Source organism: Odocoileus virginianus, chromosome X, assembly GCF_023699985.2.
Source record: "Odocoileus virginianus isolate 20LAN1187 ecotype Illinois chromosome X, Ovbor_1.2, whole genome shotgun sequence".
NCBI lineage: Eukaryota > Metazoa > Chordata > Mammalia > Artiodactyla > Cervidae > Odocoileus > Odocoileus virginianus.
The window spans coordinates 31,307,584-31,379,672 of NC_069708.1; the positions used below are offsets into that span (position 1 = coordinate 31,307,584).

Below are 72,089 nucleotides of genomic sequence, written 5' to 3' on the forward strand. Positions count from 1 at the left end.
GGTGATGGTGACCTCATAGAGGAGTTTGGGAATATTCCTTCAAATTTTTAGGAGGAGTTTAAAACGGATAAATATTAACTCTTCTCTAAATGGTTGATAGAATTTGCTATGAAGCCATCCAGTCTTGGACTTTTGTTTGTTGGGAGCTTTTTAATCATAGTTTCAATTTCAGTACTTGTGATTGGCTTGTTCATCAAATTTTCTATATCTTCCTGATGCAGTCTTGGGAGATTGTACCTTTCTAAGAATTTGTCCATTTCTTCCAGGTTGTCCATTTTATTGGCATACAGTTGCTCATAGTCTGGAGAGGGAAATGGCAACCTACTCAGGAATTCTTGCCTGGAGAATTCCTTGGACATAGGAGCCTAGCAGGCTACACAGCCCATGGGGTCACAAAGAGTTGGACACAACTGAGCAACTAACACTCTCACTTTCACACTTTGCTCGTAGTAGTCTCTTATGATCCTGTATATTTCTGTGTTGTTATGTGTAACTTATCCTTTTTATTTCTAATTTTATAGATTTGAATTCTCTCCTTTTTTCTTGATAATTCTGGCTAAAAATTTATCAATTTTGTTTATATTTTAAGAACCAGCTTTTAGATAGCAGCCATCCTGACTGGCGTGTAATGGTACCTCATTGTGGTTTTGATTTGCATTTCTCTGATAATGAGTGATGTTGAGCATCTTTTCATGTGTTTGTTAGCCATCTGTATGTCTTCCTTGGAGAAATGTCTGTTGAGTTCTTACATATATATGGACTTTAGAAAGATGGTAACGATAACCCTATATGCAAAACAGAAAAAGAGACTCAGATGTATGGAACAGACTTGTGGACTCTGGGAGAAGGAGAGGGTGGGATGTTTCAGGACAACAGCATTGAAACATGTATATTATCTAGGGTGAAATGGATAACCAGCTCAGGTTGGGTACATGAGACAAGTGCTCGGGCCTGGTGCACTGGGAAGACCCAGAGGGATCGGGTGGAGAGGGAGGTGGGAGGGGGGACTGGGATGGGGAATACATGTAAATCCATGGCTAATTCATATCAATGTATAACAAAAACTACTGTAATGATGTAAAGTAATTAGCCTCCAACTAATAAAAATTTTAAAAAAAAAAAAAGAACCAGCTTTTAGTTTCATTGATCTTTACTATGCTTTTCTTTGTTTCTATTTCATTTATCTCTCCTCTGTTCTTTATTATTTATTTTCTTCTAGTAACCCTAGGATTTGTAATGAAACTTAAAGCTTTTGCACAACAAAGGAAACTATAAGCAAGGTGAAAAGACAGCCCTCAGATTGGGAGAAAATAATAGCAAATGAAGCAACAGACAAAGGATTAATCTCAAAAATATACAAGCAACTCCTGCAGCTCAATTCCAGAAAAATAAATGACCCAATCAAAAAATGGGCCAAAGAACTAAACAGACATTTCTTCTTTCTCTGATTGTTTTAGGTGTAAGGTTTGGTTGTTTATTTTGGATTTTTCTTGTCTCTTGAGATAAGATTGTATTGCTATAACCTCCCCTCTTAGAACTGCTTTTGCTGTATCCTATAGGTTTTGGACCATGTACTTTCATTTGCCTCTAGTTTTTTTTTAATGTCCTCTTTGATTTCTTCAGTTATCCATTGATTGTTTAGTAGTATATTGTTTAACTGCCATGTGTTTGTGGGGGTTTTGTTTTTGTTTTTGTTTTTGTTTTAGCTTTTGTCTAGTTGCTTATTTCTAAACTTATAGTCTTGTGTTCAGAAAAGATGTTCAATATTATTTCAATTTTGTTAAATTTACCAAGGCTGCCCTTGTGGCCCAGCATATGATCAGTCCTAAAGAATGTTCTGTGTGCACTTGGGAAGAATTTGGATGGAATGTTCTATAAATACCAGTTAAGTTCATCTGATCTAATTTGTCATTTAAGGTCTGTGTTTCCTTATTAATTTTCTGTCTGAATGACCCATCTGTTGATGATAGTGAGGAGTTATTATTGTATTACTTCAACTTCTCACTTTATGGTTGTTATTATTTGCCTTACAGTTTGAGGTGCTCCTACAATTGAATGTATGTATATTTTCAACTGTTATATCTTCTTCTTAGATTGAGGGTTTTCCCGGTGGCTCAGTGGTAAAGAATCCAGCTGTAATGCAGGAGACACAGCAGATGTGGGCTTGATTTTTATCCCTGAGTCAGGAAGATCCCTTGGAGGAGTGCATGGCAACTCACTCCAGCATTCTTGCCTGGAAATTCCATGGAGTCTGGTGGGCTATGGGGTCACAAAGAGTCAGAATGACTGAAGCAACTGAGCATGGACACACTTCTTAGATTGAGCCCTTGATCATTTGTAGTGACCTTCTTTCTCTCTTATAACATCTATTTTGTCTGATATGAGTATGCTACTCCAGCTTTCTTTTGATTTACATTTGTGTGGATTACCTTCATCTCTGCCCCTCATTTTCAGTCTGTATGGGTCCCTAGGTCTGAGATGGGTCTCCAGTAGACAGCATATATGAGTCTTATTGTTGTATCCATTCAGTCAGCCTGTCTTTTGGTTGGTGCACTTAATCTGTTTACATTTAAGTACATTACATTTAAGTACATTTAAGTACATTATCAGTACATATGTTCCTATTGGGCTTCCCAAGTTGTGCTAGTCATAAGTACCCTCCTGTCAATGCAGGAGATGTAAGAGATGTGGGTTCAATCCCTGGGTTTGAAGACCCCATGTAAAAGGGCATGACAACACAACCCACTCCAGTATTCTTGCCTGGAGAATCCCATGGACAGAGGAGCCTGGTGGACTACAGTCCATAGGGTTTCAAAGAGTCAGACACAACTGAAGCAACTAAGCACAGCACATGTTCCTATTGCCATTTTCTTAATAGTTTTGTGTTTGTTTATGTAGGTCTTTTCCTTCTCTTGTGTTCTGTCTAGAGAAGTTCCTTTAACATTTGTTGTACAGCTGGTTTGGTGGTGCTGAATTCTGTGCACTTTTGCTTGTCTATAAAGCTTTTAATTTCTACTTCAAATCTGAATGAGATCCTTTTGGGTAGAGTATTACTAATAGTCAGTTCTTCCCTTCCATCACTTTAAATATATCTTGCCATTCTCTTCTGGCTTGCAGAGTTTCTGCCAAGAAATCAGCTTATGGGAGTTCTTTAGTATGTTATTAGTCATTTTTCCTTTGTTGCTTTTAATATTTTATCTTTATCTTTAATTTTTGTCAACTTGATTACTATGTGTCTCAGTATATTCCTCCTTGAATTTATTCTCCCTGGTATTCTCTGCACTTCCTGGACTTGGCTGACTGTTTCCTTTTCCATGTTAAGGAAGTTTACAGCTATTATCTCTTCAAATATTTTCTTGGATTCCTTCTCTCTTTTCCTTCTGGGACCCCTGTACTGTGAGTGTTGGTGCATTTAATGCTTTCCCAGAGGTTTCAGGATGTATTCATTTCTTTTCATCCTTTTTTCCTATCCCGTTCCACAGCAGTGATTTCCACCGTTCTGTCTTCCAAGTCATTTATCCATTCTTCTGCCTCAGCTATTTTGCTATTGATTCCTTCTAGCCTATTTTTCATTTCATTCATTGTATTATTAGACTCTATTTTTGTTCTTTAGTCTAAAATGAATTCTGAATTCTTTTTCTTGTAGGTTGTATATCTCTACTTCATTTAGTTGGTTTTTTTTTTTCTGGAGTTTTATCTTTTTCCTTCATTTGGGACATAATCCTCTGCATTTTCATTTTGATTAACTTTCTATGATTATGGCTTTCATTCTAGAAGCTTCAGGAATACAGTTCTTGCTTCTGCTGTCTGCCCTCTGATGAATGAGGCTATTTAAGAGGCTTGTGTAGGCTTCCTGAAAGGAAGCTGAAGAAAGATGGAAAATGTAAAATTAAGATTCAAATATATTTTAACATGTCTCATGGAGTAGACATATATAAGAAGACTAAAGTGTAATCAAAACAAAAATAAATTTCTGGAAGTGAAAAATTAATCTGCGCACTCCCAAGTACTATAGTAGAACTAAGAAGTAAAAGTTACAGAGGCATGGGTTACTGTTCAGAATAAGATTGGCAGAGACAATCTCTGCCCAAAACCGGGCAGAGACAGGGGTTGCACTGAGTTTGCCATCATAGGAGGTCTTAAAGAACCTTCTGAATGACTCTACCAGGCATGGAGAGAGCAGATCTTGACATCAGATGTAAGAGTTAGGCCTGAATGCTTTATGATATTTTTGTCTTGAGATCACTTGGTTCTATGAAAAGGAAGGAATAGAGAAGACAATGGAAGAGGCTGCATTGCACTGACTGAAGTGCATAAAATGATAGTGCTGAAGGAATGAGCAAAGAGATGGAAGGAACAATGAGGGACAACAAGGTTGCTGGCTCTGAAAGCCTCTGGGGGATGTAAATAGTTACAATTGATGTCATAGGAGCTGCAGAGTCTCATTTATATTCTCAGAGACCTTCCATTTAATTCTCTCCCTTCCCTGAACCCTCCAAATCCCTGAGTATAGATGGCCTTGCCTCCCTCCTGGTCTCTTGCCATGGCTTCCAGATCTCCAGCTTGAGAGTCCATAATTTGGGTAGCCCAGAACATCAGTGGGTAGTGATTGCCAGCAGAAAGGGCATTTGCTGAAATAAGCAAAAGAGACTCAAGTGGTATTTCTCTCTCATCTCCGCCTTCATCTCTGGCAGGGTTTACCTCCATAGCTTGAGGGATAAGGAATGGAGGGGAAGATGGCTAGTTTTTGAAACCAGTGTTATTCATTCTAGGGATCAGGAAAGACCTTTCCTACTCTTATCAAGATAAGAGCAGAAACAATGGAGTAGAACCTGTCCTTTTGACATTTTATACTGGAAGCAAGAAGAATATCTTAATTTAGATCCTTGGTTCTGTTTTGTATGCTAGGCTACTGCACCAGCCTCTCAAAACTGGACTTCTTAGTGCCTGCCACAGAGAGAGTGATCTTACTAAAACATACTCTGATTACATAACTGCATGCTTGAAGACACTTCAATGGCTCTCCATTATTCACAGAATCAAGTTCGCACTCCCTAGCATGTCCTATAAGGATTCATCTCCTGCTTCTTGCCCTTCACACTCAGTATTTGAATAACACTAAATCTCTTTCAGTTCCTTGAAGATGCTATGGTCTCTCACACCATTGGGCACTCAAACATACAACTCCTTCTGCATATAAAGCCCTCCTTCAAGTCATTTGTCCTTGTTGCTCCATTATTGCTGCTGCTATATCAGTCCTTGCAACCACATCACTCATCAAGACTACCAAAATTGCCTCCTAAAGAGTGACCTTGTCTCCACTCAAGCCATTCAACACATTCAATCCAATCTTCACTAAATGGTCAGTATGATATTTCTAAAATGCAAATCTGATTATGTCACTCACCTATGTTAAACCTATCAATAGCTCCTTTTCACACATATGCCAAAGTCTCTGCTCCCACACAAGGTATATAAAGGCCCTTTGTAATCTATCTCTTGCAGGTATCTCCAGTCTCATCTCTCAACATTCCCCTCTGTATGCCCCTCATACTCTATTCTACATCACACTAATGTAGCTTCTGCTATCTAAATACATCACAAAGGGAAGCCAACAGGACGGTGGAGTAGAAGGACATGAGCTCACTCCTTCTAACAAAAACACCAAAATTACAACTAACTATTGTGGAACAACCATCCAAAAAAAGCTGTAGCCCACCAAAAAATATACCTTACATACAAAGACAAAGAAGAAATCACAGCAAGATTGTAGGAGTGCATTTGCAATAAAATCAAATCTCATACTTGCCATGTGAGCAACTCACAAACTGAAAAGTAATTATATCATAGAAGTTTTCCCACCAGAGTGGAAGTCTAGATCTGCATATCAGAATTCCCAACTTAGGGCTCCTGCAATGGGAGGAGGAGTCCCCAGAGAATCTGGCATTAAAGGCCAGTGGGATTTGGCTACAGGAATTCCCCTGAACTGGGAGAAAGAGAAACTCCAGTCTTGGAGGGTACATATAAGGTCTCATGCTCACCAGAACCCACAGGAACAAGTATAAGTGATTGGGCCATACCTACCTGCTAGTATTAGAGGGTCTCCTACAGAGGCAGGGGGGTATCTTTGGCTCACTATGAAGACAAAGACATTTCAAGTCAATAACATTAGAAAGGAGACATTACAACAGATACCACAAAAATACAAAGGATTATCAAGGACTACTATTAGCAACTAGATGCCAATAAAATGAACAACCTGGAAGAAACGGACAAATTCTTAGAAAGGAACAATCTCCCAAGACTAAACCAGAAATAGAAATATGAACAGATGAATCACAATTACTGACTTTGAAACTGTGATTAAAAATTTAAAGATTACAAAACCAAAAAAGTCCAGGACAGGACAGCTTCACAGGTGAATTCTATCAAACATTTGAAGAAGAGTTAACACTTATTCTTCCAAAACTACTCCAGAAAATTGCAGAGGAAGGAATACTCCCAAACTCATTCTATCATCCTGGGTTTCCATCACCCCGATAATAAAACCATCTAAAGATACTATGAAAAGGATTACAGGCCAATATTACTGATGAACATGGAAGCACAAATCCTCAACAATATATTGGCAAACCAAAACAAACAATACATTTAAAGGATCATATGCCATGATCAAGTGAGATTTATCCAAGAAATGCAAAGATTTTTCATTATCTGCAAATGAATCACTGTGATACATCACATCAAAAAGTGGAAGAATAAAAACCATATGATCATCTCCTATAAATGAAAGAGAAAAAAAAAGCTTTTGACAAAATTCAACACCATCTTATGTTAAAAAGAAAACTCCAGTAAGTGGCCATTGAAGGAACATACCTCATCATAATAAAAGCTATATACAAAAAGCCCATAGCTAACATTATACTCAAAGGTGAAAAGTTGAAAGAATTCCATCTAAGATGAGGAACAAGTAAACGATGTCCATTATCACTACTTTTATTTTCCAGTTTTGTAAGTCATAGTCACAAAGCCTTGTAAATCCTTACAAGTAGAGAAGATACTGTGTAAAGAATATCCTAAAGATGCTGCCAGAAAACCATTAGAGTTCATCAAAGAATTCAGTAAAGTTGCAGGATACAAAGTTAATATACAAAAATCTGTTGCACTTCTATACACTAACAATGAAAGATCAGAAGGAGAAATTAAAGAAACATTCCCATTTGCTATTACATCAAAAAGAATAAAACACCTGTGAATAACCTAATTAAGAAGACAAAAGACCTGTACTCCTAAAACTATAAGATGTTGATGAAAGAAACTGAAGATGACAAAAACAGATGGAGAGATGTACCATGTTCTTAGATGGGAATAATCAATGTTTTCAGAATGACTATACTTCCCAAGGCAATTACAAGTTCAGTGTAATCTGTATCAAATTGCCAATGGCATTTTTTCACAGAAGACAAAAAATCTTAAAATTTGCATAGAGACACAAAAGCAATCTTGGGAAAGTAAAATAGAGCTGAAGGAATAAGGCTCCTTGACTTCAGACTATACTATTAATACAAAGCTACAGTAATCAAACTAGTGTATTACTGGCATAAAAACAGACATATAGATCAATAAAACAGGATAGATATCCCAGAGATAAACCCCCACACCAATGGTCAATTAATAAATGAAAAAGGAAGCCAGACTACAAAATGCAGGAAAGACATTCTCTTTAAAAAATGGTGCTGGAAAAACTGTATAGCTACATGTAAAAGAATGAAATTAGAATATTCTTTCACACAAACCATACACAAAAATAAATTCAAAACAGATTAAAGACCTAAGTGTAAGGTCAAATACTATAAAACTCTTAGAGTAAAACAGAAAAAACACTACATACATTGCAACAAGATCTATTTGATCTACTTAAAGGAGTAATGAAAATTAAAAAACAATAATAAGCACATGGAACCAAATGTAAATCAAAAACTGTTGCACAGCAAAGGAAACCATAAAGAACACAAAAAGACAACTTACTTAATAGGAGAAAATATTTGCAAATAATGCGACCACACAGGATTAGTTTCCAAAATTGACAAATAGCTCATGTGGCTCAATATAAAAACACAAAAAACTCAATCAAAAATTTGGCAGAAGATCTAAATAAATATTTCTCCACCAGAGAATTACAGATGGCCATGAGATATACGAAAAGATGTTCAACATTGCTGATTATTAGAGAAATGAAAATCCAAATTACAATGAAATATCACTTCTCACTAGTCAGAATCAGTGCAATTCAGTCACTCAGTCATATCTGACTGTTTACGACCCCATGGACTGCAGCTCACCAGGCCTCCCTGTCCACCACTACTCCCAGAGTTTACTCAAACTCCTGTCTATCTAGTCAGTGATGCCATCCAACCATCTCATTCTTTGTTGTCCCCTTCTCCTCCTGCCTTCAATCTTTCCCAGCATCAGGATTTTTTCAAGTGAGTCAGTTCTTTGCATCAGGTGGCCACAGTATTGGCATTTCAGGTGCAGCATCAGTCCTTCCAATGAATATTCAGGACTGATTTCCTTTAGGATGGACTGTGTGGTTGGATCTCCTTGCAGCCAAGGGACTCTCAAGAGTCTTTTCCAACACCACAGTTCAAAAGCTTCACTTCTATGGTGCTCAGCTTTCTTTATAGTCCAATTCTCACATCCATACATGACTACTGGAAAAACCATGGCTTTGACTAGATGGACTTTTATTGGCACAGTAATGTCTCTGTTTTTTAATATGCTGTCTAGGTTGGTTATAGCTTTTCTTCCAAGGAGCAAATATCTTTTAATTTCATGGCTTCAGTCACCATCTGCAGTGATTTTGGAGCCGAAAAAAAAATAAAGTCTCTCACTGTTTGCCATGAAGTGATGGGACCAGATGCCATGATCTTAGTTTTCTGAATATTGAGCTTTAAGCCAACATTTTCACTCTCCTCTTTCACTTTCATCAAGAGGCTCTTTAGTTCTTCTTCACTTTCTGCCATAAGGGTGGCATCATCTGCATATCTGAGGTTATTGATATTTCTCCAGGCAATCTTGCTTTCGGCTTGTGATTCATCCAGCCTGGCATTTCTGCATATAAGTTAAATTATCAGGGTGACAATAAACACTCTTGACATACTCCTTTCCCGATTTGGAATCAGTCTGTTGTTTCACGTCCAGTTTTAACTGTTGCTTCTTGACCTACATACAGATTTCTCAGGAGGCAGGTAAAGTGAAAGTGAAGTCGCTCAGTCGTGTCCGACTCTTTGTGACCCATGGACTGTAGCCTACCAGGATCCTCAGTCAGTAGAATTTTCCAGGTAAGAATATTGGAGTGGGTTGCCATTTCCTTCTCCAGGGGATCTTCCCGACCCAGAGATAGGACCAGGTCTCCCACATTGTAGGCAGACGCTTTACTGTCTGAGCTACCAGGGAAGCCCGGAGGCAGGTAAGGTGATCTGCTATTCATTCTCTTTAAGAATTTTCCACAGTTTGTTGTGATCCACACAGTCAAAGGCTTGCTACTGCTGCTGCTGCTAAGTCGCTTCAGTCGTATCCGACTCTGTGCGACCCCATAGACGGCAGCCCACCAAGCTCAACATCCCTGGGATTCTCAAGGCAAGAACACCGGAGTGGGTTGCCATTTCCTTCTCCAATGCATGAAAATGAAAATTGAAAGTGAAGTCGCTCAGTCGTGTCAGACTCTTAGCGAGCCCATGGACTGCAGCCCACCAGGCTCCGCTGTCCATGGGATTTTCCAGGCAAGAGTACTGGAGCGGGGTGCCATTGCCTTCTCCGAGTCAAAGGCTTAGGTGTAGTCAATTAAGCAGAAGTAGATGATTCTCTGGAACTCACTTGCTTTTTTGGTGACCCAGCAGATGTTGGCAATTTGATCTCCAGTTCCTCTGCCTTTTCTAAATCCAGCTTGAAGATCTGGAAGTTCACGGCTCACATACTGTTGAAGCCTGGCTTGGAGAATTTTGAGAATTACTTCACAAGCACATGAGATGAGTGCAATTGTGTGGTAGTTTGAGCTTTCTTTGATATTGCCTTTCTTTGGGATTAGAATGAAAACTGACCTTTTCCAGTCCTGTGACCACTATTGAGTTTTCCAGACTTGCTGGCATATTGAGTGCAGCACTTTTACAGCATCGTCTTTAGGATTTGAAATAGCTCAACTGAAATTCCATCACCTTCACTAGCTTTGTTCACAGTGATGCTTCCTAAGGCCCACTTGACTTCTCATTCTAGGATGTCTAGCTCTAGACATCTAGGTGAATGGTCACACCATCATGCTTATCTGGGTCATGAAGATCTTTTTTGTATAGTTTTTCTGTGTAGTCTTGCCACCTCTTCTTACTATCTTCTGCTTCTGTTGGGTCCATACCATTTCTGTGCATTATTGTGACCAACTTTCCATGAAATGTTCCCTTGCTATCTCTAATTTTCTTGAAGAGGTCTCTAATCTTTCCCATTGTATCATTTTCCTCTTTCTTCACATTGACCACTGAGGAAGTCTTTCTTATCTCTCCTTGCTATTCTTTGGAATTATGCATTCAAATGGGTATATCTTTCCTTTTCTCTTTTGCCATTCACTTCTCTTCTTTTCTCAGCTATTTGTAAGGCTTCCTTAGACAACCATTTTGCCTTTTGGCATTTCTTTTTCTTGGGGATGGTCTTGACCCCTGCTTCATGTACAATGTCACAAACCTCCATCCATAGTTCTTCAGGCACTCTATCTATCAGATCTAGTCCCTTAAATCTATTTCTCACTTCCACTGTATAATCACAAGGGATTTGATTTAGGTCATACCTGAATGGTCTAATGGTGTTCCCCACTTTCTTCAACTTAAGTCTGAATTTGGCAATAAGGAGTTCATGATCTGAGCCACAGTCAGCTCCCGGTCTTGTTTTTGCTGACTGTATAGAGCTTCTCCATCTTTGGATGCAAAGAATATAATCAATCTGATTTCAGTGTCGACCATCTGGTGATGTCCATGTGTAGAGTCTTCTCTTGTGTTGTTGGAAGATGGTGTTTGCTATGACCAGTGCATTCTCTTGGCAGAACTCTATTAGCCTTTGCCCTGCTTCATTCTGTACTCCAAAGCCAAATTTGCCTGTTACTCCAGGTGTTTCTTGACTTCCTACTTTTGCATTCCAGTCCCCTATAATGAAAAGGACATCTTTTAGGGGTGTTAGTTCTAGAAGGTCTTGTAGGTCTTCATCAAACCGTTCAACTTCAGCTTCTTCAGCATTACTGGTTGGGGCATAGATTTGGATTACCGTGATATTGAATGGTTTGCCTTGGAAATGAACAGAGATCATTCTGTCATTTTTGAGATTGCATCCAATACTGAATTTCAGACTTTTTTTTTTTACTATGATGGCTACTCCATTTCTTCTAAAGGATTCCTGCCCACAGTAGTAGATATAATGGTCATCTGAGTTAAATTCACCCATTCCAGTCCATCTTAGTTCGCTGATTCCTACAATGTTGATGTTCACTCTTGCCACCTCCTGTTTGACCACTTCCAATTTGCCTTGATTCATGGACCTGACATTCCAGGTTCCTATGCAATATTGCTCTTTACAGCATCAAACCTTGCTTCTTTCACCAGCCCCATCCACAACTGGGTGTTGTTTTTGCTTTGGCTCCATCCATTCATTCTTTCTGGATTTATTTCTCCACAGATCTCCAATAGCATATTGGGCACCTACCGACCTGGGGAGTTCATCTTTCAGTGTCCTATCTTTTTGACTTTTCATACTGTTTATGGGTTTCTCAAGGCAAGAATACTGAAGTGGTTTGCATTCCCTTCTCCAGTGGAACACATTCTTTCAGACCTCTCCACCATGACCCATCCATCTTGGGTGACCCCAAATGGCATGGCTTAGTTTCATTGAGTTAGACAAGGCTGTATTCTGTGTAATCAGATTGGCCTGTTTGTGACTGTGGTTTCAGTCTCTCTGCCCTCTTATGCCCTCTCTCAGTGCCTACTGTCTTACTTGGGTTTCTCTTATCTTGAATGTAGGGTATCTCTTCATGGATGCTCCAGCAAAGCCTTCTCTTTTACTTATCAATATATCATGGGCAGCCTTCCAAGTCAATATTCCTTATTCTTTACAATGACTTCATAGTAATCCATAGTATAGTTAGACAATAATTTATTTAACTAGTTACCTATCAGTGGACATTGAGCTTGTTGCTAATACATATAATATTGCAGCAAACACCTTTGTACAGTACACTGTTATAGTTTAGTCACTAAATCATGTCTGACTCTTTTGCAACCCCATGGAATGTACCTGCCAGGCTCCTCTGTCCATGGGATTTCCCAGGCAAGAATACTAGAGTAGATTGCCATTTCCTTCTCCATATCTATACATACTGGCACTTTAATTTCCGAGAGTTAAATTATCATAAGTGAGATTTGAAGGCCAAGTGGCATGTGAATTTTTCAGTTTTAATAAATACATGTAGAGGACTTCCCATTAAATATGACAGACTAAATCCATGTTTATCATCTCTTTCAAAACTGCAACAAAATGAAAGAGAATGGGCTTTTTAAGGAGCATAAACACACAAAGACAAATAGGACAGGATTGAAGACAGCAAAAGACAAGATATGCCTATGCATTTTTGAAAGATGCAAAGCAGATTCATGTTAGCTCAACTGAAAGAGCTGAAGAGCAAGTGCCTCTAGGTGGCAGATGCAAAATGAGAAGCAAGACAATTCATGCAGCAGAATGTCTGCAAAGCCCAGAAACTGGAAACACCAATGACCAAAAAAGGCAGAATTGTGTCAAGAGGCTGAAAACAGAGGGTTTAGTTGCATGTGTGTGAGAAATGTGGTTTAGACCACTCTTAGATCCAGAGAGAGTCATTTCCTAGGTAGGTTGATAGGAGGTCTAGGGGTCCCCAAGTAGAGAGAGGTCTGGAATACTCAAGGAGGAAGAAAGGACAAACTTTTAATTTTTTTTTCTCTACATTCTTTCCTCTACATTCCTTAGGATTATATAACAATGATGTATCCTGCCTGAGGACAGTCTCTGGATGAAACCTTCTGGATAATTCTGTTATCTTAAAATGTAAATTATGGGAGTAGGTCTGGTTGAGGTCTTTAAAACCTCCAGACATTCTTCGGATTCAATGGAGAGTATATAACTCCATTGCTGACACTAGCAAGGGAGTACTCTTTCTGCCCCCTTCTGATGTCTATGTCAGAAGCTTTCTCTATTTCCTTTATACTTTAATTAAACTTTATTACACAAAAACTCTGAGCCATCAAGCCTTATCTCTGGCCCCAGATTGAATTCTTCTCCGGAGGCCAAGAACCCTGGTGTCTTTGCGTGATTCAGCAATAACCTTTCATCTTGAGGGCTCGTCCAGTATTCTTCAGGACAAGGTAAGGATGCTTGGAGTTCTAGTTCTTTGTTCTCCTAGCAAACACGTTTTCTGCTGTACTTTCCTAACTCTACGGTGTGCTTGCCTGAATGAACGAAACGCCCTGCTCTGCGGTTCTGCGGTGACCTCATATGGCTTATGGCAGAAACCTGTCGGGGGTTTATACCGACCTGCCAATGCCAAGAGGCACCCAACATCTCCTTCGGGGACCGACCAGAAATGAGCAAAGTGTGTGGACAGAACTCTCCTTTCTCGGTCAAATTTTCAGTCTCTTTGACCATTTCATAACTTCCTGGAAATTAGAAGTACTAACCTAATCTGTCACATCATAGACTTTCAAGGGACTTGTGATCTGTGCTGCTACTGTGTACTGTGACTTAGGTCCCAAATTTGGATTGTTAGTAAGGAGGTACCTAGCCTAGTTAGGAATTGAAAGTTCAGAAGTTAGATGGAGCTCTAGATACAAGAGCATCTCTGAGGTTAAAGATTACTCAGATAGGAAGTACAATGGATTTTTTTCCTTTGGTAACGCTGGCTCTTAGTGGAACAGAGGAAACTCTTATACTGGTGTGGTGATGCTTAGGAGGCTCTTATATTGATGTGGTGAGGCTTGGAAGAAACATCTCAGTTTCATGTTTGTATTGGTCTTATTGTGGTCAGGAATATACTCAGGGTTGTGCACAGGCACTCAGGTAATGAATGTTTCCCCCAGCGGTTTATCCTGGGAGGCATTCCGAAAGTTTACTCTGATTGCACCCCAGGTGGCATCAGAGGCAAGCAAAGTTTTAATGGTGAGGAGCTGGATGTCAGTCAGGGATGTCATCAGGCTTACCCCTGGTGCATCTCCACCCTGTCTCAGTGGTAGGACCAGGAGGGACGAGTAGGTCACCTGCGTCAGTAAGGGACAGACTAAGTCTGACTGGGTAAGGAAAGCTTTGGTGTAAAGTCTGTCTACACCACCATCTAGAGCAGGGAGGGACACCTCTGGTAGAAAGATGGCACTGGTCGCTTTTTCATTTTTCTCTCTTACAGGTAGGAGCTAACAATTCCAGCCTCACTCCTTTGAACTGTATCCTGAAAAACTGGGATAGATTTGATCCCCAGGGCTTAAAGAAGACACACCTGGTCTTCCTATGTGATACTGCATGGCCACGGTATCCATTGGAGGATGGCGAACGGTGGCTGGTTGGAGGGTCTCTTAAGTATAATACTGTTTTACAATTAGACTGGTTCTGTAGAAAACAAGGAAAATGGGTAGAAGTAGCATATGTGTTGCCCTTTTTCTCTCTGCAAAATATGCCAGACTTATGTAGTAAGGGTATAGATTTGGGTATGACTCCTTCAGCTCCCTCCTGTCCTCCTACTCTGCTAGATGAGATGGAGGACAGGAGACAAAGAGATAAAGAAAAGCAGGTTTCTCCAATCTATCCCTGGGATCATATGCACAGAGCAGCCAGAGAGACTGAGGAACAGCCACACAAGCTGTTGCCTCTTCATGAAGCACCCACCAGGAGAAATAATCAGTCTATGAGAGTTAATAAGCCTTTTTCTTATCAAGAAATACAAAAATCAAGGAGGATCTGGGAGACTATTTAGAGTACCCTGAAAAATATATGAGAGCTTTTAAAGGTGTTACTCTGCTTTATGACCTAACTTGGAAGGATGTGATGTATATCTTGGGACAAACGCTGATTCCTGACTCAAAAAGTCGAGTTTTTTGAAAAGTGGTTGCTTATGGAGATGAATGGCTTGGTAATAAATCAGTAGGGAAGAGGGAGGTCGAGATAACCGCCCTCCCCGCTGGGAATCAGGCGGTCCAATTACAGAACCAGACTGGGACTACAACACAGTGAAAGGAAGATGGGATCAGAGTCATTTTGTCAGATGTATTCTTGAAGGACTCAGGCAGGCGTGTTCTAAGCCTTTAAACTATGGCAAACTGGCAGACATAGAACAGGAGGAGAAGGAAGCTCCTGGTAAATTCCTAGGTAGACTGATAGAAGCCCTTCACAGATTCACTGCGGTTGATCCCTAAAGTGAAGAGGGAAAAGTGATCTTAAAGGATAGATTTCTCACTCAGTTGGCTCCAGATATCTGCTGTAAGCTATTAAAACGGGCATATGGACCAAATCAGTCTTTAGATAATCTATTACAACTGGCTCAGGCAGTCTATGATGGTAGAGAATATGAGGAAAAGAAAGAAAGGCAGCAAAAGACAAAGGAACAGGTGGAAGCCCTCGCAATGGCTATGAGAACCATTCTTAAACAACCTGAGAAAATGCCCTGAGGGACCCAGGTGAAAAGGGATGGGGTTGTTATTACTGTGGAAAGGAGGGGCATCTCAAGCGGAATTGCCCTCAGGCATCTAAGCTGCCCCTGGCTCCATGTCCAGTCTGCAAAGGACACACCGGAAGAGAGACTGCCCCCAGAGGCGTAGGTTTCAGGGGTTCGACTTTCAAGACAATCAGGACTGAAGGTGCCTGGGGGTCCCCACACAAGCTCCCTTCCTAATTACACCTGAGGAACCCCAGGTATTAATAACTGTGGGGGGCCAATTTGTCGACTTCCTTTTAGATACTGGGGCAACTTACTCCATGCTTACTGAAGTCCCCGGCCCACTTTCTTCCCGATCCACTTCGGTAATGGGACTGTGTGGATGAGCCAAAACGTATTACTCCAGTGTATCTGTCAGTTGTGACAGGGATTCAGTGCTATTTTCACACTGATTTCTGATTGTGCCAGAGTCTCCCTCACCCTTTTTGAGGAGGGATATACTGAACAAGGTCCATGCCTCTGTTTTCATGAATATGGAGCCCTCCCTTTCTCTCCCTTTAATTGAACAACATGTAAATCCTAGAGTGTGGGCTGATGGAAAATCTATGGGTCGAGCACAAAATGCTATTCCTGAAGTTGTCAAGCTCAAAGACCCACACTTATTCCCACATAAGAAGCAGTATCCACTGAAACCTGAGGTTAAGGAAGGGTTAAAACCCATCATTGAGAATTTAAAGGAGCAGGGACTATTAGTTCCCTGTAACAGTCCATGCAACACTCCTATTTGGGGTATAAAGAAATGAAATGGTAAATGGAGACTAGTTCAAGATTTACAAATAATAAATGAAGCTGTAGTTCCTTTACACCCCATGGTACCTAATCCTTATACTCTATTGTCTGAAATTCTTGAATGAGCCAAATATTTCTCAGTAATTGATTTGAAAGATGCCTTCTATTCAGTGCCTTTGGTGGAGGAAAGTCAATTTCTACTTGCCTTTGAAGACCCTACACATCCAGCTTCTCAATTAACCTGGACAGTTTTGCCCCAGGGATTTCATGACAGTCCTCACTTATTTGGACAAAGTTTGTCCCAGGATTTACAAAACTTTAATAGCTCTGAAGCGGTGGTGTTACAATATGTAGATGATATTTTGCTCTGTGCTGAGACAGGAAGCTTGTTCACGAGCCTCAGAAGACTTCTTAAACTTTCTGGCAGGCTGTGGTTACAGGGCATCAAGTGAAAAGGCTCAGCTTTGTCAACAATCTGTTCGATATCTGGGCCTAGTCACATCAGAAGGGACTAGGGCCATAGGCCCTGAGAGAATTAAACCTATACTAAATCATCCCCTACCTATGACTTTAAGACAATTGAGAGGATTTTTGGGAATCACGGGCTACTGTTGTATTTGGATTCCGGGTTATGGGGAACTTGCCCGGCCTTTATATAAACTTGTAGCTGAAACTCAGCAGGCCCAAACCAACAAACTGGTTTGGTCTTCAGATACTCAAAAGGCTTTTAAGGTTCTTCAGACTGCTCTCCTGCAAGCTCCCGCTCTGAGCTTGCCCGCAGGGTCAGAATTTAATTTGTTTGTCATTGAAAGAAAAGGTGTGGCCTTGGGAGTTTTGACACAACCCCGAGGACCTCACTAGCAAACTATTGCTTATCTAAGCAGAGAATTGGATATAGTTTCACGTGGGTGGCCCCACTGCCTAAGAGTAATTGGGACAGTGGCTTTATTAGCACCTGAAGCTTTAAAAATAATTAATGGATGAAACTTTACTGTACTGACTTCTCATGATGTGAGTGGAATCTTAAATTCTAAGGTTAATATTTGGATGACAGACAGTAGGCTTCTTAAATATCAGTCATTGATGTTAGAAGAAGGACCAGTAACTAAGCTCAAAGTTTGTGGAAATTTAAATCCTGCCACTTTCCTTCCTGAGAAGGAAAATGAAACAACTGATCATGATTGTTCCCAATCCCTAGCTTTAAACTATGCATTTCGGGAAGATCTAATGGATTCCCCATTAGACAATCCTGACATGGAAATATTTACTTCTGCTGACTCCAAAAGTCTTGAGTCTTCCGTTTGATCCTCAAGACAATGCCTTCCTGTCCTGGACTCACTCCTATGCAGCATTTCACAATCAGTCTAACTGCTGGGTCTGTGGAGCACTCCCCTCTTCATCAGTGGAAGGCTTCCCATGGTGGACATCTCCACTTCAGGGAAAAGACTTTCTTCAAATCTGCAAATACCTTCGACAGCAATCGCATGTGATGCCTGTTCTTAAACTGATGACATCTAACAACCTTAACATGAACTGATGTAACTATGGACATAATGTGACTTTTCATTTTTATTTTAACTTGGTTTAATGACTATTTTGCCTTACGTCTGTAACTGTATAATGGGGTTTTCTAACCATCTAAGAACTTTTAATTTAAAAATGGTTGTCTAAGCTCCTATGAGTGCCACAGCCTCCTCCAACTATTACTTTGGGCCCCTGGATCAGACTCTCAATATGAGGGTTAGGAGAATATGTTGCCTCAACAATTTAGGGACTATGCCCCTAAACAGCAGGAAGTAGTTATGGAATGAAAATGACGCCCCTTTCCCTTGGCAACATAATTCTCCTAAAAGAAAAGGGGGGAATGAGAGAGTCATTTTCTAGGTGGGTTGATAGAAAAGTCTAGGGGTCCCTAAGTAGAGAGAGGTCTGGAATACTCAAGGAGGAAGAAAGGACAAATTTTTTACTTTTTTTCCTCTACATTCCTTAGGATTATATAACAATGATATATCCTGCCTGAGGACAGTCTCTGGATGAAAACTTCTGGCTAATTCTGTTATCTTAAAATGTAAATTATGGGAGTAGGTCTGGTGAGGTCTTTACAACCTCCAGACATTCTTTGGATTCATTGGAGAGTATATAACTCCATTGCTGACACTATCAAGGGGGTACTCTTTCTGCCCCCTTCTGATGCCTATGTCAGAAGCTTTCTCTATCTCCTTTATACTTTAATACAACTTTATTACACAAAAGCTCTAAGCAATCAAGCCTCGTCTCTGGCCCCAAATTGAATTCTTTTCCTCTGGAGGCCAAGAACCCCGGTGTCTTTGTGTGATTCAGCAACAACCTTTCAATCCCTTCCCTCACCCTGCTCAGCCAGGAAAATACTTTTTACCTACTCTGGAAGAAGACTGAAAGTTTGTTCAATCCACAGAAGACCCAGAGCCAGACACCTCAGGTAGAGTGAAAGTTAGAATACGGTGTCATACTGAAAATAGAGGTACTAAATGAAAGTCTACAATAAGATTATTTTCCCTCTCTAAATACCTTGGTTTCAAAGCAGTCAAGTATATATCTTTCAGGCAGAAAACTGAAGAATTCATCTTGAAGAAATTAAAATTGTTATCAGAGAGAAGGCCTATAAATATTGTCATTTTGGGGTCATGAGTGTGCTAGCCATTCTCACTTAATAATCTTAGAGTGAAGATCGCTAGTTGATAAGTCCTATTCCTATGCAAAGACCTTCTATACAAAAGATAAAGAACAAAACAAATCAAATGAAACAGTAAAATGAAGAGATCAAAAGAAAAATTTTTATTATACTCAGACATAAAATATTATAACCATGAAATAAAAATAAGATACTGAAAAAACAGAAAACCAAAGAGAAGTCATACAAATATTCTAATTTTCTTATGATACCTTTATAGCTTACTTTTTACATATGTGTCTCAAATTCTATGAATTTTTTGTGCACAGTACAAGGAGAGGATCTGAATCTATTTCTTTATAAATTGATAGCTGTCCCAATATCATTTATTAAATAATTCATATATAGCTAGACCTTTGTTCACATTATTTCCTTTAGGATAAAAAACATAAGTGAAACTATTGGCTTTAAGGGGAAGAAAAAAATTGATATATACTGTTAAATTGCTCTCCAGAGAAATTGTACCAATTCTCTTTCCTTGAGCAGTATACGAGTGTTTCCAACATCCATGTCAACATTCAATATTCTTATATTCAATAATTTTATGAGCCAACAATGGTATTCTTTTATTTAATATTTTTCTCTTATTTTTTCTTCCAGTTTCATTAAGATATAAGTGATATAAGTTGCTGTATAAGTGCAAGGTGTGCAACATAATGATTTGATTTACATACATCATGAAATGATTATCAAAATAAGTTTAGTGAATATCTGTCATCTCATATATTTAAAAAATTTAAAAATAGAATATATATATATATGTTTGTGTGTGTGTGTGTGTGTGTGTGTGTGTGTGTGTGTGTGTATTTCCCTATTACGAGAACTCTTAGGGTTTACTCAACATTCACTTAAAACACTCAGCAGTGTTAATTGTGTTTATTGTGTTGTACATTATATTCCTGTACATTTATCTTACAACTGGAGATTTGTAACTTTTGACTACCTTCATCCAATCCCCCTCCTCCTACCTCCAACCTCTGGTAATCACAAATCTGATCTCTTTTTCTATGAGGCTCCTTGTTTCTTTTTCAGGTATAATTGCCTTACAACATTGTGTTAGTTTTTGTGACCCCATGGACTATAGCCCACCAGTCTGCTCTGTCCACGGATTTCTCCAGGCAAGAATACTGGAGTGGGTAGCCACTCACTTCTCCAGGGGATCTTCCCAACCCAGGGGTCAAACCTGGGTTTCCTGCATTTCAGGCAGATTCTTTATCATCTGAGACATGAGAGAAGCACTGTTACACAACATAGTGATTTGATATTTCTATAAGTTGTGAAAGTGACGCCATGTTAAGTCTAGTTACAATATGTCACCATACAGAGTATTACATAGTTATTGACTATATTCCCCACACCGTACATTTCACACCCATGATTCATGTATTTCACAACTGGTAGTTTGTACCTGTTAATCTACATCCCCCATTTCTTTCCTCTCCTCACCTTCCTCTCTGGCAACCACATATTTGTTCTCTATAACTGTTGCTGTTTTACTATGTTTATCTGTGTGTTTTTTTTTTAACATTTCACATATAACTGGAATCATACAGTATTTGCCTTTCTCTGTCTGCCTTATTTCACTGTCATAATACCCTCTAGGTCCATCCATGTTGCCACAAATGACAAAATTTCATTCATTTATTATGGCTGAGTAAAATTCATATATATATATATATATATATATATATATATATATATATACACCACAACTTCCTTATCCATTAGACTATATATGAGCATTTACATTGCTTTAATATCTTAGTTATTGCAAATATTGCTTCAGTAAACTTTGGAGTGCATATATATTTTCTTTTTTTAATTAATTTATTTTAATTGGAGGCTAATTACTTTACAATACTGTAGTGGTTTTAGCCATACATTGACATGAATCAGCCATGGGTGTACATGTGTCCCCCATCCTGAACCCCCCTCCCACCTTCCTCCCCATCCCATCCCTCAGGGTTGTCCCAGTGCACTGGTTTTGAGTGCCCTGTTTCATGCATCGAACTTGGACTGGTGATCTATTTCACATATGGTAATATACATGTTTCAGTGCTATTCTCTCAAATCATCCCACCCTCACCTTCTCCCAGAGTCCAAAAGTCTGTTCTTTATATCTGTGTCTCTTTTGCTGTCTCGCATATAGGGTCATCATTACCATCTTTCTAAATTCCATATATATGCATTAATATACTGTATTGGAATCAGTTCTAATGAGGTGGATAAAACTGGAGCCTATTATACAGAGTGAAGTAAGTCAGAAAGAAAAACCCATACATCTTTTCTAACTAGTGTTTTTGTCTTCTTAGGGTGAATAAACAGGAGTGAAATTGCTGGGTCATATGGTAGTTCTATTTCTAATTTTTTAAGGAACCTCCATACTATTTTCCATAGCAGCTGCACCAATCTATAATCCCACCAACAATAAGAGAGAATTCCCTTTTCTTCACAGCCTTGCCAAAAATGTTCTTTGTTGTCTTTTTGATAATAGCCTTTTTACAGGTGTGAGGCAATATCTCATTGTGGTTTTAATTTGCATTTACCAGAGAATTAGTGATTTTGAGCATCTTTTCATGTGCCTCTTGGCCATCTGTATATCTTCATTTTTAAAATGTCTATTCAGATCTTCCACCCATTTTTTAATTGGATTTTTTTTTATATTGAGTTGTATGAGTTTGGTGTATACTTTGGATGTTAACCCCTTGTTGAATATATTGTTTGCAAGTATCTTTTCCCATTCAATAGACAGCTTTGGGGGTGGAATGATAGTTCCCTTTGCTGTGCAAAAAAAATTTAGTTTGATGTAGTCCCATGTGTTTATTTGTTTTAGCTTTTGTTTCCTTTGCCTGAGGAGACATGCCAAAAAAAATGTATTGCTAAGGCCAATATAAAAGAGATTACTGCCTATGTTTTCTTCCAGGAATTTTTTGATTTCATGTCTCACATTTAAGTCTTTAATACACTTTGAATTTTTTGTGCATGGTGTGGGAGAGAAGTCCAATTTGATTCTTTTAAATGTAGCTGTCCAATTTTCCCAAAACCATTATTGAAGAAGCTTCCTTTTCCACATTGTATATTCTTGCCTTTTGTCAATTAGTCAATCTAATTGACTGTTTAAGTGTGGGTTCCTTTCTGGGCTCTCTATTCTGTTCCACTGATCTGTGTGTCTGTCTGTCTGTTTGTTTTTGCCAGTACCATACTGTTTTCATTACTGTAGCTTTGTGGTATTGCCTGAAATTAGGAAGTGTGATAACTCAAATTTGAGGAGGATCGATGTTAATTCTTCTCTAAATGTTTGATAGAATTCTCTGAAGCCATCTGGTTCTGAACTTTTGTTTGTTGGTAGTTTATTTAATTATTATTACTGATTCAATTTCACTACTTGTAAATAAGCCTGTTTATAATTTCTGTTTCTTTGTGGTTCAGTCTTGGGAGATTTACATTTCTAGGAATTTGTCCATTTTTTCTAGATTGTCCATTTTATTGGTGTATAATTGCTTGTACTAATCTTTTTCTGTGGGGTAAGTAGTAACTTTTCTTTTTTCATTTCTGATTTCCTTTATTTGGGCTCATTCTCTTTTTTTTCCTGATGAGTCTGACTAAGGTTTATCAATTTTGTTTAATTGAAGAACCAGCCCTTAGTTTCATGATCTTTTCTGTTTTTTAGTCTCAATTTCATTTATTTCTGCTCTGAGTTCTTTCCTTCTACTAACTTTGGGTTGTTTGTTCTCTTTTTTTTCTAGTTCCTTCATGGGTAAGTTTAGGTTGTTTATTTAAAATATTTCTTGTTTCCTGAAATAAGCTTGTATCACTATAAAATTTCCTCCTGGAACTGCTTTTGCTGCATCTCATAGATTTTAGATTGTTGTATTTTCCTCTTCATTCATCTCCAGGTATTTTAAAATTTCATCCTTCTAACTCATTGGCTGTTTAGTAGTATCTTGCTTAGCCTCCATGAATTTGTGGGGTTTCTTTGTACAGTTTTCATTTTTAATTTTTATTGGAATATAGTTGCTTTACGATGTTGTATTAGTTTCTGCTGTACAGAAAAGTGAATTAGCTATATATATACATAGATCACCTCTTTTTTGGATTTCCTTCCCATTTGGGTCATCACAGAACACTGAGTGCTGCAGTCCATGGGGTCACAAAGAATCAGACACAACTTAGCAACTGAACAAAAACAGAGCTATACAGTAGGTTCTCATTACTTATCTATTTTATGAATAGTATCAATAATATATATGTGTGTGTGTGTGTGTGTGTCAATCCCAATCTCCCAATCTCTTCATCCCACCCTTCCTTCTCCCCTTGGTAAACATGTTTGTTTTCTACATCTTTCAGTTTCCTTATAGTTGATTTTTTTAATCTTAAAGTGTTGTGGTCAGAAATGATGTTTGATATTATTATAATCTTCTTAAATTTACTTCACACTTGCTTTGTGGCTTAGCATGGACCTATCCTGGAGAATCACTCTTTCTGGAGTTCTCCATTCTTCTCCAGTAGCATATTGGGCACCTACTGACCTAGGGAGTTCATCTTTCAGTGTCCTATTTTTTTCCTTTTCATACTGTTCATGGGGTTCTCAAGGCAAGAATACTGAAGTAGTTTGCCATTCCCTTCTCCAGTGGACCACGTTTTATCAGAACTCTCCACCATGACCCATCTGTCTTGGGTGACCCTACACAGTATGGCTCATAGTTTCATTGAGTTAGTCAAGGCTGTGGTCCATGTGATCAGATTGGTTAGTTTTCTGTGATTATGGTTTTCAGTCTGTCTGTGCCTCTGATGGAGAAGATTAAGAGGCTTGTGGAAGCTTTCTGATGGGAGAGACTGACTGAGGGGGAAGCTGGAAAAGACCCTGAGGCTGGGAAAGATTGAATGTGGGAGGAGAAGGGGACGACAGAGGATGAGATGGTTGGATGGCATCACTGACTCGATGGACATGAGTTTGAGTAAGCTCCAGGAGTTAGTGATGGACAGGGAGGCCTGGTGTGCTCCAGTACATGGGGTCACAAAGAGTTGGACATGACTGAGCAACTGAACTGAACTGATCCTGAAGGAAGTTCCATGTGCACCTGAAAAAAACTGTGCATTATGCTGCTTTTGGTTGGAATCATATATACATATATATGCATGCATGAGCATGAAGTAACTTCAGTCGTGTCTGACTGAGGTCGTTTGCAACCCAATGGACTGCAGCCCACCAGGCTCCTCTGTCCATGGGATTCTCCAGGCAAGAATACTGGAGTGGGTTACCATGCCTTCCTCCAGGGGATCTTTCCAACCCAAGGACTGAACCCAGGTCTCCTGCATTGGAGGCAGATTCTTTACCGTTTCAGCCACCAGGAAAGCCCATGCTCCTTTCAAATTATTGCTTCAGTCCTGGGTCCCAGAGTATGAGAGATTTTGTGTGTGTCCTTTAAGAGTGTAATCTCTATTTCCCATAGCCCTCTGGGTCTCCCAAAAGTAAGCCCCCTGGCCTTCAAAGCTAAACAGTCTGGGGGCTCATCCTCCCAGTACAGGTCCCCCAGGCTGGGGAGCCCAATGCATAGGTAGACCCCTTACTCCTTGAGAAGACTCTCTACAATTGTAATTACCCTGTGACTTGTGGGTTGCCCATCTAGGGGGTGTGGATCTTGACTATATCCCTTCTCTGCCCTTCTTTCTCATCTTATTATGGTTCCATCTTTACATCTTTATCTATAGATCTTTTCTGCTAGTCTTCCAATTTTTCTCTCCAATGGTTGCTCTGTAAATAGTTGTAATTTTGGTGTGCCTATGGGAGGAAGTGAGTTCAGGGTCTCCCTACTCTGCCATCTGGTCACTCTTGCCTCATACTTATTTTTGACATGGCAAGTTGTTGTTCAGTCACTCAGTCATGTCCAACTCTTTGACACCCCATGGACTGCAGCAAACCAGACTTCCTTGTCTTTCACCATCTCCCAAAGTTTGCTCAAACTCATGTCCATTGAGTAGATAATGCCATCCAACCATCTCATCCTCTGTCGTCCCCTTCTCCTGCCTTCAATCTTTCCCAGCATCAGGATCTTTTCCAATGAGTCAGCTCTTCGCATCAGATGGCCAAAGTATTGGAATTTCAGCTTCAGCATCAATCCTTCCAATGAATATTCAGGGTTGATTACCTTTAGGATTGATTGGTTTGATCTCCTTGCTTCCCAAGGGACTCTCAAGAGTCTTCTCCAGCATCACAGTTCAAAGGCATCATAAGAGGTGGGGATAAATTCTAGTGATCTGAAAATTTTGGCAGTTCCATGTGACTTCTTTCCTAGCCTTCTACTTTCTTTTTCTTGTTCTAACCTTGTCCCCTTTCACATATATTCCTGCATGTTGGTTTTATGTGTGAGCCCTAGAATTCTGATACCAGCCTTACAATTAGTTGTGTATTATAAAACTTTGTTGATTAAAAATCTTCACACAATTTATAAAATGCAGTTTAACAATGTATTAAAATTCAAAATACACATACCCTTTGACATATCGATTCCCATTAGGAGAATGTGACCTAAGGAGAAGATAAGCAGCGAACTGTGCAAAGATGTAAGTGTAAAACTATGCATGCAGATACTTTGACACTAGTTTTATTTCAGAAAATAGATGTGATAACTCTTCTGTAATTAATTTAGAGATATGTTTAAAATCACATGTACTCAAGATGCTTATAATAAAAAGAAAACAAAATAAAGAATAAAACTCTGCATCCAAGATTGTTTCTAAGAGCAAAAATCTAGACAAACTTAAATGCCATAAATAGGAAACTAGTTAAATAAAATATCCATGTTCAACTAAATGTAATGCAGACAGCTTTTTAAAAGAATTTAATATATATTGATGTGGAAAGATACATTATTAGATCTTTTTCATTTATTTTTATTAGTTGGAGGCTAATTACTTTACAATATTGTAGTGGGTTTTGTCATACATTGACATGAATCATCCATGGAGTTACATGTATTCCCCATCCCATTATTAGATTTTTAAAGAATATTTCAAAATGGAATATTTATCCATTAGGCAGACTTTTATTTAGTATCTATTTTGTACCAGGCATTGTTCTAATAACTAGGAAGAGAATGGAATTTAATTCTAATAGGATATATACTATACTCTCATTTATTTAAAATTTTGAATATATATGTGCTTACATTTGTGTAAAGAGAGAAACGTCTGGCCCGGGCAGGGGCCGAAGAGGCGGTTGGAGCATGGGAGGTGGGGTGCTGCTGTTCGCAAGTACGAATCGACACTGCAAGTCTCGGGTTGCGGGGGGTGCTGTGTGCTTCCATAAAGTACCCACGGGAGCGTTTAGCTAGGCATACACCCATACGGATGAGGAGAATGTGGGAAGATTTGACAGCAACAAGATTTTGAAAGGCACCAAAAAAAAGAAAGGGCAAGTAGTAGATGATTTAGCAAACCAATAATGGGGAGAGCTCAAAGGCAACATTATTTGCACTGTAGGACCACCAAAAAGTTTAGGACCTGATAACCTCGGGCATCTCTGGAAGTGGCAGTCCAGTGGAAAACAGAGGTCCTGGAATTAAGAGAATTGGAGAAAACTTTTTAAACAGATCCCCTCCCCCTGCTCTCAGTAACTAGACTACTGACCACCCCCCTTAAAGGAAAAAGACTGAGTTTTCCTTCTGGACAGGGTAAAACAGAAGGAAGATTAAGCAACTATGTACATACTAAGTAATAAAACACTTCCACAACCCTAAAAAAGAGAGAGAGAGAGAGAGAGAGAAACGTCTGAAAGGAAGTTCACTATAAAGCTAATGGTCATTCTTTTCTGAGTCGTAAGGCTTTAGCTAACTTTTATTTTACTCTTTTTTTTTCTTTTCTGTAGCGTTGGAACTTTTAACATTAAACATATAAGATTTTTATAATCAAAAGAAACAACAAAGTTATATCCACTTGTGGAGAAAATTCCCAACCACCATCCTTCACCCCTAGTTATTGTCCAAGAAAAATCTCAAGTCTCTCAGGAAGAACAACTAAGCTATCATCAATCATCAACACCCCTTCATGAACTTCTTTCTTAGCTCTTTGAGGGACTGGTTGGCTAAGGGAAGATATTCCTGAGGGTTAAAGGATGCTTGAAGGTACAGAGATGACCACTGAAATGAATCTGCTTATTGTAGTTCTACAAGAAGTTGGGGAAGGCAACTATATCTAAGTCAGAAGAAAGAGAAAGATCCACCTAATACCAAAAATATTTCTGACTCCCACACCTTTCTAGGACTCAAAACCTCATCTTCACAGCATTATAATAGAGCTGTACTCAGTAGACTGCCAGGAACCCTCTGGCATTCAGGAATTTCATAGAGGAAGAAAGTTCTCATCTGTGTAAATAATTGTCCTTCTTGTTTTCTCCTCCCTGCAAATAGACTCATTAGGCTTTTGGCATCCCCTAAAGAGTTGGAGCCAGCCCCTAACTACTGATACTTCTCATTAGTATGCCATCATTGCAGTTCTTTTATTGCACTTATCAAATTACTTTCTCCAAGAACATTTCCTAGCTCTCGAAACTAAGTTATATACTGAAAATGAGCATCTGGGAAACTCTCATGCTTTTTATCCAGCATACTGGATTCCAGAAATAAGGCAAGGTAGAGTACTCCATAACTGAGGCTGTACTCTCATCTCCTTAACCAAAATCTATCACAAGTACTACTGTCTTTAATTTAAAAACAGACAGACATTTACTTAAAAGTATAGCATAGTGTTTAAAGTTTACTTTACAGTCCAGGAGAACTGACAGATATGTACATAATGAACATTAAAACCAACCGGGAGGAATGAAATAATATGGTAACATATAAGCAAAGAGCTATGAGATTAAGAAGAAAAGTACCATTCAACCTGAGAGGGCAATCATGGCTAACTTTTTAGAGAAATAGCATTGGAGCTAAGGAATGAAAGATGAGTTTGATTTCAGTAAATATAAATAGTGACAGAGATCAATCCAGGCTGAGAGAACATCACAAGCAAGAACATGAAGGCAGAGAAGTATGTGAAGTATTGAGCTAAGAGTGATTAATCAGCTGTGACTAAAGGAGATGGCACTGTAGCCCTGGCCTACAGTGCTCACTACATATTGTAGCATCCTGGAGAAATGTAATGAGAGATGATATCAGAAAAAAGTGACAGCGGCCAGATTGTGAGGGCCCTTGAGTGCCAGATTCAGGCCTTTAGATTTAATTATTTAGGAATTATTAAAGGAGAAGAGTGATAGGGTCTAGCCTCTGACTTAAAAGGACAACTCCAGTGTTTACATAAACAGTGGAATAAAAGCAATGGGAATGGTATGAAAGGAAGACAACTAAGAGGCTACTTCAGTAGTCTAAAAAGAGACAACAAGGGCCTGGACTAAGATAGTGATGATGACAATGAGGGGGATACAGATTTGGGAATCCTCAGTATATGGGAGACATTCAAAGATATGGAAATAGATGAACTTAACCTCAGAAAAAGTATAGAATGGAAAGAGAAGAGAATTAAACATCAAACTCTGGGGAAAGACTATACCTTCCCTTCTCCATGTAACTCAGTGAACTTTTCTGGGTGTCCCTCATTGTGGAGAATCTCTTCTCCATTAGCCTAGATATTTTATCATCAGTGCTGTATGGATAGAGAAGTCTTGAGGCTACTGTAAGAATAAGACTGAAAACCAGAGGCAGGAGGCTTAAGTCCAAAACCTGAGAACACCAGAGAACTCCTGACTCCAGGGAACATTAACCGATAAGAGCTCATCCAAAACCCTCTATACCTACACTGAAACCAAGCTGCACCCAAGATCCAACAAGTTCCAGAGCAAGACATACCGCGCAAATTCTCCACCAACGCAGGAAAACAGCCCTGAGCTTTAATATACAGGCTGCCCAAAGTCACACCAAACCCATAGACATCTCAAAACCGGACGCTTCATTGCACTACAGAGAGAAAAAATTCAGCTCCACTCACCAGAACACCGACACAAGCTTCCCTAACCAGGAAACCTTGCCAAACTACTCGTCCAACCCCAGCCACAGGGAGGAACCTCCACAATGAAGAGGGGAAGAGGGAGGAGGGAGGTAGAGGTGACCAGGAGGAGAAGAGAGGGAATCAAAAGGGGTGAGAACAATCTAGCCAGTAATCAAATCCCTCTGTGCTCTCCACAGCCTGGAACATCCAGAGAGGTTCACGGAGTTACATAGAGAAGAGAAGAGGGAGGAAGGAGACAGAGGTGACCAGGAGGGGGGGGGGGGGTGAGGGCAAAAGGAGAGAGACAGATCTAGGCAGTAATCAGTTCCCTAAGTGTTCTCCACAGCCTGGAATACCCAAAGAGATTCACAGATTTGGGTAGAGAAGAGAATAGGGAGGGAGGAGATAGAGGTGACCTAGGGGAGAAAAAGGAGAGTAAAAGGGGGAGAGGGCAACCAAGCCAATAATCACACTCCTAGGTAAAAATGGGTACTGAAGATTGGATTCTTAAAAGTACAAATTGATAATAAATACCAAAAATCAGAATACAGAAATAAATACCAAAACTGCCAGAATACAGAAAGGCCACCCCAAACACAGCAATCTAAACAAGATAAAAAGTCAGAGAAATACTCAGCAGGTACAGCAACATGATAAATGCCAACTGAACCAAACAAAAGAGGAAGAGATAGGGAGTCTACCTGAAAAAGAATTCAGAATAATGGTAGTAAAAATGATCCAAAATCTTGAAAACAAAATGGAGTTACAGATAAATAGTCTGGAGACAAGGACTGAGAAGATGCTAGTAATGTTTAACAAGGACCTAGAAGCAATAAAAAAGAGTCAAACAGTAATGAATAATGCAATAAATGAGATCAAAAACACTCTGGAGGGAGCCAAGAGTAGAATAACAGAGACAGAAGATAGGATAAGTGAGGTAGAAGATAGAATGGTGGAAATAAATAAAGCAGAGAGGAAAAAAGAAAAAAGCATTAAAAGGAATGGGGACAACCTCTGGGACCTCTGGGACAATGTCAAATGCCCCAACATTTGAATCATAGGAGTCCCAGAAGAAGACAAAAAGAAAGGCAATGAGAAAATACTTGAGGAGATAATGGTTGAAAACTTCCCCAAAATGGAAAAGTAAATAGTCACCCAAGTCCAAGAAACCCAGAGAGTCCCAAGTAGGATAAATCCAAGGGAAAACACCCCAAGACACATATTAATCAAATTAACAAAGATCAAGCACAAAGAACAAATATTAAAAGCAGCAAGGGAGAAACAACAAATAACACACAAGGGGGTTCCCATAAGGATAACAGCTGATCTTTCAATAGAAACTCTTCAGGCCGGAAGGGGCTGGCAGGACACACTTAAAGTGATGAAAGAGAAAAACCTACAACCCAGATTACTGTACCCAGCAAGGATCTCATTCAGATATGAAGGAGAAATCAAAAGCTTCACAGACAAGCAAAAGCTGAGAGAATTCAGCACCACAAAACCAGCTCTTCAACAAATGCTAAAGGATTTTCTCTATACAGGAAACACAGAAAAGGTTTATAAACTTGAATCCAAAACAACAAAGCAAATGGCAACGGGATCATACTTATCAATGATTACCTTAAATGTAAATGGGTTGAATGCCCCAACCAGAAGACATAGACTGGATGAATGGATACAAAACCAAAACCCTTATATTTGTTGCCTACAAGAGACCCACCTCAAAACAAGGGACACATACAGACTGAAAGTGAAGGGCTGGAAAAAGATATTTCACACAATGGAAACCAAAAGAAAACAGAAGTAGCAATACTCATATCAGATAAAATATACTTTGAAATAAAGGCTGTGAAAAGAGACAAAGAAGGACACCACATAATGATCAAAGGATCAATTCAAGAAAAAGATATAAAAATTATAAATATATATGCACCCAACATAGGAGCACCACAATATGTAAGGCAAATGCTAACAAGTATTAAAGGGGGAATTTTTTAAAAAAATTTAAAAAATAAAGGGGAAATTAGCAATAACACAGTAATAGTGAGAGACTTTAATACCCCACTCACTCCTATGGATAGATCAACTAAACAGAAAATTAGCAAGGAAACACAAACTTTAATGATACAATGGACCAGTTAGACCTAATTGATATCTATAGGACATTTCACCCCAAAACAATGAATTTCACCTTTTTCTCAAGTGCACACGGAGCCTTCTCCAGGATAGATCACCTCCTTGGCCATAAATCTAGCCTTGGTAAATTCAAAAAAACTGAAATCATTCCAAGCATCTTTTCTGATCACAATGCAGTAAGATTAGATGTCAATTACAGGGAAAAAAACTATTAAAAATTCCAATATATAGAGGCTAAACAACAGGATTCTGAATAACAAATCACAGAAGAAATCAAATATGCATAGAAATGAACGAAAATGAAAACACAACATCCCAAAACCTATGGGAAACTTTGAAAGCAGTGCTAAGGGGGAGGTTCAGAGTAATACAGGCTTACCTTAAGAAACAAGAAAAAAGCCAAATAAAAAACCTAACTCTACACCTAAAGCAACTAGAAAAGGAAGAAATGAAGAACCCCATTTCTAGTAGAAGGAAAGAAATCATAAAAGTTAGGGCAGAAATAAATGCAAAAGAAACAAAAGAGACCATAGCAAAAATCAACAAAGCTAAAAGTTGGTTCTTTGAGAAGATAAATAAAATTGACAAACCATTAGGAAGACTCATCAAGAAAAAAAGGGAGAAGAATCAAATCAACAAAATTAGAAATGAAAATGGAGAAATCACAACAGACAACACAGAAACACAAAGGATCATGAGACCACTATCAGCAACTATATGCCAATAAAATGGACAACTTGGAAGAAATGGAAAAATTCTTAGAAAAGTATAACTTGCCAAAACTGAACCAGGAAGAAATAGAAAACCTTACCAGACCGATCACAAGCACAGAAATCAAAACTGTAATCGGAAATCTTCTAGCAAACAAGCCCAGGACCAGACGGCTTCACAGCTGAATTCTACCAAAAATTTAGAGAAGAGCTAACACCTATCTTACTCAAACTCTTCCAGAAAATTGCAGAGGAAGGTAAACTTCCAAACTCATCCTATGAGGCCACCATCACCCTAATGCCAAAACCAGACAAAGATGCCAAAAAAAAGAAAGAAAACTACAGGCCAATATCACTGATGAACAGAGATGCAAAAATCCTTAACAAAATCCTAGCAAACAGAATTCAAGAACATATTAAAAAATCATACATCATAACCAAGTGGGCTTTATCCCAGAGATGCAAGGATTCTTTAATATCCTCAAATCAATCCATGTAATATACCATATTAACAAATTGAAAGATAAACCATATCATTATCTCAATAGATGCAGAGAAAGCCTTTGAAAAAATTCAACATCCATTTATGATAAAAACCCTTCAGAAAGCAGGCATAGAAGGAACATACCTCAACATAATAAAAAGCTATATATGACAAACCCACAGCAAACATTATCCTCAATGGTGAAAAATTGAAAGCATTTCCCCTAGAGTCAGGAACAAGACAAGGATGCCCATTCTCACCACTACTATTCAACACAGTTTTGGAAGTTTTAGCCACAGCAATCAGAGCAGAAAAATAAGTAAAAGGAATCCAGAATGGAAAAGAAGAAGTAAAACTCTCACTGTTTGCAGATGACATGATCCTCTACATAGAAAACCCTAAAGACTCAACAAGAAAATTACTAGAGCTAATCAATGAATTTAGTAAAGTTGCAGAATATAAAATTAACACAGAGAAATACCTTGCTTTTCTATACACTAACAATGAGAAAACAGAAAGAGAAATTAAGGAAATAATCCCATTCACCATTACAACAAAAACAATAAAATTCTCAGGCATAAATCTACCTAAAGAAACAAAAGGTCTATATATAGAAAACTATAAAACACTGATGAAGGAAACCAAAGAGGACACAAATAGATGGAGAAATATACCATGTTCATGGATTGGAAGAATCAATATTGGAAGAATCAATATAGTAAAAATGAGTATACTACCCAAAGCAATCTATAGATTCAATGCACTCCCTATCAAGGTACCAACGGTATTTTTCACAGAACTAGAACAAATAATTTCACAATTTGTATGGAAATACAAAAAACCTCGAATAGCCAAAACAATCTTGAGAAAGAAGAATGGACCTGGAGGAATCAACCTGCCTAACTTCAGGCTATACTACAAAGCCACAGTCATCAAGACAGTATGGTACTGGCACAAAGACAGAAATATAGATCAATGGAACAAAACAGAAAGCCCAGAGATAAATCCACACACCTGTGGACACCTTATCTTTGACAGAGGAGGCAAGAATATACAATGGAAAAAAGACAACCTCTTTAACAAGTGGTGCTGGGAAAACTGGTCAACCACTTGTAAAAGAATGAAACTAGAACACTTTCTAACGCCATACGCAAAAATAAACTCAAAATGGATTAAAGATCTAAATGTAAGACCAGAAACTATAAAACTCCTAGAGGAACACATAGGTAAAACACTCTCTGACATAAATCACAGCAGGATCATCTATGACCCACCTCCCAGAATATTGGAAATAAAAGCAAAAACAAACAAATGGGACCTAATTAAACTTAAAAGTTTTTGCACAATGAAGGAAACTATAAGCAAGGTGAAAAGACAGACTTCAGAATGGGAGAAAATAATAGCAAATGAAGCAACTGACACGGAATTAATCTCAAAAATATAAAAGCAACTCATACAGCTCAATTTCAGAAAAATAAAAGACCCAATCAAAAAGTGGGTCAAAGAACTAAACATACATTTCTCCAAAGAAGACAGATAGATGGCTAACAAACACATGAAAAGATGCTCAACATCACTCATTATCAGAGAAATGCAAATCAAAACCACAATGAGGTACCATCTCACACCAGTCAGGATGGCTGCTATCCAAAAGTCTACAAACAATAAATGCTGGAGAGGGTGTGGAGAAAAGGGAACCGTCTTACACTGTTGGTGGGAATGCAAACTAGTACAGCCAGTATGAAGAACAGTGTGGAGATTCTTTAAAAAATTGGAAATAGAACTACTGTATGACCCAGCAATCCCACTGCTGGGCATACACTGAGGAAATCAGAATTGTAAGAGACACGTGTACCCCAATGTTCATCACAGCACTGTTTGTAATAGCCAGGACATGGAAGCAATATAGATATTCATTGAGAGACAAATGGATAAGAAATCTGTGGTACATATACACAATAGAATATTACTCAGCCATTAAAAAGAATACATTTGAATCAGTTCTAATGAGGTGGATGAAACTGGAGCCTATTATACAGAGTGAAATAAGTCAGAACGAAAAACACCAATACAGTGTACTAACACATATATATGGAATTTAGAATGATGGTAACAATGACTGTATATGCGAGACAGCAAAAGAGACACAGATGTATAGAACAGTTTTTTGGACTCTGTGCGAGAAGATGAGGGTGGGATGATTTGAGAAAATAGCATTGAAACATGTATATTATCATATGTGAAACAGATTGCCAGTCCAGGTTTGATGAGACAAAGTGCTCAGGGTTGGTGCACTGGGATGACCTTGAGGGATGGGATGAGGAGGAAGGTGGGAGGGGGTTTCAGGATGGGGAGCACATGTACACCCTTGGCTGATTCATGTCAGTGTATGGCAAAACTCAGTACAATATTGTAAAGTAATTAGCCTCCAATTAAAAATAAATAAATTTTTAAAAATAAAATAAAGGCTGTTGGTTGGACCCAGCATTCTGGCTCTAGGAACGCTGGCAATACAAGTAGAGAGAGCAGCTCCGCCCTGAACAGCTGCCATGGAAGCCTCAGGGGCAAGCAGTGCAATTGCCTGTGCTGTGTTTTGTGAGACAGCCTTCCCCTTAAACACTGGTATTTTATCCTGGTGATTAGAAGAATTTGGCACTTGGGAGCAAGGTCCTGTGACCTTCTGCTTTGTATGAATACACACAGCATTGCGTTTTTATGTTACACCCTTAATATACAGTCCAAACGCAAAAGCTTCCTGACAAGAGCCAATTTAAAGCCAAAGAGGAAAAGATTTTATGATACTATTTAAACTGAACAAGGCTCTGAAATGTAATGGATTAGAATGAAGTAGAAAACAAACAAGCCTGTGGTAAGACAGATCCAAAAAGGTTGAACCTAGCCTCTGACCATCACCTCTTGCATTGATTAGGCCTAATTTATCAAAAAACAATTTCTTTCAGTCCAGATAATTGAAGTGCTTTGATCTTTTCAAATCCTGCTGTTGGAGACAGAGGGAATATTTTATTCAGTTTTCATGAAACTATTAAAATTATCTGTTATCATGTTCAGAAAAGAAAAAAAAAAGAACCTTTATTCCACATTCACTATATACCAAAAACTGTATAGGTACTTAGCATATACTATTTTATCTAAATTCCTCTCTCAACAACCCTAGAAAGTATATACTGTTACTATTCCTATTTAATAAATGATGAAACTAAGTCTCGGGGAGTTGGGATAACTTGACTGAGATCCCACTAGCAAGTGGTCCAAGTAGAATTTGAATTGTACATTCAGATGCTAAAGACTGTGTTCTTCTACTATACCAAAGTACCTGATATAAAGTTGATACTTAATAGTTGTTGAATCAACCACAATGGTCACACCTAACTCCCTTTCTGCCACTGTCATATACTTCAAATAATTATATGCCTTCAAATTTGGGGCTACTCATCATAGAGTCTCTTGTGACTAAATGCACACTCCTCTCTGGATCACCTCTTTCTGCCTCATCAGGAATTTGTCTCCAGAGTAGCAGAGGTTTTTTCAACTTAATACAGGCCAGAATTCAGGCTTCAGAGAATCCCTGTTGGTGTGGGACAGGGATTTCAAGACACTGTTTCCAGGACAACAGGCAAAAGTCACTGTTTAAAAAAAAACAAAGGGATAAATTTTATAGAGAAATAACAAAAGTTGACTATGATGGCTCCTGGGAGGAGTGTCCCAATCATATTAGCACAGTGATAAGTAAGAGTGGGAGGGGAAAGTATAGAACTGGCTGTCAGGAGACTTCTGTTCTAGTCCAGATTTTTGTCATTGATGCATTGCATGACATTGGACAAGTCACTATCCAGGTCTCATTCTCAGTGTTTATCATCTGTAGAATAATGGGCTTGGGATAATTAAGGTTGCTTTGAGAGTTGACAGCTATAATTCTATGACCTAGAATTAAGGGGATGCTGAGCAGTGACATGCATGGGTAGATATATGCAAGCATGCACACACACACACACACACACATACACACACATACACATACTGTATTGAACAACCTCAATCACTTGTGTAAGCACCAGTCATTTAACATATTTTCTTTTTTTCTCTCTCTCTTTTTTTTTCCACTTATTTTTATTAGTTGGAGGCTAATTACTTTACATCATTACAGTAGTTTTTGTCATACATTGAAATGAATTAGCCATGGATTTACATGTATTCCCCATCCCGGTCCCCCCTCCCACCTCCCTCTCCACCCGATCCCTCTGGGTCTTCCCAGTGCACCAGGCCCGAGCACTTTTCTCATGCACCCAACCTGGGTTGGTGATCTGTTTCACCCTAGATAATATACATGTTTCAATGCTGTTCTCTTGAAACATCCCACCCTCGCCTTCTCCCAGAGTTCACAAGTCAGTTCTATACATCTGAGTCTCTTTTTCTGTTTTGCATATAGGGTTATCGTTACCATCTTTCTAAATTCCATATATATGTGTTAGTATACTGTAATGGTCTTTATCTTTCTGGCTTACTTCGCTCTGTATAATGGGCTCCAGTTTCATCCATCTCATTAGAACTGATTCACACATTTTCATAAGGGCCAAACTTAGTGCTTTCTTTTTGCTTGCCAAAGCTAAGCCATGTGATCATTTTCCTTGTAATCTACATTCGCTCTTAAGAAGAATTTGTTTTTCATGATGTCACCCAAATTATGTTTGTTAAAGTGAGACTGGAAGCTCGGCATGAGGAGTCTGCTTAATTTCATTATTTCAGTATATTAAGTTTATTGCAGGTGCTCAAGTCTGACTGTGAGAAGAACATCTGTCAATGTTTGGGTTTTATTCTACCAGCAATGAGGGTAGCTTTCAAGTTTGCTGAGCAATGCGGTACATTTTTTTCAATGTTCACATTCTTCCTATTAAATTTTAAGCCTATTTTTTTCCTTTCACCTTATTCTTAGCAAAGGCTCCAGCACTCACCTGAGTCTAGGTCTTCCTGGATTGATGTGACAAAATCAGATAGTGTTGCCCAGACCCTCTGGGTACACGAGTTCCTCTAGCAATCCCCTCATCTTGCTCTTTACCCTTCAAAAGACGAGCAAAGAATGCAAATGCTTCGGTTCCATTCATGGAACTTCTTTTCCCACAAGGGAGCTGGCTTCATGGTTCTTACATATGTAGAAGAGCAGCGTGTGCACTGGTTCCTGGTCCAAATTCTGTCACCATGTATGTGACCTTAAGAAATCCCTTTCTGGGACTTTCCTGGTGGTCCAGTGGCTAAGATTTCCCACTCCCAATTCAGAGGACCTAGGTTCGACCCCTGGTCAGGGAACTAGATCCAACATGCTGCAACTAAGACCTGGTGCAGCTGAATAAATAAATATTAAAAAGAAAAAGAAATCCCTTTTTATTATTTGGGCTTTTAAAGTTCATCTTAAAATCCATCCCTCTCAAATCCATCCATTTTAAAACCAGAGTTGAACTAGGTAATCTAGTAATCATAGGTAATCTGTAGGTAATCCTAGGTAATCTCTAAGGATCTTTTTGGTTTTAATACTCATGATTTTTTCACACAATCACATCCATGTTAGAAGGCACTCTCCCAGAAGTTGGGACTATAAAGTTTAATTAAGATCATCTTTAGTACCTTGGGGTTGCACAACTCCAAACAGTACTATTCACATTGTAGGAGTTACCTGAGGCCCTAAAATCACCTGGCAGCATATTTGAGAACCTGACACAGGTTTTTAAAGTATAATACCTGCCATGGCATACATATGTCTTGAACCATGCATACTGGTTTAAAGCCTGTTTCCCCCTTAGTGTTCAGTCACTTCAGTCGTGTATGACTCTTTGCGACCTCGTGGATTGTAGCCTGCCAGTCTCATCTGTTCATGGGATTCTCCAGGCAAGAATACTGGAGTGGGTTGCCATACCCTACTCCAAGGAATCTTCCTGACCTGGGGATCAAACCTAGGTATCCTATGTCTCCTGCATTGCAGGCAGGTTCTTTACCCACTGAGCAACCTGGGAAGCTTGTTTCACCACTAAACTTTGGCAAAAGAGTTCCCCACTTCAAAACTTCAGGTTCCTTCTTCAGTGAGAAAGCACAACTCTCTAGATCTCTGTCTTGGTCTCCTTTCCTTATCCAAGATGTAGGGCCCATGAGGAGTGGCCTCTCTCTTCAAAGAATGAAGAGCTTGCATTATGTAAAAGGAACAAAAGGTTCAATTTTGTTAAACATAGAACAGTTGAAGGGAGCATCTTGGCCTGAATAAGATCAACAGACCTTTTTCTCCCTAGCATAAAATTCTTAAGTGCCTAGGGGAGAAGGAGCCATGGAAAGGTAAGATTAGAATGTGTTCAAGCTAGGTGGAAGATTTCACAAATTTCCTTGAGCCAAACCAAGAGTGCACCACATATACTCAGATGTGGGGTGTATTAGAGGGTCATGAGGTATTTCCCCAAGGGTATCTTTGGCAGAAGTGGAGAGGTTACACTTCTCCCAGGGGAATGAGCTGAATGAACTTCATTGGAATATCAAATATTGTTATAAGATAAGACCTGTGCACACATTTATACCAATCCACCAGAGGTTCCAGAGAACTAGAGCTCTACTACATGAACATGAACTCTGCATGCACATGAACTCTGGCCCTGCTGACCAGACTAACTGGCCTTTCCAGCCATCTTTCATACCCTTGAGCATTTTCCCTCACCAGATTCAGTTTCCTGGTATGTAAATGAAGGGTTGGAATGCAATCATAGTTTTCAAACTATTCTGTGCAGCCCTAGAGTTCAGACTCAAGGGCATGGTTTGGGTTCATGGCTCAAGGGCAACTTCACAGATGAGAAAGACAGAGAGAGGCCAAAAGGGCAGAGATCTAAACCTTTCTAACACACATTTCAACAGAGTAATTCAGCTTCTATCAGTTTTATATGTCAGGCTTCCACAAAGGATTCCATTTGAAAAAGAAAAACTATTCTAATGCTAAAAATAGAAGGCTACTGATTTGCATACTCGATAAGTGTCCTACAAGCTCTAATGTTCTATATGTCTATGAAGAAAGAGTCATAAATTGAGAATTATTTTTTTCTTTGGAGATTGGTTCTCTGCTGGGAAGAAAATCCAAGAAGTACTAAAAACCCCAAGAAGTAACAAATAATCATCTGTCACTGAGCTACATAGTTAGATCTTTGGTTGCATTTTGCCTGCCAACTGGAGCATGAGATTAAAATCTTCTGTAGTTTAGTTACATTCTTATGAATGAGATTCCAACTGGAAGAAAACTGATTTAGCTTGAAAGAAGTCTGGATGTATGGGCGGAAGACGCACCTAGGTTTCAAGTGAAGCTCTGCTCAAGGAAGTTAAATGATGACAAACATAACTCCCATCTGAACTTTCCAGAGCAATTAATATCCCTACATTTAACTAGTATCTGATTTTAAGGAAAACTTGGGTATTTATTTTAAGATGGAGAAGCTACATTTTAGCACCATCTGCTGGTGTTAAATTAGCTCTGAAAACCAAATGCCAACTACCTATTTACTTTGCAAGTTTGGCCGTATTCTGGCACTAATTAGTCAAGGTGACTTGCCTGTTTCAATTATATGGTCACTTTGAATGATTCACTTGTAAAGAAGAGACTTGTCATCAAAGAAGGGTTTTATAGGAGCCCAGAATGCCTGACTTCCCCCTAAAGATTGGCAGGAAAAGTCACCACCTGCCTAATACAATTTGAAGAGAAATGGAAGAGTAGAAGGACATGTGATCATCTTCTCTTGTGAGAACACCAAAATCACAACTATCTGCTGAAAGGAGGATGTTGGAACCCACCAAAAACAGATACCCTACATCCAAGGACAAAGGAGAAACCACAAGATGGTAGAAGAAGTGCAGTCATGTTAAAATCAAACCTCATACTGGCCAGAGACTCTTGGAGGGCACAAACAAAACCTTGTGTGTGCCAGGACCCAGGGGAAAGGAGCAGTGATCCCACAAGAGACAGAGCCAGACTTGCCTGTGAATGTTTAGAATTCTCTGATGGAGGCATGACTTGACAGTGGCCTGCCATGGGATCAGGGGCACTGACAGCAGCAGTCCTGGGAGGTGCACAGTGTTGACATAAGTTCTCTTGGAGGAGGTCACCATTAGCCCTACCATAGAGCCTATAGCTCTACCATAGGGACTGCAGACTCTAGGACTCAGCTGCCTCAGGCCAAACTACAGGGAGGGAGAACAGTCCCACCTATTAGGAGAAAATTAGATTAAATATTTACTAAGCATGGCCCTGCCCACCAGAGCAAGGCCTAGTTTTCCCAATAACCAGTCCCTTCCACGAGGAAGCTTGCACAAGCCTCTTATTCTCATCCATCAGAGGGCAGGCAGAAGAAGCAAGAACTTCATCCCATGGCTTCTAGAATGAAACACACAATTACAGAAAACTAACCACAATGATCACATGGATCAGAGCCTTGTGTAACTCAATGAAACCATGAGCCATGTCATATAGGGCCACCCAAGGATACAAGTCATGGTGGAGAGCTCAGATAAAACGTGGTCTACTGGAGAAGGGAACAGCAAACCACATCATCATTCTTGCCTTGAGAACTCCATGAACATTATGAAAAACCAAGAACATATGACACTGAAAGATGAGCCTCCCAAGTCGATAGGTTTCCAATATACTACTGGGGAAGAGTGGAGAAATATCTCCAGAAAGAATGAAGAGGCTGAGCCAAAGCAGAAACAATGCCTAGCTGTGGATGTGTCTGGTGGTGAAAGTAAAGCCCGATGCTGTAGAGAACAAAACTGCATAGGAACCTGGAATATAACATCCATAACTCAAGGTAAATTGGACGTGGTCAAACATGAGATGGCAAAAATGAATATCAATATTTTAGGAATCAGTGAAGTAAAATGGAAAGGGAATGGGCGAACTTAATTCAGATAATCATTAAATCTAAAACTGTGGGGAAGAATCCCTTAGAGGAAATTGAGTAGGCCTCATATTCAGCAAGAGTCTGAAATACAGTACTTGGGTGCAATCTCAAAAACGACAGAATGATCTTGAATCATTCCCAAGGCAAACCATTCAATATCACAGTAATCCAAGTCTATGCCCCAACCACTAACGCCACAGAAGCTGAAATTGAACGATTCTATAAAACACCTAGAAAGCTTTCTAGAGCTAACACCAAACGATGTCCTTTTTATCATAGGGGACTGGAACGCAAAAGTAGGAAGTCAAGAGATGCCTGGAGTAACAGGCAAATTTGGCCTTGGAATACAAAATGAAGCAAGGAAAACACTAACAGAGTTTTGCCAAGAGTACACACTGGTCCTAGCAAACATCCTCTTCCAACAGCACAAGAAACAACTCTACACATGGACATCACCAGATAGTCAATACTGAAATCAGATTGATTATATTCTTTGAGCAAAAAATGAAAAACTATATATAATCAGCAAAAACAAAACCAGGAGCTGACTGTGGCTCAGATCAATTCAGTTCAGTTCAGTTGCTCAGTCATGTCTGACCCCATGAGACCCCATGAATGCAGTACGATAGGCTTCCCTGTCCATCACCAACTCCCGGAGCTTACACAAACTCAATCCATCGAGTCAGTGATGCCATCCAACCATTTCATCCTCTGTCAGGCCCTTCTCCTCCAGTCTTCATTCTTTCCCAGATTCAGAGTCTTTTCCAAGGAGTCGGTTCTTCACATCAAGTGGCCAAGGATTGGAGTTTCAGCTTTAGCATCAGTCCTTCAGGTGAATATTCAGGACTATTTCCTTTAACATTGACTGGTTGGATCTCCTTGCAGTCCAAAGACTCTCAAGAGTTTTCTCCAACACCGTAGTTCAAAACTATCACTTATTTGGCGCTCAGCTTTCTTTACAGTCCAACTCTCACATCCATACATGACTACTGGGAAAACCATAGCCTTTACTAGGCGGACATTTGTTGGCAAAGTAATGTCTCTGCTTTTTAATATGCCATCTAGGTTGATCATAACTTTCCTGCCAAGGAGTAAGCGTCTTCTAATTTCATGGCTGCAGTAGCCATCTGCAGTGATTTTGGAGCCCCCCAAATAAAGTCTCTTATTGTTTCAATTGTTTTCACATCTATTTGCCATGAAGAGTTGGGACCAGATGACATGATCTTAGTTTTCTGAATGTTGAGTTTTATTTTTTTTTTTTTTTGAATGTTGAGTTTTAAACCAACTATTTCACTCTCCTCTTTCACTTTCATCAAGAGGCTCTTTAGTTCTTCTTCACTTTCTGCTATAAGGGTGCTGTCATCTGCATACTGAGGTTACTGATATTTCTCCTGGAAATCTTGATTCCAGTTTGTGCTTCATCCAGTCAAACATTTTGCATGATGTACTCTGCATATAGTTTAAATAAGCAAGGTGACAATATACAGCCTTGACATACTCTTTTCCCAATTTGGAACCAGTCTGTTGTTCCATGTCCAGTTCTAAATGTAGCTTCTTGACCTGCATACAGATTTCTCAGGAGGCAGGAAAGATGATCTGATATTCCCATCTCTTTCAGAATTTTCCACAGTTTATTGTGACCCACACAGTCAAAGGCTTAGGTGTAGTCAATAAAGCAGAAATAGATGTATTTCTTGGACTCTCTTGCTTTTTTGATGATCCAACGGATGCTGGCAATTTGATCTCTTGTTCCTCTGCTTTTTCTAAAACCAGTTTGAACATCTGGAAGTTCACAGTTCACATACTGTTGAAGCCTGGCTTGGAGAATTTTGAGCATTACTTTGCTAGTGTGTGAGATGTGTGCAATTGTGCAATAGTTTGAGCATTTTGGGCATTGCCTTTCTTTGAGGTTGGAATGAAAACTGACCTTTTCCAGTCCTGTGGCCACTGCTGAGTTTTCCAAATTTGCTGCCATATTGAGTGCAGCACTTTCACAGCATCATCTTTCAGGATTTGAAATAGCTCAACTGGAATTCCATCACCTCCACTAACTTTGTTCATTGTGATACTTCCTAAGGCCCAACTGACTTCACATTGCAGGATGTCTGGCTCTAGGTGAGTGCTCACACTATTGTGGTTATCTGGGACATGAAGTATAGCTTTTCTATGTATTCTTGCCACCTCTTCTTAATATCTTCTGCTTCTGTTAGGTCGATACCATTTCTGACCATTATTGTGACCATATTTCCATGAAATGTTCCCTTGGTATCTCTAATTTTCTTGAAGATGTCTCTAATCTTTCCCATTCTATCATTTTCCTCTATTTCTTTGCTGAGGAAGATCTTTTGCTGAGGAAGATCCTTTGCTGAGGATGATCACTGAGGAAGTCTTTCTTATCTCTCCTTGCTATTTTTTGGAACTCTGCATTCAAATGGGTATATCTTTCTTTTTCTCCTTTGCCTTTTACTTCTCTTCTTTTCTCAACTATTTGTAAGGCCTCCTCAGACAACCATTTTGCCTTTTTGCATTTCTTTATCTTGGGGATGGTCTTGATCCCTACCTACAGTACAATGTCACAAACCTCCATCCATAGTTCTTCAGGCACTCTGTCTATCAGATCTAATCCCTTGAATCTATTTCTCACTTCCACTGTATAATCATAAGGGATGTAATTTAGATCACACCTGAATGGTCTAGTGATTTTCCCCACTTTCTTCTATTTACATCTGAATTTGGCAATAAGGAGTTCATGATCTGAGCCACAGTCAGCTCCCAGTCTTGTTTTTGCTGACTGTATAGAGCTTCTCCATCTTTGGCTGCAAAGAATATAATCAATCTGATTTCAGTGTCGACCATCCGGTGATACCCATGTGTAGAGTCTTCTCTTGTGTTGTTGGAAGATGGTGTTTGCTATGACCAGTGCATTCTCTTTGCAAAACTCTGTTAGCCTTTGTCCTGCTTCATTTTGTACTCCAAGGCCAAATTTGCCTGTTACTCCAGGTATCTCTTGACTTCCTACTTTTGTATTCCAATCCCCTATAATGAAAAGGACATCTTTTTGTGTGTTAGTTCTAGAAGGTCTTGTAGGTCTTCATATAACTATTCAGCTTCAGCTTCTTCAGCACTGCTGGTCATAGCATAGACTTGGATTACTGTGATATTGAATGGTTTGCCTTGGAAACGAACAGAGATCATTCTGTAGCTTTTGAGATTGCATCCAAGTACTGCATTTCAGACTTCTTTGTTGACTATGATGGCTACTCCATTTCTTTTAAGGGACTCTTACCCACAGTAGTAGATATAATGGTCATCTCAGTTAAACTCACCCATTCCAGTCCATTTTAGTTCGCTGATTCCTAAAATGTTGATGCTCACTCTTGCCATCTCCTATTTGACCACTTCCAATTTACCCTGATTCATGGACCTAACATTCCAGGTTCCTATGCAATATTGCTCTTTACAGCATCAGACTTTACTTCCATCACCAGGCACATCCACAACTGGGTGTTGTGTTTGCTTTGGCTGCATCTCTTCATTCTTTCTGGAGTTATTTCTCCATTGATCTCCAGCAGCATATTGGGCACCTACCAATCTGGGTAGTTCATCTTTCATTGTCCTATCTTTTTGCCTTTTCATACTGTTCATGAAATTCTCAAGGCAAGAATACTGAAGTGGTTTGCCATTCCCTTTTCCTGTGGACCACATTTTGTCAGAACTCTCCACCATGTCCTACCCATCTTGGGTGGACTTACAAGGTATGGTTCATAGTTTCATTGAGTTAGACAAGGCTGTGGTCCATATGATCAGATTGGCTAGTTTTCTGTGATTGTGGTTTTCAGTCTGTCTGCCCTCTGACAGAGAAGGATAAGAGGCTTATGGAAGCTTCCTGATGGGAGAGACTGACTGAGGGGAAAACTGGGTCTTGTTTTAATTGGACCATGCTCAGTAAATCTTTAATCCAATTTTGTTTTGATGGGCAGGGCTGTGTTCCCTCCCTGTTGTTTGACCTGAAGCCAAACTATGATGGAGGTAATGAAGATAATGGTGATGTCCTTGAAAAAGCCACATGTATGCACTGCTGTGTGCCCCTAACCCTGCAGCAGGCCACTGCTGACCCATGCCTCTGCTGGAGACTCCTGGACACTCATGGGCAAGTCTGGGTCAGTCTCTTGTGGGGTCACTGCTCCTTTCTCCTGGGTCCTGGTGTGCACAAGATTTTGTTTGTGCCCTCCAAAAGTCTGTTTCCCCAGTCCTGTCTAAGTTTTGGCAGCTCTATAATGGGGTTAATGGCATAAGCCTCCTCCAAGAGGAGGTCTACTGCTTCCAAAGCCTCTGCCCCTGCAGGAGTCCACTACAGTCCACCTGCATAGGAGACACTCAAACACAGTTCTGGCTCAGTCTCTGTGGGGTCTCTTGGTCCTGATGTGCACAAGGTTTGTTTGAGCTCTCCAAGCTTCTCTGGTGGGTTTGGGGTTTGATTTTAAACATGATTTCACCCCTCCTACCATCTTGCTAGAGCTTCTCCTTTGCCCTGGGATGTGGGGTATATTTTTTTGGTGGGATCCACTATTTTTGGTGGTTCAGATCATCAGCTCCTTATTGCAAAATTCAGACTTAATTTGAAAAAAGTATGGAAAATCACTAGACCAGGTATGCTCTAAATCAAATCCTTTGTGATTATACAGTGGAAGTGACAAATAGATTCCAGGGATTACATCTGATAGTCAGTGTTTGAAAAAATATGGACAGAGGTTCATAACATTGTACAGGAGGCAGTGACCAAAACCATGCTCAAGAAAAAGAAATGCAAAAAGGCAAAATAGTTGTCTGAGGAGACCTTACAAATAGCTGAGGAAAGAAGAGAAGTGAAAGGCAAAGAGAAAAGGAAAGATATACCCAACTGAATGTAGAGTTACAATGAAAAGCAAGGCGAGATAAGAAAGCCTTCTTAAGTGAAAAATGCAAAGAAATAGAGGAAAACAACTGAATGGGAAAGATTAGAGACCTCTTCAGGAAAAACAGAAATATCAAGGGAACAATTCATGCAAAGTTGGGCACAATAATGGTCAGAAACAGTAAGGACCTAACAGAAGCAGAAGAGATTAAAAAGAGGTGGCAAGAATAAACAGAACAGCTGTACAAAAAAGATAACCACAATGGTGTGTGGTCACTCACCTAGAGCCAGACATCCTCTAGTGTGAAGTTAAGTGTGTGTCAGGAGGTATTACTACAAACAATGCTAGTGGAGGTGATGGAATTCCAGCTGAGCTATTTCAAATCCTAAAAGATGATGCTGTTAAAGTACTACACTAAATAGGCAAGCAAATTTGGCAAACTCAACAGTGGCCACAGGACTAGAAAAGATCAGTTTTTATTCAAATCCCAAATAGGGCAAAGCAAAGAATGTTCAAACTACTACACATTTGGGCTCATATCACATGCTAACAAGGTAATGCTCAAAATCTTTCAAGCCATGCTTCAATAGTACATGAACCAAGAACTTCCAAATGTACCAGCTGGACTTAGAAAAGGCAGAGGAATCAGAGACCAAATTGGCAGCATCCATTGGATCATAGAACAAACAGGAGAATTTCAGAAAAACATCTACTTCTCCTTCATTGACTATGTGAAGCCTTTGTGTGGATCACAACAAATGGTGGAAAATTCTTAAAGAGATAGGAATACCAGATCACCTTACCTGCCTCCTGAGAAACCTGTATGCAGGATAAGAAGCAATGATTAGAACCGGACATGGAACAATGGACTGATTTAAAGTTGGGAAAGGATACATCAAGGCTGTATATTGTCACCTTGCTTATTTAACTTCTATGCAGAGTACATCATGTGAAATGCCAGGCTGGATGAATCAGAAGCTGGAATCAAGGTGGCCAGGAGAAACATCAACAACCTCAGATATGCAGATGACACCATTCAATGGCAGAAGTGAGGAGGAATTAAAGAGCCTCTTGATGAAAGTGAAAGAGGAGAGTGAAAAAAACTGGCTTAAAACCTGACATTCAGAAACCTAAGATCATGGCATCTGGTCTCTTCACCTAACAGCAAATGCTGCTGCTGCTGCCGCTGCTGCTAAGTCACTTCAGTCGTGTCCAACTCTGTGCGACCCCATAGACGGCAGCCCACCAGGGTCCACCGTCCCTGGGATTCTCCAGGCAAGAACACTGGAGTGGGTTGCCATTTCCTCCTCCAATGCATGAAAGTGAAAAGTGAAAGTGAAGTCGCTCAGTCGTGTCCAACTCTTCGCGACCCCATGGACTACAGCCCACCAGGCTCCTCTGCCCATGGGATTTTCCAGGCAAGAGTACTGGATGGGGTTGCCATTGCCTTCTCCATCTAACAGCAGATAGATGGGGGGAAATGGAAACAGTGACAGACTTTATTTTCTCAGGCTCAAAAATCACTGTGGACAGTGATTGAAGCCATAAAATTTATAAAATGCTTGCTTCTTGGAAGAAGAGCTATGACAAACCTAGACAGTGTATTAAAAAGCAGAGACATCACCTTGTCGATAAAGGTCCATCTAGTCAAAGTTTTGGTTTCTCCAGTAGTCATGTGTGGATGTGAGAGTTGGACTATAAAGAAGGCTGGGTACTGAAGAATTGATGCTTTCAAACCTTGGTGCTAGAGAAGACTCTTGATGGTTCCTTGGACAACAAGATCAAACCTGTCTATTCTAAAGGAAATCAACCCTGAATTTAATTAAAAGGACTGATGCTGAAGCTGAAGCTCCAATACTTTGGCCACCTAATGTGAAGAGTCAACTCACTGGAAAAGACCCTGATGCTGGGAAAGATAGAGGGCATGAGGAGACAAGGGCGACAGAGGATGAGATGGTTGGATGGCATCATTGACTGAATGGACATGAGTTTGAGCAAACTCCGGGAGATAGTGAAGGAGAGGGAAGCCTGGCATGCTGCAGTCCACGGAGTCACAAAGAGTCAGACACTGAGTGACTGAACAAGAAGAAGAAAGGTATTTCCTGTCCCCAATTTCCCCATGGCTAGTCTACCCTAGTATCATCACAACTGCATTATTTTAGATCTGAAACGCTCTTAAAGTGTCTTAAAGCCCCATCTGAAAACACAACTGCCTCTAGGAGACATTACTGTAAGTTGATAGCAACTAACACTTTATGAGGAATTAAATAGATATTTTTGGCAGTAACCTTAGGAAGGTTATGACTAAGATTTGCTCCAGATAGTCTCAGTTTATACCTATTGTCCTAATATCATTATTTAGTAACACCCTCATTTACTCTCAAATGTGTTACAGTTTGGGAGATACATTATGTGGTCATCTTAGCCATAACATTTTTTCCTCATATTATACGTTTGAATTTACCAAGTTCAACACTGTCAAGGTTGATTAGTTCTTTCTAGGCTTTATGCTCACCATTTAGAAGGCTCCCAATAAGTGAACAGTGTTGCCAGCATGTGACTTCATGAGAAAACTTTTAGGCAGATGTGGATTGGTGGATATAATCTAGAACACAGGCAATACTTGTGATGTAATATTTGTTAAACTGAGAAGTTTAAATACTAACTAATCACTCAAGAAGGTTCATAAGTTTAAAGGCTACAGTGCAGAATGAGGTTTAAAAACACTGCTACTATCAGCTTGATTAGATCTCACCTCTATATCATACTTCTGAATTTATTTGTTTAGCACAATGACTCTCAGTCCATGAGACTTTAGTCCCTCCTTAGAAAGTTAGACCTTTCACAGTAAAAGCAGCATGGAAACATCTTAAACTATCACTCAATGGATTTTCCCTTCTTGGTCCTAGACCAGGGTTTCTCAACCTAAGCATTCCTTTTTTTTTTTTTTTTTTCCTTGCTGCCGAAATTTTTTTATTATATTTTTGAAAGAAAACAATTAGAATATGCACTTCAAAATCTGCAAAAATGAGCATTAGATTGATTTTAATCCTGATTTACAAATATAAGTATAAAAAGTGGAATACTAGAACATCGGAAATAATAGGAAGATACTTATGTAAACTTTGGGCTGAGGAACTTTTAAAAGTTAGAAAGAAAAGTCAGAATTCAGAATTTAAAAGAAAATATATTTAATTACACAGCATAGTTTTTAAGATAAAAGATTCTATTTTTAAAATAAATCAAGAAAAAGTCTCAAAGCAGTATTTGCAGCACAGTACAGCTCTGAAAAACTTGGGAAAAAATCAATTAAAAGAAAAGAACAACTGTATATCAATAAACTAAGCATTCTTGACATTGTAGGGAGCCATCCTGCACATTGCAGGATGTTTAGCAGCATCTCTGGTGTCTACCCACTAAATGCCAGTAGCACCAACCTCTATTTGTGACCATCAAAAATGTCTCCAGATATTGTCAAATGTTTCCTAGAGGACAAAATCAACCTTAATTGAGTACCACTAGCAGACCTTCTTATGGTTAAGCCTAGATCCCTGTAACTATGATTTCTTCTTCTGAAGAAAGACAGGTGGTACCAAAAATGAAAGTCATTGCTCAACTTTAAGTTTCCAACTAGGATTTTGAAAGTCCATATAGAGACAACAATCTTGCAATTCAGCCTTTTAAAGAGAAAAATGGTTATTCACAGAACTGTAAAATGCTGAGTTTTTACATTTCAATAACCAAACTTGGAGGACTCACCATAAAATAAATCATAGAATTGAGATTACAAGTTATAACATGAGGAAACTTCCCACCCCATAGGAAAAAGATAAGCCTTCTAGAACTGAGAAGGAAAGGAATGGGGACAGAGGGAAGGAAAGGAACTGACAATCAATTCTCTTGTCTTGACCCACAGGATCAAAACCCTCACATTGGGCTGCAGGAGGGAAGACCCTAGGTCAGTTTAGGGAAATAAAAGAACATCTAAGGCTTGTGCCTTTGCTTCCCTAGCCATAGCCTAGGGAGACTACAAGCCTCAAGGAGTAGCCCTGAAGCCCCTGCTGCTTCATATAATATGGTGTAAAAGCTATGGAGTAGCTAAGACTAAAATTGGAGGCAAGGCAGATGGGCTTGAGGGCAGTCTTGCAGGAGCTTGTACACTCATAGAGGATGTGGAGAAAGAACTGGAGGCTTCCTCAGTCCCCATTGGGAGAGGGGGACCATAGAAATACTAAAAGAATGATTAATGAGTCAAAAGTGCATGTGTACATGCTAAGTCACTAAGTTGTGTCCAACTCTTTTGACCCTATGGACTATAGCCCACCAGGCTCCTCTGTTCATGGGATTCTCCATGCAAGAATACTGGAGTGTGTTGCCATTCCCTTCTCCAGGAGATATTCCTGACACAGGGATTGAATACACATCTCTTATGTCTCCTACCTTGCAGGTGGGTTCTTTACCACTAGCACCACCTGGGAAGCCCAATGAGTCAGAAAAGGAGGTGCCAAAGCACTAGGACCTCCTAACTGAAGAGGGGCCTGGCAACATCTAAGGTCCTCAGCAGCAAGTGAATACAGGATGCCCAAAAGACAAGGTGGTCTGATATAATACTTTCTGGGGAAAAAATCACTGTATGGATCTGAGCAAAGTTGAACTCTGCAGTATAAAGGAAAGAAGAACCATTTGCTTTGTGACTGTTAAATTTCTGCTGCTTCATATTCTTAGATATGAAGATATTCAAGATAAAAAATCATGAGTGACCTTCTTAGTAGGCCCTCATTTAGATTTCAGAACCTCCCAAGTACTTGTCCTGCATCTTTTTTGTACAGAGGAAAAAACTGCTTTCAGTTCCATGTAAGTCTTTGCTTTCACTCTGTTTCAGTTGCATAAAGAAAATTTTCCACATCACAATTCCATATGCTTACCTAAGCTAAATGCCCCCAAATGTCTACAAATGAAGCCCCATGACTGTGCTTTCTTGTCAGATCTCTCCACCTATTTTCCCTCCTATCTAATTTCCCTGTTCTTTAGAACATACATCTGTATAAAAGCTTAATTTGCCTTAGGCTGCTCAAAATCATCTTTGAAAGATCCTAGTGGTTTTTTATCAGCTTTAGAATTTGACTTCTGCCACCAACTTCTTACAGAAAGCCACACTTTTCTTCTTCCCTAAGGACATTTCATTTTATACAATAAACAGTAAATACATGCTTGAATATGCACAGAACTTTCCTGGCCAGATAGAAACTTTGTAACAGCCCTTAGGGAGCCTGAACTTGGGTTGAATAACCTTTCTACCTGCCAGGCTAAATAAATTCCCAATGTGCTATCTTATTAGGCAGAGGTTTTGGAAGGAACCACTTGTGCTAGAAGTAGCAAGTAACAGAGGAGAAGAGAAGAGCAAGAGGAGGGTAAAAATGGGGAAAGCTCAAACACTGCAAGTTGAGGATACATCCCTTAGCGGTCTCTTCACAGTTACCTAAATTTACTTAGCCACATCAGCCTCCTGCTCTAGATTGTACAGCCTGCCTGGAATGGCTTCCTTTCTTCTTTCTATCTAATAAATCCTTCAAGGCCTGGCTCAAGCATTAGTTCTTCTGGGAAGCCTGCCTTTCCTCTTTTATCCTCACAAATCTCTCCTTTCTCTGAAATTCTGCAGCACTTACTGTCACTTGGCACTTAGCATAAATTGTCTTCTATTATATCCTGTACTTTCATCTTTATCAGTTATTTAATTTACCCTGGAAACTCCTTGAGAGGAAAGCATAGTGTGTAGTATTTTTCCATGTTGTCCACAGCAAGAAATCTATAATGATGCATTCACCAACTAATTGAACAGGGGCCTTGGCACAGAAATAGAATATCAGGTGGCCATGTTCCCTACAAAAGCTCTGTTTCTAAACCCTTAGCAGAGGATTTTGCCCATGGTAGGGTCTTAATACACACTGACTCCATTTTTTAAAGTTCTCTCTAAGAGAGGCCTGGTCCAGCAAGAATCTGCCTTTAGTTTTTGAAACCCTGTCTATATTACATAATAAAAAAAGTCAATATTGGTTGAGAATATGTGCTAGACACTATTATAAGTGCTTTATATGAATCATATAATTTTAATCATCTCAGTCTTAAGAGATAGGTGATAAAGTTCATTTTACAGACGAGGAAATTGAAGCACAATGATGTTAAATAACTTGTCCAAGGTCACACAGCTAGTAAGTACATACAGGAGCTGCAATAAAAAACCATGAAGTCTGACTCCAAGGTATGTTCTTTTAACCACTATCCTATGATATGGAAGCAGAAACACAATAGCTACAAATAAATTTTGGGTTCCTTCAGTGTTTAACTGTGATTCTCTGATTACTCGGACAGGTTCTGGCAGGACATTTACAGGCAAACCAGTTTTAGCCAATGACCGATAACAGATAACTCAAATTTAGATAGCTATTGTAGCAAATATTTATTGCTATGTAACAAGCCACCTCAAAACTTAGTAACAAAAAACAACCATTTTAACTGTGTCCACAAATGTTGGGAGTCAGAAATTGGGGCTGAACTTAGCAGGGTGATGTTTCTGCTGGATTCTCTTGGGCCACTTATGTGGCTATAGCTATCCAATAGCTGGGTTAGATAGTCTAAGAAGCCCTTCTTCATATGTGTGGCAGTGGGTACTGTTTGTGAGCTGGGCTTCTTCATGTGGTCACTCATTCTCAAAGTCTGGTCTTTTTCTTATGGTGGTAAAAGAGTTCCCTGAGCAAGAGAGACAGCCACACATCACAAAGATTTCTCAAGCTTCTGTTTGTGTCACATTTGCTAATATTCCAGTAGCCAAAGCAAGTTACTTAGCCAAGCATCAATATGAGAAAGAACCATAAAAGTGCATAGATCCCAGGAGACATGACTCATTAGGGACAATTACTTTAACAATCGGCCACAGCTGTTATTCAGAATTTAGGCAGGCACATCCAGTGGCTAGCACAATTGTTTGCTTATTTTCCCATCCTTTCTGGGTTCTTCATGAAAAGATATTCAAATGTCTTTCAAAAACAATGCTAGCAGAAATCCCAAGTGGGAGAAGGCCCTGAGGCTATAGTCAGGTCTACCTCTGGCCTGCTTGTGACATCAAATGCCAACAAAAAGGAAAGGGAACTTAAGTACATCTTTCTAAGTGAAAGAAGCCCACCTGGAAAGGCTAGTTACTGTATTATTTCAATATAACATACTGGAAAAAGCAAAACTATGGAGATGGTAAAAAAGACCAGTGGTTGCCAGGGATTGGGGGTGGAGGGAGGGATGAATAGGTGGAACACAAGGGATTTTTAGGGCAATGAAATTATTTTGTATGATACTGTAATGTTGGATACCCACCATTGTGCATTTGTCAAAACCCATGGAACTCTATATAACACAAAGTGTGAACTTAAAGCAAACTGTGGATTTCAGTTGATAATAATGTATCAATATTGGTTCATTAATTGTAACAAGTGACCACACTAATGCAATACTACTAAACCTTTAAAAAGAAGGAAATTCATGTGACAACATAGATAGACCTAGGGGACATTATGCTAGGTGAAATATGCCAGACACAGGGAGACCAATACTACATGATTTCACTTACATGTAGAATCTTTTTAAAAAGTCATACTTACAGTGACACATAGTAGAAGGGTGATTACCAGAGTCTCAGGTATGGGGAGAAAGGGCACAAACTTTCAATTATGAGATGAGTAAGTGGACAGAGCTAAGATGGCAGAGGAATAGGACGGGGAGACCACTTTCTCCCCCACAAATTCATCGAAAGATCATTTGAACGCTGAGCAAGCTCCACAAAACAACTTCTGATCGCTAGCAGAGGACATCAGACACCCAGAAAAGCAGTTCATTGTCTTTGAAAGGAGTTAGGACAAAATATAAAAGATAAAAAGAGAGACAATAGAGTTAGGGACAGAGATCCGTCCCAGGAAGTGAGTCTTAATAGAGGAAGTTTCCAAACACCAGGAAACCCTCTCACCAGAGGGCAACCTAACTGGGAGGAAAAATAAATAAAACCCAAAGATTACATGCCTAAAAACAACTCCCAACAGAAAAGTACCCCAGGCGCTTCCATCTGCCACCAGCAAGTGGGGGCTAATCAGAGAGGAGCGGATGGCATTTCTTAGGGTAAGGACCTGGCCTGAAAGCCCTGAGGGCAATCTGAGGGAGCTAACGAGTGATAGCAACTTAAACTGTGGGATAGCAAGAGAGAGAGAATTAACCTGGGAAAAGCCCTAAATTTAGGCACTACCCGCCAGTTCCCAGAACAAAGGACTGAGTGAATACCAGAGAAGAGCTAGCTGGCTGCGGACCAGCCCATCCTCCGCAGGAGGCAGGAGACAGGGGGGAGGGGAAAGGGGCAAATTCGGCCCCAGAGAAGGCATCCCCTACCAAATGGCAAACAGGCTTCCAGTCTCTAACCAAAGACTTCCTGAGATTCTGGATGGTTGACATCGCCGGGAGGGTCACAGCCAGAGATCGGCTCCCCAGAAGAGACAAAAGGGGCACTGGACCGGCGCTCCTGGTAACTGAGGCCAGGACTGCGGAGGGGATAAGGCACACTGCACCCAGGGAGAGTGTGCTCATCAAGCTCCTGGTTGCCTGAGCTGCTCCAACCAGGGAAGGCACAAAACGCAGGCCCAACTGAGTCTGCATCTTTGTGGAGTACCAAAAACCTGAATCTGAGCGGCTTAGGCCTGGGAAGTGCATGCAACTCAGGGCTCACTCCCTGTCAAGCAGCCTGGAGCCTGAGCAGTGTAGATGGGGAACGCACATGCACCTTGAGCGGGGGCAAACCCAGTGTGGCCAGAACACTGTGAGCACTCCCCACACACGCCAGTTATATTTGTCTGCAGTGCACCTCCCTCCCCACAGCATGACTGAACAAGCGAACCTAAACAAGAGACTACCTCCATCACCTTGTGTCGAGGCGGAAATTAGACACTGAAGAGACCTGCAAACAGAAGCCAAATAAACAAAGGGAACCGCTTCAGAAGTGACAGGTGAAACAGATTAAAATCCCTGCAGTTAACACCAACTACACTGGAAGGGGCCTATAAGATATCGAGAAGTGTAAGCTGGAACAAGGAGCTATCTGAAACTGAACCGAACCCACACTGCCCACAACAGCTCCAGAGAAATTCCTAGATATATTTTTGCTATTATTATTACTTTTTTAATTAAAAATTTTTTTCTCTTTCTTTTTTTTAAAGTCCTCTATTACTCCTCTATTACTCGTTAATTTTCATCTTTATAACCCACTATAACCTGGCCAAAAAAAAAGGACCCTATTTTTAAAGCAAACTTCATATATATTTCTTAAATTTTTTGTTTTTGTTGTTTTTTAATATTGTATTTTTAAGAGTCTAACCTCTACTCTAGATTTTTAATCTTTGTTTTTCAGTATTTGATATCAATTTTGAACATTTAAGAATCCAGCTTTCAGTACCCATTTTTACTCAGGAGTGTGATTACTGGTTTGATCACTCTCTCTCCCCCTTTTGACTCTCCTTTTTCTCCCCCAGATCACCTCTATTTCCTCCCTCCCCCTTCTCTTCTCAATCCAATTCTGTGAATCTCTGTGGGTGTTCTGGGCTGCAGAGAACACTTAGGGAACAGAGTACTGCCTAGATCTGTCTCTCTTCTCTTGAATCCCCCCTTTTCTCCTGCTCACCTCTATCTCCTTCCTCCCTCTCCTCTTCATGTAACTCTGTGAACCTCTCTGGGTTTCCCTCACTGTGGAGAATCCTTTCACCATTAACCTAGAAGTTTTATTATCAGTGCTGTATGGATGGAGAAGTCTTGATGCTACTGGAAGAATAAGACTGAAATCCAGAGGCAAGAGGCTTAAGTCCAAAACCTGAGAACACCAGAGAACTCCTGACTCCAGGGAACATTAATTAATAAGAGATCATCCAAAAGCCTCCATACCTACACTGAAACCAACCACCACCCAAGAGCCAATAAGTTCCAGAGCAAGACATACCACACAAATTCTCCAGCAATGCAGGAACATAGCCCTGAGCATCAATATACAGGCTGCCCAAAGTCACACCAAACCCATAGACCCATCTCAAAACCCAATACTGGACACTCAATTGCACTCCAGAGAGAAGAAATCCAGCTCCACCCACCAGAACACTGACACAAGCTTCCCTAACCAGCAAACCTCGACAAGCCAAACACCCAGCCCCACCCACTGGGAGAAACCTCCACAATAAAAAGGAACCACAGACTACCAGAATACAGAAAGGCCACCTCAAACACAGCAATCTAAATAAGATGAAAAGGCAGAGAAATACCCAGCAGGTAAAGGAACATGAAAAATGTCCACCAACTCAAACAAAAGAGGAGGAGATAGGCAATCTACCTGAAAAAGAATTTAGAATAATGATAATAAAAATGATCCAAAATCTTGAAAACAAAATAGAGTTACAGATAAATAACCTGGATACAAGGATTGAGAAGATGCAAGAAATGTTTAACAAGGACATAGAAGAAATAAAAAAGAGTCAATTAAAAATGAATAATGCAAAAAAATAGATCAAAAACACTCTGGAGGGAACCAACAGTAGAATAACGGAGACAGAAGATAGGATAAGTGAGGTAGAACATAAAATGGTGGAAATAAATGAAGCAGAGAGGAAAAATGAAAAACAAATTAAAAGAAATGAGGACAACGTCAGGGACCTCTGGGACAATGTGAAACGCCCCAACATTCGAATCATAGGAGTCCCAGAAGAAGAAGACAAAAAGAAAGGCCATGAGAAAATACTCGAGGAGATAATAGCTGAAAACTTCCCCAAAATGGGGAAGGAAATAGTGACACAAGTCCAAGAAACCCAGAGAGTTCCAAACAGGATAAACCCAAGGCCAAACACCCTAAGACACATATTAGTCAAATTAACAAAGATCAAAGACAAAGAACAAATATTAAAAGCAGCAAGGGGATTCCCATAAGGATAACAGCTGATCTTTCAATAAAAACTCTTCAGGCCAGAAGGGACTGGCAGGACATACTTAAAGTAATGAAAGAGAATAACCTACAACCTAGATTACTCTACCCAGCAAGGATCTCATTAAGATATGAAGGATAATTTAAAAGTTTTACAGACAAGCAAAAGCTGAGAGAATTAAGCACCACCAAACCAGCTCTTCAACAAATGCTAAAGGATCTTCTCTAGACAGAAAACACAGAAAGGCTGTATGAACACGAACCCAAAACAACAAAGCAAATGGAAACAGGACCATTCTTATCAATAATTACCTTAAATGTAAATGGGTTGAATGCCTCAACCAAAAGAGAAAGACTGGCTGAATGGATACAAAAGCAAGACCCCTATATATGCTGTCTACAAGAGACCCACCTCAAAACAAGGGACATATACAGACTGAAAGTGAAGGGCTGGAAAAAAATATTTCACGCAAAAGGAGACCAAAAGAAAGCAGGAGTCGCAATACTCATATCAGATAAAAGACTTTTGAATAAAGGCTGTGAAAAGAGACAAAGAAGGACACGACATAATGATCAAAGGATCAATCCAAGAAGAAGATATAACAATTATAAATATATATGCACCCAACATAGGAGCATCACAATGTGTAAGACAAATGCTAACAAGTATGAAGGGGGAAATTAACAATAACACAATACTAGTGGGAGACATTAATACCCCACTCACATCTATGGATAGATCAACTAAACAGAAAATTAACAAGGAAACACAAACTTTAAATGACACAATGGTCCAGCTAGACCTAATTGATATCTATAGGACATTACACCCCAAAACAATCAATTTCACCTTTTTCTCAACTGCACACGGAACCTTCTCCAGAATAGATCACATCCTGGGCCATAAATCTAGTCTTGGTAAATTAAAAAAAAAAAAAACTGAAATCGTTCCAGTCATCTTTTCTGATCACAATGCAGTAAGAGTAGATCTTAATTACAGAAAAAAAACTATTAAAAATTCCAACATATGGAGGCTAAATAACATGCTTCTGAATAACCAACAAATCATAGAAGAAATCAAAAAAGAAATCAAAATATGCAAAGAAACAAATGAAAATGAAAACACAACAACCCAAAACCTATGGGACACTGTAAAAGCAGTGCTCAGGGGAAGGTTCATAGCAATACAGGCTTACCTCAAGAAGCAAGAAAAAAGTCAAATAAATAACCTAACTCTACACCTAAAGCAACTAGAGAAGGAAGAAATGAAGAACCCCAGGGTTAGTAGAAGGAACAAAATATTAAAAATTAGGGCAGAAATAAATGCAAAAGAAACAAAAGAGACCATAGCAAAAATCAACAAAGCTAAAAGCTGGTTTTTTGAAAAGGTAAATAAAATTGACAAACCGTTAGCCAGACTCATCATGAAACAAAGGGAGAAGAACCAAATCAACAAAATTAGAAAGGAAAATGGAGAAATCACAACAGACAACTCTGAAATACAAAGGCTCATAAGAGACTACTACCAGCAATTATATGCCAATAAAATGGACAACTTGGAAGAAATGGACAAATTCTTAGAAAAGTATAACTTTCCAAAACTAAACCAGGAAGAAATAGAAGATCTTAACAGACCCATCACAAGCACGGAAATCGAAACTGTAATCAGAAATCTTCCAGCAAACAAAAGCCCAGAACCAGATGGCTTCACAGCTGAATTCTACCAAAAATTTAGAGAAGAGCTAACACCTATCTTACTCAAACTCTTCCAGAAAATTGCAGAAGAAGGCAAACTTCCAAACTCATTCTATGCGGCCACCATCACTCTAATTCCAAAACCAGACAAAGATGCCACAAAAAAAGAAAACTACAGGCCAATATCACTGATGAACATAGATGCAAAAATCCTTTAAAAAAAATCCTAGCAAACAGAATCCAACAACATATTTAAAAGATCATACATCATGACCAAGTGGGCTTTATCCCAGGAATGCAAGGATTCTTTAATATCCACAAATCAAACAATGTAATACACCACATTAACAAATTGAAAGATAAAAACCATATGATTATCTCAATAGATGCAGAAAAACTTTTGACAAAATTCAACATCCATTTATGACATAAACTCTCCAGAAAGCAGGAATAGAAGGAACATACCTCAACACAATAAAAGCTATATATGACAAACCCACAGCAAACATTATACTCAATGGGGAAAAATTGAAAGCATTTCCCTTAAAATCAGGAACAAGGCAAGGGTGCCCACTCTCATCACTACTATTCAACATAGTTTTGGAAGTGTTGGCCACAGCAATCAGAGCAGAAAAAGAAATAAAAGGAATCCAGAATGGAAAAGAAGTAAAATTTTCACTGTTTGCAGACGACATGATCCTCTACATGGAAAACCCTAAAGACTCTACCAGAGAATTATTAGAGCTAATCATTGAATATAGTAATGTTGCAGGATATGAAATTAACACACAGAAATCCCTTGCATTCCTATACACTAAAAATGAGAAAACAGAAAGAGAAATTAAGGAAACAATCCCATTCACCATTACAATGAAAGGAATAAAATACTTAGGAGTATATCTACCTAAAGAAATGAAAGACCTATATACATAGAAAACTATAAAACACTGATGAAAGAAATCAAAGAGGACACAAATAGATGGAGAAATATACCGTGTTCATGGATTGGAAGAATCAAAATTGTGAAAATGACTATACTACCCAAAGCAATCTATAGATTCAATGCAACCCCTATCAAGCTACCAATGGTATTTTTCACAGAACTAGAACAAATAATTTCACAATTTGCATGGAAATACAAAAAACCTCGAATAGCCAAAGCAATCTTGAGACAGAAGAATGGACCTGGAGGAATCAACCTGCCTGATTTCAGGCTATACTACAAAACCACAGTCATCAAGACAGTATGGTACTGGCACAAAGACAGAAATATAGATCAATGGAACAAAATAGAAAGCCCAGAGATAAATCCATGTACCTATGGACACCTTATATTCGACAGAGGAGGCAAGGATATACAATGGAAAAAAAGACAATCTCTTTAACAAGTGGTGCTGGGAAAACTGGTCAACCACTTGTAAAAGAATGAAACTAGAACACTTTCTGACACCATGCACAAAAATAAACTCAAAATGGATTAAAGATCAAAATGTAAGACCAGAAACTATAAAACTCCTAGAGAACATAGGCAAAACATTCTCTGACATAAATCACAGAAGGATCCTCTATGACCCACCTCCCAGAATATTGGAAATAAAAGCAAAAACAAACAAATGGGACTTAATTAAACTTAAAAGCTTTTGCACAACGAAGGAAACTATAAGCAAGGTGAAAAGACAGCCTTCAGAATGGGAGAAAATGATAGCAAACTAAACAACAGACAAAGGATTAATCTCAAAAATATACAAGCAACTCCTACAGCTGGATTCCAGAAAAATAAATGACCCAATCAAAAAATAGGCCATAGAACTAAACAGACATTTCTCCAAAGAAGACATACAGATGACTAACAAACACATGAAAAGATGCTCAAATCACTCATTATTAGAGAAATGCAAATCAAAACCATGATGAGGTACCATTACACGCCAGTCAGGATGGCTGCTATCCAAAAGTCTACAAGCAATAAATGCTGGAGAGGGTGTAGAGAAGAGGGAACCCTCTTACACTGTTGGTGGGAATGCAAACTAGTACAGCCACTATGGAGAACAGTGTAGAGATTCCTTAAAAAACTGGAAATAGAACTGCCATACGACCCAGCAATTGCACTGCTGGGCATACACACCAAGGAAACTAGATCTGAAAGAGACACGTGTACCCCAATGTTCATCGCAGCACTGTTTATAATAGCCAGGACATGGAAGCAACCTAGATGCCCATCAGCAGACAAATGGATAAGGAAGCTATGGTACGTATACACAATGGAATATTCCTCAGCCATTAAAAAGAATTCATTTGAATCAGTTCTAATGAGATGGATGAAACTGGAGCCCATTATACAGAGTGAAGTAAGCCAGAAAGATAAAGACCAATACACTATACTAACACATATATGTGGAATTTAAAAAGATGGTAATGATAACCCTATATGCAAAACAGAAAAAGAGACACAGATGTACAGAACAGACTTTTGGACTCTGTGGGAGAAGGCGAGGGTGGGATGTTCTGAGAGAATAGCATTGAAACAAGTATACTATCAAGGGTGAAACAGATCACCAGCCCAGGTTGGATGCATGAGACAAGTGCTCAGGGCTGGTGCACTGGGAAGACCCAGAGGGATGGGATGGGGAGCAGGGCAGGAGTAGGGATTGGGATGGGGAACACATGTGGATCCATGGCTGATTCAAGTCAATGTATGGAAAAAACCACTACAATACTGTAAAGTAATTAGCCTCCAACTAATAAAAATAAATGAAATATAAAACAAATTTTTAATTAAAAAAAATGAGTAAGTGCTAGAGACCTAATGTACAACATGGTATTATAGCTAGTAATAAAGTATTATACACTTAAAAATTGCTAAGAGTAGATCTCAAGTGTTCCCATGATAAACACACAAAATTATAATGATGGGAGGTGATGCTGTGCCAATTAATCTGCTTGCCATAATCATCTCACACTGTATACACATATCAAAACATCACATTGCATACCTTAAATACATACAATTTTTTTTCCATTTATTTTTATTAGTTGGAGGTAATACATACAATTTTATTTGTTGAAAAAAATAAGAAAAAGAGAAACTGTTGGGGAGGGGTAAATAGGACCTCTCCATACTATAGGCTCAACTTTTCTATAAACCTAAATCTGTTCTAAAAATGGTCTATTGGTTAAAAAGAAGAGAACAAATGTAGGGGAATTCCCTGACTGCTTTCACTGCCATGGCCTAGGTTCAATCCCTGGTCAGGGAACCAACAGCCTGCAAGACACAGGACCAAAAAAAAAAAAAATGTAAAAAAGAGAGAGGAGGGAACTGTTGTAGACTTGTATTGATAGCTAACTCCCAATGAACCACTCTTCCCAGTGTTTATGCCCTTGGGTAGTTCTCAGTATTAACTCTGGGCTTAACTACATGATTTGTTTTTGCCAATAGAATATTAGCAAGCATGATACAAATAGAGGCTTGTCTTCTTGGAATGCTCCTTCCTGGAGCCCAGCCTGTAACAAAGCCTGGGCTAATCCTACTGGAGAAAGAAAGAGGCTATTTAGAAAGGCCCTGAGGGACTTCCCTGGTGGTCCAGTGGTTAATACCCCGAGTTTCCACTGCAGGGGACACAAGAAGGCCTTAAAAGATAAGACATCACATAGAGAGAGGAAAGACATGAAGGAGAACCTCCCAACTTGAACACCAGCTGAACTCAGACATAAGAACGATTCCAACAAATATCACTGGAAAAGAACCACCCAAACAACCCACAATATCATAAGTAGAATAAATTGTTGCTTTTTAAAACTACCATGTTTTGGGGTACTACATAGTATAGATAACTAAAGCAGGAAGCTTTTCTTTTAAAAAAAAAAAAAGCTTTTAAAAAACTGAGCTATTGATAGCACTTACAAAACAATAGTATGGTGGATGTAAGCACAGAGTTGTGTCTTAGACGTCTTCCCTGTGTGAAACTAACTTCAATGAACAAGGAAGAAAGCAAGATATTGGCCTCATTAACAAGCAATATTTTTAACAGCAATTCCTTACATTAATATAAATGACTTACAGATAGCAAGGTAATTTCCTATAAATTCTGTATTCTAACAGTGAAGCCTTGGAGACCAGAATAAGAATTTTGGAACTGAGGCAATATAAGGCCATAACTTATTCTTGAGTAAGAATGATATGATGAAAATCATATTTGACAATAATTCTTCTAGTATCAATATATAGGATCATTTGGAGCAAAGAATCTTGGAGTCCATGAAGCAAACCAAGTTGTATAGCAAGTGGAAAATATCAAGATAAGTTATGACAAGAATCTGAGAGATGTGGCTGAAAAGAGATTCATAAGATGTATCATTTAGTTAGATGTGATAAAAGAAAAAAGTCAAAATTGGTTTTGTGTTATTGCTGCTATAAGAAATGACCACAAACTTGATGAATTAAAACAACATATATTTATTATCTTACAGTTGTGTAGGTCAAAATTCTGATATGGGTCTCACTGGGTTAAAATCAAGATATAAACCAGCTGCCTTTCTTTTTGGAGGTTCTAGGTGAGAATTCTTTTCCTTGCCCTTCCCACCTTTTAGAAGCTACCCACATTCCTTGCCTTATGACCCTCTTCCTCCACCTTCAAAGCCAGCAGCATTGCTTCTCTCTGAACCTCTAGTCCCACTTGCCTGTAACTCTCCCCCTGCCTTCCTCTTCCACTTTTAAGGACACTTGTGATTACATTGGGCCCACCAGATAATCCGGAAGACTCTCTCCATCTAAAGGCCAGCTGAATAGCAATCTTAATTCCTTAACTCCAGCAACCTTAATTCTTTTTCATGTATCTTAACATATTCAAAGCTTCTGAGATAAGAGAACAAACATCTACAGGGGTTTGGAGGAACTTTTCTACTTAACAGGAGCTTCAGGCATTAGAACTTGGGAGGTCACAAGGATGGTAAGTGCCACTGATGATAACGGAGATGATGAGAGGAATCCATTTTGATGGGAATACAAAAAAGTTGTGCCAAGTTAAGTGGAGTGTCCAAATAGTAATGGCACCCAGAGTTGTTCCTCTTAAGGATCTAGATCCCAGAAAACACATCATGATTAGGGACAGGAGCTTAGAGAGACTTACACCTAGAGGTAAATTCTGAAAGCCCTTGAGCCACTGATCCCTTCATCATTTTAGAAAGAGAATAAATAATGCAAGGATGAGAAGCTTAAAAAGGAAGTGCCCTCATCATCTCTTATCTAGGCTCAACACTGGGTAAACACTCATCTTATGAAGATCTGAAAGGAAACAAGGGAAGTCCTAGAGGGGCCTGAAGATGGTTCTACAAAATTCCAAAGGGGACAATTTAGCTGGTCCCCTCGACCACATCTGTAGCCCAGATGTTCCATGTAACCAGAGTACATGCCCACACCAAAAAGCCAACATTATATACTCCACAAGGTCTGTGGCCAGTGTAAAAGTATGGAGGAACCTGTCCACATGGCAAACCAACTTTGTTATTTGTGTCACATCAAAGCCAGAGCCTCAACAAATTACTACTCTCTGAGGTCATTTAATTATGATTAAGTGAACTATGAACCAGTATAAATGGCATTTTATACTCTAGTGAATTAAGATATGAGATGTAGCTGAAGTGAATAAGATTTATGGCCCAAACTCATGCAACCTTATAGTAATTTCATGACACTTTTACTATGAGGCAAGCAATGCCAGCTCTTGAAATAATTAAAAGTACATACCAATTCCAAGACTGGGCTTCAGTCATTTATGGGAAGCCAGGAGACAGAACAAGAAGCAGGTTTCTTTGTGACTAATTTAATCTGGATAGCAAGAGCTGTTTCTTTTACCTGCAGCAAAAGTCTTAATTAGGGTGAGAAGACTGCCCCTGAGCAGGCCACGCAGGCTCCAGGGGGTCAAACCACACCACACATCCCCAGAAGCCAGATACCTCCCCAAATGAATCAGTCCCTCTCCAAATGAGAAATGCTTCATAGACAAGTAGCTTTTCAAATCCCTAGGCTCATACACCACTACCCTCTGCAGATCCCTTTGTGACCTTGAGATTACCTTAGTCTCGGTTACCATCCACAGAAGCAAGGAATCACTGTCCACAGATCTCAAGGGAACTGGCAGAGCAGGAGAGGAGTCAACCAGAATATGTCTCATTTGTCTTGGGTACTTTTTCCCCATTGCCAGCTATCTCTTGTGCTCTGGCACTTCTGCTTCTTCAGGTTTATGCACCAGCTGACATTTTCCTGAATTCTGATTTTGTGTTCTATCTCAGGTATTCTGATCCTACCTCTCCCATTCAATGAAGGGGTTCCTGTGGACAGAACCCAGAACCAATCATAAGGGAAGACCTCCATTACCTTCAGCTTCTCATATTTCTAATTTAAGAGACTTTAGGTGTGAGGGTGAACGTTTGCCATTGTAATCAATTAAATTCAAATATGAAAAACAATTCAAATATGAAACAAAATCTTCTCCTTGCAGCTCCTGACATTCAGGACAGTGCCTCATTTTATCAGGCATAGAGAAAATAGAGGGATGAGGAAAGCGTCGCTAACCTTTAACTCTTGAATAAAACAACGTATTTTTATTTATCAAGCCAGATGAGTTGAAGAATTTACTATTGCAATATTCTCCTAACAAATCTCCCCATTTTCAATCTTGCCCCTGTTCTAATCCAGTCTCTTGTAAACTGAATAATTTTTCTAAACAACAAATCAGTTCAAGTCACTTTCTTCCTAAAATCTTTCAGTGGATCATTGCCTATTAGACAAAATCTGCACTCCTTTTCATAGTCAACAGCAGAGCTTCCCAATCAGTGTGCCCGAAATGAATTATGAGTGTACCCAGATATTGATCACCTCAGCCTAGCAGAGAGACCTAGGGCAACTGAGCCCTAGAGACTTTGGCCTTAGGAAGAGAAGTCTTTCAAATTATGAGAAAGACTGAAGAGTTAGCTCCTAAATGCACACACACACAAGTTCACATTCATATTATTTTTCTTGATAAATGAATGTATGGATGCTTACTGTATAGACTAATAGAACATTATAATGCATCATAATCACCAAGAAAACAAATTGAAATCCAGATTTACAAATGCTACCACAGAGATACAGTAAATCTGGAACTCTTCACTTTTTTATTAATTTTTATTGGAGTACAGTTGTGTTCATTTCTATTGTACAGCAAAGCAAATCAGCTATATGTTTAAATGTATTCCCTCTTTTTTGGATTTCCTTCCCATTTAGGATCACCACAGAGCACTGAGTATAGTTCTTACAGTAGCCTCTCATTAGTTACCTGTTTTACACATAGCATCAATACGGTGTGTGTGTCACTCCCAATCTCTCAATTCATCCAGCTCCCCCCATCCCCGCAAGGACCCTTCATTTTTTTAAGAAGCAGCCCATGTAACTCTGATGCAAATGGTTTGTGGATCACACTTGGAGAATTACAGCCTACTCTAGTTATAATGGACCATACCAAAATTCTCCAAATACATGTCTTCTCTTCCTTGTTTTCACTCAAACTGTGTTCCCTGTGCCTGGGATGCCTGTCATGCACCGGATCACCTAGTTAACCCTCATTTGTTCTCCAGGCCTATGCTTAGACCTTGTTTCCCCTGGAAAGCTTTCCCAGATTCATAAGGCATATTGGGTGTCTCTCATATATACTCTCTGAGGCCCCATACTTCTCTTACAGCATTTAAATAATTACCTACCATAAAGGTAAGGGTCATGTCAATGTTGTTTATCATTTTATCCCTAACACACTCTAGCATATGGCCAAGTTTATTATAGGCATTCAGTAAGCAATCGAATGAATGCCTTATCTTGAATACAAGTCACAAAAGAAATTTAACTACAATTGGTCATTTCAAATCTAGGTGTGATAACCTCTATTAGCCTCAAAATGGAGTGAGTCACCAATCTAGTTCTACACTAAGAGAGCCAGGAACCCAATCCTACCCCATTTCCTAGTTTATATGAGCATTCCTTATGCTCTGAAGCAAAACTGCCACTGCTTCCAAAAATTTCTTCTATGGATTATCACTTATAAGGTCCATGACATTCCTTGTCATCCCTGACAGTTTCTCATTCACTGACATCTTGACAATGGCTTTAATTGCCCAATAAACCTCAGAATTTTTTTCCTTCTGGCTTCCTTTCTGAATGGTTTTCTGCTATCCCAATTAGGGATAACATACGACTTTCATCTAACCAAGGTGTTATAAAGCATTCCTCAGGCCCTGTCACCCTATCTGCTAAGAAGGATGCTAGTTTTAGAGCAACTTGGTTTAGGACAACTAGACCCAAGACATTCTTACTTTTAACATTGCAAGTCCCCCAACTGCCATTTCCCCCACCTTCAGCCCCTGGTAACCACCACTGTAGCCTTTGGTTCTGTGAGTTTGACTTTTTTAGATCCCACATATAAGTAATATAGTATTCATTTTTCCATGTCTGGTTTACTTCACACATAATGTCTTCCAGGTCCATTTGTTTGTCACAAATGGAAGAATTTCTTTCTTTCTCGTAGCTGAATAAAATTCAATTTTATAGCTACACCATATTTTCTTTACTCATTCATGAATTCATGGACACTTGGATTGTTGGTTAAAGAGTGAAAACTTTCTGTTATAAAGTGAATAAGTTCTAACGTAGAGCATGGTGATTTTACAGGCATATCTTGTTTTATTGCCCTTTGCTTTACTGTGCTTCACAGATACTGTGTTTTTCACAAATTGTGAAAAATATGGCAACGCTGCATCCAAGCAAGTATATTGGCACCATTTCTCCAAAAGCATTTGCTCATTTCATGTCTTTCATATTATCAAAATAATTCTATCGATATTTCAAACTTTTTCATTATTATTATATTGATCATGGTGATCTGATCAGTGATCTTTGATGTTACTATTGTAGTTGCTTTGGAGCACCACAGACCATGCCCATATAAGATGGTGAAGTTAATAGTCAATAAATGTTATGTGTGTTCTGACTGCTCAACCAATCAGCCATTCCTTCATCTCTCCTCAGGCCTCTCTATTCCCTGAGAGACAAAAATTTGAAATTAAGACAATTAATCAACTTACAATGGCTTCTAAGTGTTCAAGTAAAAGGAAGAGTCACAGTTTTCTCTCCAGGGGATCTTCCCGATCCAGGGATCAAACCCAGGTCTCCCACATTGCAGGCAGATTCTTTACAATCTGAGCTGCCAGGGAAGCTCCCTGGTGGAGTAAAGCTCCACACTTTACTCATTTTAAATCAAAAGCTAGAAATGATTAAGCACATTGACAGTAATATCAAAATATTACTTATTCTTTGTCACCCAAGAGCTCGGGTGGAAACGTACAATGAGATTAATGTTGTTTTTACTTTAAATTTTTTTTGCACTTTTAATTTATTTTTTAATTGAAGGATAATTGCTTTGCAGAATTGTTTTGATTTCTCAAAACACCAACAAGAATCGACCATAGGTATACATATGTCCCCTCCCTCTTAAACCTCCTTCCAAACTCCCTTACCATAACACCCCTCTAGGTTGTTACAGAGCCCAGGTTTGAGTTCCCTGAGTCATACAGAAAATTCCCATTTGCTATTTTACATATGGTAATGTAATTTTCCATGTTACTCTCTATATATATCCCACCTTCTCCTTCTTCCCCACTCTCCCATGTCCATAAGTATGTTCTTTATATCTGTGTTTCCATTGCTGCCCTGCAAATAATTTTATCAATATCACCTTTCTAGATTCCATATTTATGTGCTGGTAAATGGTATTTGTTTTTCTCTTTCTGACTTACTTCACTCTGTACAATAGGCTCTAGATTTATCCACCTTATTAGAACCTCATTAGAACTCTTAATCCATTCATCTGTTGATGGACATCTAGGTTGCTTCCATGTTCTAGCTATTGTAAATAGTGCTGCAATGAACATTGGGGCACATGTGTCTTTTTCAATTTTGGTTTCTTCAGGGTATATGCCTAGTAGTGGAATTGCTGGGACCTATGGTGGTTTTACTCCTAGTTTTTTAAAGGAATCTCCATACTGTCTTCCATATTGGCTGTATCAATTTACATTCCTATCAACAATGTAAGAGGGTTCCCTTTTCTCCACATCCTCTCCAGCATTTATTGTTTGTAGACTTTTTGATGGTGGCCATTCTGACCAGTGTGAGGTGATATCTCATTGTAGTTTTGATTTGCATTTCTCTAATAATGAGCGATGTTGAACATCTTTTCATGTGTTTGTTAGGCATCTGTATGTCTTCTTTGGAGAAATGTATGTTTCAAAAGCAGAAATATAGACCAATGGAACAAGATAGAAAGCCCAGAGGTAAACCCACACACCTATTGCTACCTTATTTTTGACAAAGGAGGCAAGAATATACAATGGGGCAAAGACAGCCTCTTCAATAAGTGTTGCTTGGAAAATTGGGCAACTACATGTAAAAGAATGAAATTAGAACACTTTCTAACACCATACACAAAGATAAACTCAAAATGGATTAAAGACCTAAATGTAAGACCAGAATCTATAAAACTCTTAGAGGAAAATACAGGCAGAACACTCTATAACATAAATCACAAGATCCTCTATGACCCACCTCCTAGAGTAATGGACATAAAAACAAAAATAAACAAGTGGGATCTAATTAAACTTAAAATTTTTTGCACAGCAAAGGAAACTATAAACAAGGTGAAAAGACAGTCCTCAGAATGGGAAAAGGTAATAGCAAAAGAAATAACAACTGATGAAGGATTAATTTCCAAAATATAAAAGCAGTTCATACAAGTCAATATCAGAAAAACAAACAACCCAATCAAAAAGTGGGAAAAAGACCTAAACAGACATTTCTCCAAAGAAGACATACAGATGGCTAACAAACACATGAAAAGATGCTCAATGTTACTCATTATTAGAGAAATGTGAATCAAAACTACAATGAGATATCACTTCATACCAATCAGAATATTCATCATCAAAAAGTCTACAAACAATAAATGTTGTTTTTAAATTGCTAACACAGCATCCATTCTGCAATCCATGGATCAAGAAGTCGTTTCAACTTTCAAGTCTTATTATTTGAGAAGTACATTTTGTAAGGCTATAGATGCCATAGATAGTGATTCCTCTGATGGATCTGGGCAGAGTCAACTGAAAACTTCCTGGAAAGGATTCACTATTCTAGGTACCATTAAGAACCCTCATGAGTCATGGGAAGGCATAAAAATATCAACATTAACAGGAGTTGGGAAGAAGTTGATTCCAACCTTCATGGACAACTTTGAGGGTTCAAGTCTTCAATGGAGGAAGTCACATCAACTGCAGTGGAAATAGCAAAAGAACTAGAATTAGAAATGGAGCCTGCAAGAGGGAGGTGATGTAAGTATATTTCTTGCTGATTTGCATTGTTGTATGGCAGAAACAAGTACAGTATTGTCAAGCAATTTTCCCCCAATTTAAAAAATTAAAAAGAAGTGGAGCCTGAGGATGTGACTGAATTGCTGCAATCTCATGATTAAACTTTAATAAATGAGGAGTTGCTTCTCATGGATGACCAGAAAGTGATTTCTTGAGATGAAATTTGTTCCTGGTGAAGATTGTGGAAATGACAACAGATGATTTAGAAAATTACATAAACTTAGTTGATAAATCCAAGGCAGGGTTTGAGAGAATTGACTCTATTTTTGAAAGAAGTTCTACCATGGGTAAAATGCTATCAAACAGCATTACATGACACACAGAAATCTTTCATGAAAGGAAGAGTCAATTGATCCAGTGAAGTTTATTGTTGTCTTATTTTAAGAAATTGCCACAGGCACCCCAACCATCAACCATCAACCCCAACCACCACCCTGATCAGTCATTAACCATCAACATGGAGACAAGCTCCTCCACCAGCAAAAAGATTACAACACACTTCAGCAAGATAATAGTTAGCATTTTGAGTGATATTTTTTTAGCTGTACCACGTAGCTTACAGACTAAAAGGCTTCTGAATAGCAAGGGAGACCATCAACAAAATGAAAAGGCAACCTACTAAATGGTAGAAAATAATCGAAAATCATATATCTGATAAGGAGGCTAATATCCAAAACACATTTTAAAGCTCATACAACTCAATATTTTAAAAAACTGATTAAGAAATAGACAGAAGGTCAAAGTGGGCATTTTTCCAAAAAAAAAGCAAACAAATGGCCAACAAGTTCATGAAAAGATGCTCTACATCATTAATGATCAACGAAATGTGAATCGAAGTCACAATAAGATATCACCTCACACCTTTTGGAATGACTATTATCAAAAAGAAGAAATAGCAATGTTAGCAAGGATCTGGATAAAAGGAAACCCTTGTGCACTTGCTGGTGGAAATGTAAATTGGTGCAACCACTACAAAAAAACAGTATGAAGTTTCCTCAAAATATTAAAAATAGAGCTACCATTTGATCCAGCAATTTCAGTTTGGATATTTATTTGAAAACCCTAATTTAAAAGATATATGATATATCTGGTTTTATTACCAAAAGGGGGAACTCTAGTTAATTTTATATAAATAAAAAACAAATGCATAATTTCCTTTAATAACTGCTGTAACTGAACCAAACTAAATTTCTACTATGGAAATGTTTAATGTTAGCTAAAAGTAATAAAGGACTGTTCTACATGAAAAAAAAGATATCTGCAAAGTCTTAAGATATAGAGTGGGCTGCTACCTCCTGACCTAAGTGAAATTGATGTTGAGTTGAATTCTGATGATGAGATCATATAAGAGAGCTCTGAACTTAACTTATAAGAGGGTAAAGAAGATGAAATCTTTACAAAGACAGAGATCTCAGATATTCCTACATATCAAACACTGAAGCAGAGGCAAATGTAAATGCACATGAAGAATGTCCCTCTGGAATTCCCTTAAATAGTGGAATAAATTTCAAGAATTGCATAAAATGCATTCTGACCAGAAAACCTCAACTTCAAGATCAGGAAAGAAAAAAAGAAAACACTCCAGAAAAAGCAAATTAAAGAATGAAGAAGAATCTTGTAA

The 72,089-nt window shown here is 39.1% G+C and overlaps 3 pseudogenes; 1 reads left to right on the forward strand and 2 right to left on the reverse strand.

Moving 5' to 3' along the window:
• Positions 1–10,869: 10,869 nt before the first annotated feature.
• LOC139033142 (craniofacial development protein 2-like) lies at positions 10,870–11,679 on the reverse strand (annotated as a pseudogene).
• Positions 11,680–26,364: 14,685 nt separating this feature from the next.
• Positions 26,365–44,938, reverse strand: LOC139033143 (craniofacial development protein 2 pseudogene; annotated as a pseudogene).
• A 26,326-nt stretch (positions 44,939–71,264) lies between these two features.
• The window catches only part of LOC110128199 (protein FAM204A pseudogene), a 1,173-nt pseudogene continuing 348 nt past the window's right edge, over positions 71,265–72,089 (forward strand).